Source organism: Grammomys surdaster, unplaced genomic scaffold, assembly GCF_004785775.1.
Source record: "Grammomys surdaster isolate TR1022 unplaced genomic scaffold, NIH_TR_1.0 125179, whole genome shotgun sequence".
Lineage (NCBI taxonomy): Eukaryota > Metazoa > Chordata > Mammalia > Rodentia > Muridae > Grammomys > Grammomys surdaster.
In genome coordinates, this window is record NW_021620071.1 from 800925 (window position 1) to 872535 (window position 71611).

Below are 71611 nucleotides of genomic sequence, written 5' to 3' on the forward strand. Positions count from 1 at the left end.
GAGAGAGAGAGAGAGAGAGAGAGAGAGAGAGAGAGAGAGAGAGAGAGAAAGAGAGAGAAAGAGAGAAAGAGAGAATATTACATATATTGCCAGGGGGGAGAGTACACTCTTATCAATTGACCATGGAGAACGGCTGAGTAATTCCTTCCCTGTGCTCCATTGATCTTCCAGGCTCTGTAAGTGAGGAGACCTGGAGCATTATGACTTAGGATTGTACACATTTATTGTCCAATCTTTCTCCAGATTAGGGAAACAGGCTTATCTCAAGATCTACTTGACTGCCATCAAGGTATTATTGGCTGAGGTCTTGATCTCATTCAGTATAATTAGGACCACATTCTAAGGCATGCCAAGGTCTACACAAAGCTGAAAGTACCAGGTGGACTCTTCTTCCAGAGCCTAAATAGGGACTATCACCTTGTAAACATTTCTATTGCCTCAAGTTGCCCAGTTCATGTTATTTTTGTTGTAGACACCAAAACAAAACAAAACAAAACAAAAGAATGCACTAAGTGAATGACTAGCCAGCCAATGGTGTCTTTTTGGCAGAAGAAGCAAGCATAGTGAGAACTTGAGGAAGGGAAGAAGGATGATCTCCAATCCAGAGTCAGAGGCTAGAGTTGGAAGGTTGCGGGATAGGGTTTCAGATGGCTATTCTTGGTTGTCAATTTTACATCCCAGGATTAATTAAAACCACCAAATGGAGGGACATACCTGTGAGGAATTTCTGCTTAATTTGAAGTAGGAAGATCCCCCTCTAATCTAGATCTTTGAGGTGGGAAGACACATCTTTAATACAGATCTAATCTGGGGCATGTCTGCTGGAATCCTGTATAAGGACATGGAAAAAGGAAGCTTTTGTTCTTTGCCTGCTTGCCCTCACCTTGCTAACAAGTCCACTCCTTACTGGCAAGTCCATTGCATTAGTGAAGTGAAAACTTAAGGGTTCTTTAGAAAGTTGCTGGGGCAAACACGTGAAGGAATATTTTGCTGAAGCAGACACAGGAGAGAGGATGTTCTGCTAAAGCAAGCATGTGAAAGGATACATGAAGAATAATTCTTCACTAACAACACACATGTATTGGTCCACCTTATATTGTGTAGTTGAGCTGTGTTTGTCAGGACTCCATAGAGAGAAACACATCAAAAAATCTTCTGGTGGGGTGCTGTAGTTTCTTGATGCTTCCAAGGGCTGACTGGATGCACATGCTGAGGCAAGATCCATGCTGAGTGACAGAGGCTGAAGAGGCTTACTGGTACAGCTAGCTGTGCAAGGCTTGAGGGTCTTGAGTAGTCCTTGTTCTTCACTTCTCTGAGAGAGGCACCACTGATAACTTCTGGTGTTCCTGTTGGTCCCTCTTTCTGACTTGAGCTGAGGCTGAGGCCTGGCTGTCTCTGCTAGGTCATGTCCCTGCTATTGCTAATCCAACTCTACCAAACTGGACTGCTAGTGTATCCCTGAAGTGTTTGCGAATGGATCAAACTGCTGCTGCTAATCTGTGAACTGAACTGCTGATTTCCAGACAACACAGATGGGAGTTAAGTTGCTCCAAAGAACCTTTCTAAACAGGTCCAGTTCCCCCCATCACCACCCCTATATCCCTTTCTTTCCCACTACCCCTGCTGGGTGGTGGGTTACAAGGAAATTTAAAGCATTTAAGAACCATCATTAAAAATAGGATTTGAAAAAAATTAAAGTTACACATTAAAGCCTATTTCTTGGGGATTTTAGCATATACTAAAGACCAACTGAGACACCCAGCCTTGTGGACTGAACAAATCCTGGATTCCTGGACTTTCCATTCACAAGCAGCCATTTTTGGATTAGTTGAGCCACAGTCTTAAAGTCATTCTAATAAATCTCCTTTCTATACATAGAGATTCATTCTAGTAAGTCCTGTTACTCTAGAGAACCATGACTAATAATACAAGGCTACATCTGTCAAGGCTTTGTGCTGCAGGCTGGGTGAAAGGCTTGGAGGGGACATTATATAGGCCAGGTAAGCTGTGTGTGAGATGGTAGTCACAGTGGATGCAGCAGACATTCAAAAAATTACTTTAAAAGGGTTTAGTATATTTAAACATATTTAGTGATTTGTTTTGAGACAAGGTATCACTGTATAAACTTTGCTGGCCTAGTAATTACTGTGTAGACCAGATTTCTTGAACTCAGAGGCCTGACTCTTACCCTAAGTGCTTAGATTAAAAATATGTACCCACATTCAGCATATTTGATAACCCTTAATTCATTTGTAATTATTATTCTTACCAAAGCCTAAGTTACTTCTGCTTTGTCTAGTGAAAGCCTTTTTATTTGGTTTTCAAGATAGTTTTCTGTGATACCAGCAGTCTTTCTTTGGTTGTATTCTTTGCTTTGTATTGCCTATACTTTGCTATGTGACTATTTGGAAACAGAGTATTTATTGATCTCATTGTTTCAACCACTACAACTCATAAATTTTGTTACAGCAGCCCGAGACAACCAATGCAACTTTTATATTTTAAATATATGATTTGGAGCTGTGAATATAGTTATTACGCATCATGGACAAAGCATAATCCCCTTTGTAAAAAAATAGTAGCAATGCAGTGCTCCCTTCTTGTTTTATCTATCTAAAAGTCTGGTGGCTATTTAATTTTTTCCCTTATAATATACTTGCTCAGTTTTCAGAGTACACAAAGATTGTTCTCCTTCTTGGTATGTAAAGTCTAGGAAGTTTAGTAGAATGGGTTAGTGTTGGTCATTTTGTGTAAGTATTTACACATTCTTATCTTTTAATACATAGTTTTGTGTAACTTCAAATTGTTTTTACTTCCAGAAAATCATTAGATTATAACTTTTAGTACTTTTCTTTAAAAAGCTTGATCTGTTAGGAGCCGACTCTTAGCTGAAAGTGGCTATCATCTTTACAGCCATCTCGAGCCATATACCCTGACAAGAGACTTGTTTCAACAGCCTGCAATAGCTGAGCGCACTCTGATAAACATCTTGTTACACTGTTTAGTGCCCCCAGCTACAAGGTGCTCCTGGTATCCATGGCTACAAGGCACGTGACATAGTGCCTTCAGTTGAGCTTGTCCACGAGGGCAAGTCACGTGGAAAAGGGTATAAATACCCAGGATTTCCCTTCTATAAGAGGTAGTAGGAAGTAGGAGGTAGAGGTAAAAGGTAGAAGGTGGGAGGTGTCAGGAGACTGAAGAAAGTAGGAGAATATATATAGGAGAGAGGAGAATAAAGAAGAGACTTGAAGAGACTCCACCAGACTCTGGCTTGTATCTATCTTTTGCGTCTCTCGCCCCTTTTTCCCCTTCCTCCGTCCCCACTCTCTCTCTTGCTAGACCCTGACCTGGACCGGAGCAGCAGAACCGGCCAGCCTTTACAAAGTAGCAGAACCTGACGGCCCATTGATCCTTTCTTTTTCACCTCAATTACTAGCATCTGCTCACTGTACAAAATAATGGGGTTTCATAATGGCAGTGTTGTTTGGGTACCATGTACTATTATACCCTGTTGCCTTCCTTTCTTCTTTAAGAGCTCATGTCACCCAGGCATCCAATCTTCTCTGCTTATCTTTTGCATTTGTCTGTTGATCTAAAATATTTCACCTATTTATACATCATTTTGTGCTTAAGATTCTCCCTATTTTCACCCTTTACATTTTCTCACATTCATATACATAGTGTTTGTGTTCTAGCTTAATTTTCTTTTTTCTTTTCCTCCCTTCCTTCCTTTCCTTTCCCTCACTTCCTCCTTCCCTCCCCCCCTCCCCCCCTCCTATTCATACCCTCCCTCCCTCCCTCCCTCCCTCCCTTCCTTCCTTTTCTTTTTTTTCTTTCTTTTTTTTAATTTTGAAACAGGGTTTCTCTGTGTAGCTCTGGCTGTCCTGGAACTCACTCTATAGGCCAGGCTGGCCTTGAACTCAAAGAGATCCACTTCCCCTTGCCTTCCAAGTGCTGAGATTAAAGGTGTGCACCACCACCTCCAGCTTAATTTTCAATTAAAAAATTATATCAAGAAATAGTACATTGAATCAAAATTGATAAAAATCTGTTAATATATTATAAAGAAAAAATGTAAAACACTTTAGAAAGCCCAAAGATAAAATGTGATTAATTGGAAAATAAAAATAAAGTTCTATTGTTCGTATTTTATTCATTTTAGCTTCCCTCCAAAAGTTTCTCCTTCATATAGGGACTTATTATCCTAGCAAGAAACCCAGTGCTTGGAGGATTGAATTCTCATAAAGGCTAGATCGATGTTCTTCATGTTACATATGTACATGATTGATTACATATGCAAGAGTGTATGAGCTTACAGGCCTGAGGTTACTTTCGCATATCTCCCTCAATCTGTCTTTGTCTCTGTCTATCTCTCTGTCTCTGTCTCTCTCTCTCCCAATCTCTCTCTTTCTCTCTCTTTGTGTGTGTGTGTGTGTGTATGAGCATATGTGTGTGCATGCCACAGAAAATGCAGAGGTAGAGGACAATTTTTGTGAGTTGATTCTCTTCTTTCAGTCTCTGGGTCCTGGGGACTGATCTCAGGCAGTGTCAAATAGCCAGTCACTGCTTAAATTATCTGTTGTCACATTTTTAATAAACATCTTCCTTGGCCATTAGAAAAAAATGAGTTTTCAGAATTAACAAAAAAAAGTCAGTAAAGATATGATCTGAATCACAATTGGTATCCTGTGTTAATAGACATTTCTAAATCACATTGATCTGTGGAATAGTCTTTGAAAGCACACATGAAACATTAAAATCCAACCATATACCTCACCCTAGTCATTTAGTGTTGTCTGTGAGCACATTACAAATAGGCTTGGAAACCATGGGAAAGGAAGAACAAGCAGAAGAGATCTCACAGAAGTCAACCTCAGACAAAGTTATCATGAGACCATGAGAAAATGAGACAAAGCAAGCCAACATTGTAATTTTGCCTAAGCATAGTTAAAAACCAAGGTCAGTGTGTGATCTGAACAATACTGTCCTCCTGCCTGCCTGCCTGCTAGCTTCATATGTGGAGATGTTGCTACTTTACTAACCACAGTTGTAGCAGCTATAGCCTGTCCTCTATAGAGAGAATATGTATTAGGACATCCACTCACAGAATTGTCCTCATTTTGGACAACCTCTGAATCAGGCCCTAATTTCCCTGAATTTTACCCTCATAATACCCATCCAAAGTTCAAATCTTCTAACAAACTCTTAACACATTCATTTTGACCTGCTCCAAAAATCCCATGGTATGTGTATTCCATCACTACAAAGAGGAATAAGACTAATATATTCACAAACTGACATGGCCCTGTGAGACTTTGACAAAAGAATATTGACAGCTATAACAAAAAAGATAGCTAGAAAGCCTCTATGCTGCGGTTTGAATGACAATATTCATAGGCTCTGGTATTCTCTCATTGGTAGTGTTGTTTGGGGAGGCCTAGAAAGTGTGGCCTCGCATAAAATGTCCCAAATGAGTAGAAAGGTTGATTATATTCTTAGGCAGGGAAATTTAACTTCATAAAGATATAGTATTTTTGGCACAATCTGTAAATTATATATATAATTTTTCTGTCATATATAGGTTAGTTCAACATGTTTTGATCATATTTACCCCTCCCCAACTCCCCAAGATGCATCCCCTCCCCTACCCAACCATATTTGTGTCTTTTGCTACAGGTGAGACTTCATGCCTAACTCCCTCCACTCTTTACTGGTACTTACCAAGTTTTAAAACATAATGAATTTATACTTATGAAAACAATTTTATACTAGTACATGAATACAGTAACAAAACAGGAAGAAAACTAGAAAGTCTGAAAAATACAATCTATTTATTATATGATAAAACGTTGCTTCAGCTTCATGAGGGAAAATAGATTAAGAAGTGTTGGCCTTAACTTAGTGGGAAAAGGCTCTTTAAATTATTAAACGTTATGAACTGAAATAAGAAAATTGGCATAATCCCTTTTAAAAAGAAGTGGTGGATATCTGGGGAAAGGAAATATTTACAACTCTTCTTATGACTTACAACCCACTAAACCTTGGATAGATCAAATTTAAAGATAAAAAAGAAGCCATAAAATTACTACGAGAAACTATGGAGAATGTAAAACATGTTGAGGAATAAAAGACCTTTTAGAACATAACATAAATTTTAGAAGCCAACAAGAAGTTCCATCAATTCAGTGCAAACAAAGAGTAAGTTTTATTAATGCAAAACTTGTCCATTACCAAAGTCCAAGGTAAATGGTCAACTAGAAAAATTACTTGTAACTCATATTAAAGATAAGGGGGGTAGTAATCCTACCTAATAGTAAGGAAAATGTACACTGTGATAGGAAGATGAGTAAAGGCTGTAAAGACAGATCGCAAGAAAGAAAATGTGACTTCTAAGTCAGAAAACAAAACGCAGGGTAAAGTGACACATTTGTTTTATCTTTTTGGTTAAAGCAGCAATGTTTAACAGAGTAATGAACCAACAGGAATATGTGCCCATTGTTATGGAAGTTGGAACTGGTACAAACTTCTCTGGAGGTAATTTGAAGAAATAAAAGAAAATTACAAATGTCTATACCTTTTTGACTTGGCTATTATACATCAAGGAGTTGATTCTACAGATCTATTTACACATGTGTGATGAGATAAAGGAACACTAGATGAACAGTGATGACAATGAGAAATTAATGTTGATATAGAACCAGGTCCTACAAACATTATTTGTTTAAAAAGGAAAGTCAGGCTAGTATGATGGCGCAGTGGGTAAAGACACTTGTAACCAAGCCTGATGACCTGACTTCAATCCTCAAGATCCAAGGAGTAAAGAAGAGAACCAACTTCTTCAAGTTGTCCTTTTATCTGCACATGTGCTCTGTGGCACTCATGTGCCCATACCCAGACACATATACATGAACATAAGTATGCTTGCACACACCAAACACACACACATGCACATACATGCACAAAATAAATAAATCTAAAATAATTTTAATAAATGGAAGTCAAGCCGGGCAGTGGTGGCGCGCGCACGCCTTTAATCCCAGCACTTGGGAGGCAGAGGCAGGTGGATTTCTGAGTTCAAGGCCAGCCTGGTCTGCAGAGTGAGTTCCAGGACAGCCAGGACTACACAGAGAAACCCTGTCTGGAAAAACCAAAAATAAATAAATAAATAAATAAATAGATAAAATAAAATAAAAAATAAATGGAAGTCAAAGTATATTGTCAATTAAGACTTTGTATGTGAGTGTGCCTGCATGTACCTGCATAGATTACCAATGGATAATTGCTGAAGGTGGCTTATAACTATATGGAGATGTACTATGCTATTTGCCATTTTATGTACATGCTTGGAAATTTCCACAATGAAATTTTCAAGGTACACTTAGAATAATGATACTTAAAGGGACTATTTCTAGAATAATACATATAAACCAGTAATACTGATTACCCCATAGGAGTGATAAAGTATTAATTAGGAATTGGGTTTGATGAAGTAACAGACACAACAATGGTGATTTAAACACAATGTGTTTAATTTTTTTTCATGTGTTTAGCTGTTTGGAAGTAGGCAGTTGCTGGCTTTGGTTAGCCATGCAAGGATATCAACAAAAGAATCTTCCTGATTCTCTTAGCATTTTCCTTATAGTATCAACATAACTAAAGTGCGTTCCAGTACAGGAGAAAGTTGGAGGGGAAAGGCATAGCTCACACTAATTCACTCCACTATAAAGAACTTTCCAGATCCTTGATCAATGACTACAATTATCCTTTCATTAGCCATTCTAATCTATAGGGGAGGTTGGAAAATGTATATTTGAATCTTCCAATAAACTTAATAGATAAATCTTGAGAAGGGTTTAAAAAATTTAACAAAAGCACCAGGAAATTACCTACAGAAAGAACATTTAGAACTTCACTATTATAGAAAATAGAACTCAAACAAATGAATTCTTTACAGACAAATATGAATGTCCTAATATTTAAAAGATACAAGCTCAAAGAACAGGCATAAACCTTTGTGTCCAACATAGGTTTGTGATATTTGAAAACAAAATTGACAATTATTGGAAAATAAATAAACATATCCATAGTCAGAGTAGAAGAAAATTGTTATCCTGGGCTGGAGAGATGGCTCAGCGGTTAAGAGCACTGACTGCTCTTCCAGAGGTCCTGAGTTCAAACCTCAGCAACCACATGGTGGCTCACAACCATCCGTAATGAGATTGGATGCTCTCTTCTGGTGTGTCTGAAGACAGCTACAGTGTACTCATAAATAAAATAAAAAAAAGAAAAAAAAAGAAAACTGTTATCCTTTTAGGTTAACTGACAAGCCAAAGAGAAAAGATAACATAGGGAATTCAAGTTGTACAAGTCATAACCTTGACCTCATAGATGCACTATGCACATAACTGTGCCAAACAATTAGATCACAATATTTCTCACCATACCACAGGGCATACAGTGTAGGATATAGAACCAACTCTTTCTTCACAAAGAGAATATCCAAAATACAAGAAAACATTTTTACTGAATCGAAAGCATTACTGATTAACAAAATAAACCAACAGCAAAAACCATAGAAGAGTTGGAAAGATAAAAAGTTAACAAAAAGTATAAACACTAGACAGGTTTTGTTAGGATCAAAGAGGGAAGGGGAAAGAAACAAATGGTACAAGAAACAAGAGTATCTGGTTAATTTTTGTATATGATTTTTAAAATTTATTTGCAAGTTGTTTTTATAATAAAGTTTCTATACAAAAAGTAAGAAACGAGAGAATATAATTTCAGAAACTGAGGCAATTTTTTCCAACACATAAGAGAACATTGCATGTAGCTATGTGTATGTAGATAAATATTAAAAATCTAGTTGAAGCAGATAGCTTTTCAGGGATTCGATCAAGAAAGTAGTAAGAGAACAAATGTAAAGACAGTTAAAGATATTTTTTGATATTCCATTAAGTCTGAGTAGTTTTATGGCTAAACTTTTCTTAAACTTAAAAAGAAACAAGTAATTCTTATATAATATAATCTCCTTTTTGAATTGCAAAATATGACAAATATTCAAACTCATATCACTAGGCCACTATAATCCTAGTACTCAAATTGAAACAAGCAAGCATAGTAAAAGCACTGTGTAGAGTAATCTTACCTATTAACAATAGCACAAAAGCATTAATCATCTCTATGAGGACATTACAAGAAGCCTGTACCACGTCCAAATATACTTTTCTTATAGAATGCAATGATAGATAAACATTAACAGTTATTAATGTAAGTCACTTTATTAATGGTGAAGAACATAAAAACATTATCTTTAAAGACATATAAAGAACATCTATTCACTTGACATTGCTAATCCTTGATTGAGGTCCTTAAGATAATTTGGATCAATGTGAAAGAAGAAAGAAAGACACAGTAGAAACACCGGATCAGAAGAATTTTAATTATTGGGATATACCAGCTTATAAAGATCTAAAGAAAGTATCTTTAAGTTACTGAGACATGTTTATACCCTTATCTTCCAAACAACACTGGAGAAACAAAATTTATATGTTAAAGAAATGTTCTGCTTCAAAAAGCAAGAAAACTATAAAAAGCTTTGACTTATGTGTTAGTTACCAGAAAGAAACAACTTAAGGCAGGGAATTTTTGTTTTGGCTCATAGCTTCAGAGGGTTTCAGTCTATCAGGTCAGAGACAGCATAGCAGAGTAGCTGCATTCATGACAGGTGCATGTTGCTGATGCTGTTCAAATCATCATGGATTTGATTCTTCTTGAAGCAGAGAGACAGTGACAGTAACCAGGGGCAGGCCACAATTTTCAAAGGCTTATTTCCAGTGAAAACTTCCCACAGTTAGTCCTTACCACCTAAAAATCCAACAGCCTCTCAATGTAATGAATTCAAAAGAAAAATGACTCCCTACAAGTACATTTAAGACTCTAACAATAATACATCATGGTATACTAATTACATTAAAATACTGATATTGGAGAGATAGTTCACCAGTTAAGGGTATGATTGCTTTTCCAGAGGACCCAGGTTTAATTCCCAGCACCTACATGGTGGCATACTATTGTTGCAGGAGATTCAGCACCCTCTTCTGGACTCTGTGAACATTAGGCACACAGGCACTGCACTTACATATATTTAAGCAAACACTCAGGTGTATAAAAATATAAATAAACAAATATTTAAATGCATTAAAATTCTGATATGAAGAAAGTACAAGATGGGATGGTAGAGAACAGATGTGATGTGGAACTAGAAAGAGTAAATATTGGGAATGGAAAGGTTTAAGTCAGTGGCTCTCAACCTTCCTAATGCTGTGACCCTTTAATGCAATTCCTCATGCTTTGGTGACCCCCCCAACCACAAAATTATTTTGTTGCTACTGCATAACTGTAATTTTGCTACTGTTAGTAATTATAAACATCAAATATACAGGATATCTGATATGTGATCCCCAAATAGGTGGTGACCCACAGGCTGAGAATCACTGGTTTAAGTGTAGATGGGGAGAGACGGGAAAGGAGGAAGTGGGAAAGAGAGGTCAACTGGAACTTTAAGTGAAAATGTCATAGGAAACCTGGTACTATAAGCTAACATAAAAAAGTAAAATCCCTCTCTATAGGTTATAAAAGTAGCCTAGTTAAACAATAAGCTATTTCATAATATTAGAAAGAAAAGACACAACTATGAAATATATTTGTTTCACTTTAATACAGTTAAAAAATCCAGCATGATTTAAAAGTTTACTTTGTCTCTGTCTCTCTGTCTCTCTGTCTCTCTGTCTCTCTGTCTCTCTCTCTCTCTCTCTTTGTGTGTGTGTGTGTGTGTTAGCATGTGTTTGTTTATGGGTCAGACTATAATCTGAAGGATTTGATTCTCTTCTTCCATGTGTAGGTCTTAAGAATTGAACTCATGAATCATGAACCTCCTGTCTCAGTCTCACAAGTGCCAAGATTACAAGCATGTATCACTACACCTAACTCAGTGTTATGTTTTAAGATGCCTTTTCTTTTTTTTTTTTTGGACTTTAAAATAATTATATCATTTCTTCCTTCCCTTACCTCCCTTCTAAGTCTCCTATATAATCTTCTGTGAGCCTTTTCAAACTCATGGCCTCTTTTTTTTTATTAATTGATGTTACATATGTATGTATATATTCATAAATATAACCTCAATCTATACAATGTTAGTAATATATACATTCTCAAGGATGACCATTTGGTGCTGGATAATCCAATTGGTGTTCTCTTCCCTTGGGGACACTATTTCTTTTGTTCTTGGTATTTGTTAGTTGCCTGTAGATCTTTGTGTAGGGTTGAGGCCTTATAGACTTTCCCCTGTCCACTTTGGCATGTGTACTGTTTGGGCAGTTATATTGGGGACGCTTTATAAGTGTAGCTTTTGACATTACTAGGAGATCCACTCTCACAGCAGACTCTTACAATCTTATAGTCTTTCCACCCCCTATTCTGCAATGTTCCCCAAACCTTTGGTGCAGGAGCTGCTTTGTAGATGTATCCATTGAGTTTGGGTATAAGAGCTAATCTTGGTTGTCAAGTTGACTACATCTAGAATTAACTAAAACTCAAAAATGGAGGCCACACTTGTGAGGGTTTTTTGCTTAGTTTTAAGTGGAAAGATACATTTCTAATCTGGATCTTTGAGGTGGGAAGACACCTTTTATCTGGATGAGTTGAGCTTAGAAAACTCACTTACAACCTGGGCTACACCTTCTGCTGGAGGTGTGTAAATTGAAGAAAGCTTTTGCTCTTTGCCTGTTTGCTTACACCTCATTAACAAGGTCATTCCTTCACTGTCATTCAGAGCCTAATTCAGGAATACACAGTATACTGAAGACCATCTGAGACATACATCCTCATAGACTGAGCAACTACTGGATTCTTGGACTTTCCCTTAGTAGTCAGACATTATTGGATTAGCTGGTCCAGCTGGACCACATTCTAATAACTCTCATATAAATTGGGATGGCCACATGCAGATGAATGAATTTAGAAGTGCATCTAACATCTTGCACAAAAGTTAACTCCAAATGGATCAAAGACCTAAATATGAAATCTGAACTTGATAGGAATACTGAAATTGATAGAAGAAAATATAGGCAATACCCTACAGGATATAAGAAAGGGCTTTCTGCTCATAAAGAAGGAAGACCAAGTGGGGGTGATTCAGTCCTTCTTAGAAGGAGCAACAAAATACTCAAGGGAGCAAATATGGAGACAAAGTGAGGGACAGAAACTGAAGGAGGGGCCATCTGAAGACCACTCCACCTGAGTATCCATCCCATGTGCAGTCACCAAAGGTAGATGCTGATGTGGAAGTCAGGAAGTACATGCTGATAAGAGCCTGATATGGATGTCTCCTCAGAGGTCTTCAAGAGTCTGACATATTCAGAGGCAGATGCTCACTACTAGCCATTGAACTGATCATGGGGTTCCCAATGGAGGAGTTAGAGTGAAGACCATTGGAGCTGAAAGGGTTTGTGGCCCCATGAGGAGAGCAACAATACCAACCAACCACAGCTCCCAGGGTCTAAACCACCAGCCTGGGAGCACTTAGGGAGGGACCCAGGGCTTTAGCTGAATATGTAAGAGTGGAGGGCCCTGCTGGGCATAGGTGGAAGAAGAGAACCTTGACCTCATGAAGGCTGGATGCCCCAGGGGGTGGGAATTTTGAGGGTGGGAAGGTGGGAGTGGGGGTGGTAGATAGAGGTTACATCCACAGAGAAGAAGGAGGAGGGGTGAGGGGATTGGGGGTTCCTGGGGGGTTGGGGGGTGGGGTAAGGGGACAACATAGGAAATGTAAATAAAACATCCAATAAAAAAAAAAAAGAAAGGGCTTTCTGACCAGGACTCCATTTGCCTAAGAATTAAGGCTAACAATGGACAAGGGGGATTTCATAAAACTGTAAAGTTTTTGCTAAAGAAACAACCAGGTAAAGAAGAAGCCCATGGTCTGTGAGAGAATATTTGCTAACTATACTTCTGACTGAGATATAATATCCAGAATATATAAAGAATCCAAAAAACAAAAACAGCCAAATAAACAAATGGCCCATTCAAAAAAAAGGTCTTAGATTTGAACAGAGTTCTCAGAGGAATAAAAAGGATGGCTAAGAAATACCTTTTAAAAAATGTTCAAGATCCCTAGCAATTAGGCAAATGCAAATTTAAAAAAACACCGAGTTTTTACCTTACCCCTGCAAGAATGGCAAAAGTAAAAACATAACTTGAAGTAGAAATTTCTGCTTTCTTTGGAAACTCAGTTATGAAATATGATGTTTTGCTGAAGCAGACACAGGACATGTGATATTTAGAAAGAATATAAATATGACCCCACAAACAGTGGGAGGAGGGTCAGGCACTGGTTCACCTTGTTCTGCCTGTCTTTGCTGCTGATGCTTTGGCCTTGCTTTGCCTTGCATAATGTTGCTGATCTTTGCTTGTAGTTACTTCATAGAGAGTAACACATCAAAGACCTTTTCAGGATATTCTGGTGCTTCTTGCCACCTCCATGGACTAGGCCCTATTGGCAGAACCTTGTGGTTTCTTCTGGATGGAATTGCCCTTGCTGATTCATGAGTGGTGATTGCCAAGTAAACTGGACTGCAGCTGCTGATTCATGTTGGTGTTTTGCTAGAGGACTGGACTACTGACAACGAAGATTGAAATCTCCCAAAAGAACTACCTCTAAACAGGTCCACTTCCCCCATTTCCTATGAACCTTTCTTTCCACTACCTCTGGGTGGGTGGTGGGCTAGAACGAAGGTTGAAGCACTTAAGACCCCTTATTAAAGTAGGCTCTGAAAGAATCTAAGCCAACAATAGCCAACAACAGATGCTACAGGAGAGGTGGGGAAAAGGGAACCCTCATTCATGGAATCCCAGTTGGTGGGATTATCAACTGGGACTACTACTATAGAAATCAGTGTGGAGAATTCTCAAAAGCTAAAAATAAATCCATCATTTGACCCAGCTAAACCATTCTCAGCATATATATGGCCAAAGGACTGGACATCCTATTCCACAGATACTTGTTCGGCCATGTTCATTGCTGCTCTATCCACAGTAGCTAGGAAATGGAAACAGCCGGGTTTTTTTTTAGTAGTAAAAGTATAAATATTTTTTAATTAAGCATTTTAAGTTGCATATGGATATGCCATACTTCAATCCTTTGACAGTCAATAAAACCTAATCTTTACCATTCAGCCCTTCTACTCATTCCCCAAACTTGTATACTACTCCTGGCCTTTGATGTCTAAAACCCATTTTCTATTGCTATTACAGAATTATTAGGGCTAGTTACTAAGGTTTACAAAGAAAAGCTTATTTTGGTTCATGGTTCAAGATGCTTCTGTTGGGAGAGCCTTGAGGCAAGCTGCTGACCAGAGTTCTATTTCTGGATCCACATGGTGGAAGGAAAGAATCACCTGAAAATTGTCTTCTGACCTCCCCATGTGTGTGTGTTGCCACTCACATGCTCTTGCACAGCAATGTGCACACATGCTAAAAAAGTAAATAAGTATAAAATAATATTTTCAAAGCATAGCAGGAATCTTGTGAGTCAGTGGAGGGTTCACTTCTCCTTCAAGAACCTGACACCATTTGCCAATTCCAAACAAGTTGGCATCCCTCTACCTTGATCCTACTCACCTTTATCCAGCTTTACCCCTAGCATATTTAGTGTAATTATTAAAATTGTCAACTTCGACAGGATGTAGAATTGTGTACAAGACAAGCCTCTGGTCATACCTATAAGGGATTATCTATGTTAGACTAACCCCTGGCATGTTTGTGAGGGAGTTTCTAGATTGAGTTAACTGAGGTGGAAAAACTCACCCTAACTATATACTGAACTATTACATGAACACCACCATGGGCTCAATGGCCAGGGTCTCTGAGAGCTGAGGATGGCCCAGCCCAGCAAGGTCATCCCACACCTGGGGAGGTGATCTGATTCATCATCTCCATGGCTTCCCTCTGTGGGGAGACCAGGCAGAGGCTGCATACCCCTCCCCTCACTCCAAGGACTCAGGACTTAACCTTCAGTGGAGGAGGAATGGTTGTGTTCCTTTGTGCACTCCAAAGACATCTGCTTTCCCTTCTGCTATATAAGCACAGCCTTACAGCTAAGCACTAGAGGTCAGGCAGATCTACTCTACTCTGCCTGGGGGTGGATCTTGAGTGCAGGCCACTTATAACATAACTGGTCATTATTTGGTAACACAAAGGACCCTGGAAAGAGGCAGAGTACCTCTTTCAGTTGGGTAAAGGACAGTGATGGTGGTATGAGAGGTAGAGTTGAAGTGAAGGAGACTTTTGGGTGGGGGATAGTCCACAGTCAGGATGACAATATAGTACAATAGGAGGAATTGTAAGAAGCCTCTAGACTGTGGACCCAGAAGCAGGAGCTCATGCTTCTGCAGAATTGACATAATACAGAATTTAGTCATTTGGGTGGAATTGGCATGGGTGGGACAGAGAGCAGGGATGGACAGAGAAGTAGAAGCAGATCTCACACACAGGATGTAGCGAGCCTGATGCCTGCCTTTGGAAACTGGAGTGATGACCTTTTAGTACCATCTCCTTGGAGCACAGGATGGACCACTAGTCAGTGAACAAATGTCATGAGACATTTGTTTGGCGACTAGGATTTCTACACCTGACAACTGATTTACTTTGGTTCACAGTGGTTTTGCTTGGGACAGGCAGAGGCAGAAGCAAGGATCCCAACAAAGCTAAACTGACAAAAGTAGGAACAGGCCAGGGGTGGGCCTGAAGCTACTTTAAGTATAAATTGTGCCCACCTGTCTTAGTCAAGGGTTCTATTGTTCTGATGAAACATCACAACCAAAAAGCAAGTTGGGGAGGAAAGGGTTGATTTGGCTTATATTTCCAGATCATAGTCCATCACTGCAGGAAGTCAGGACAGGAACTCATCAAAGAAGGAGCTGATGTACAGGGGTGCTGCCTACTGGCTTGCTCAGCCTGCTTTCTCATTGAACTCAGGACCATCAGGGATGGCACCACCCACAAAGGGCTGAGCCCTCACACCCTTGATCACTAAATGAGAAAATGTCTTACAGCTGGATCTCATGGGGCATTTCCTCTACCAAGGCTCCTTTCTTTCTCATGACTCTAGCTTGTGTCAAAGTTGACACAAAAACCACCCAGTAAACCACTAAAGTATATAAATTCTAAAGGCTAAGTGAACACTTGTCTTATGATATTTTGTCTACAGAAAACCTCATCTCTCTTGCAAGGACCTTCCATTTGTTTTTGCATCTGGGGTTAAGCACAAAGCAGGCACCCCAATAAATGTATATTGAATACAGGTCAGAAAAAAGATGAGGCGTGAGGAAGTCGGGGGATAGTTCTAGTACATATTGCCTGAAAAGTCTGGAGTCATGTTATTGTACTATTAGCACTTCATTTTTCACACAGGGTCTTGTTCTAGAGTTCAGGCTGGCCTGAACTTTAGATCCTTTTGCTTCCACCTCTTGAGTGCTGGAATTATACATGTACAACACCACTGGCTTTGCATTTTAAGGAAACACGTTTCCAGTGTATGCCTGGGAGGGGAGGCTAGGTAGGCAGAGACACAGATTCAGAGTCTTCAAGAAGATGGGCCAGGAGACATTGAAGAAAGGAAGCTAAAATGCAGTAAGTAACAAAGCAGAAGCCACTTTGTCTATGAGTCAATTGTCTTTTTGCTTGGTGGGTGTCCAGCTCCAAGAGGGTCAAGGCAAACCATGTGATGGGAACCTGAGACAGAAGGAAGAAGGCAGTGCTTACCCAGTCCATAAAATGACAACCAGAAACTGCTGAGGCTTTGCATGATATCTCCAAGACATTTTGGTATTTGAATGTTCTACTAGAGGAAGCCACAACACACATCCTTGCTTCATCTGATGCTTTTCTGTTTTGCTCTGGAGAAGTTGGTGATGGAAGGAAGGAGGGAGGAGAGGGAGACAGAGAGGGAAAGAGACAGACACCAAGACAGAGGCAGGGGAGTTCTAGGCTGTGCCCTTCCTCCCTCCCCTCCCTCCCCAACTGCAAGTCCAGGGTTAGCAGGTCCAAATGATCTGTGACTTTGTCTCGTGTCAGCTCAAGCTTGCTAGAATCATGCTTGTACACACTTAAAGGAAAAAAAATAGATGGAATTATTAGTAATACACAAAACCAGGCAAAAATGATGGTTTCATTTCTCACAACTGGTTTGTAAGCAGAAATAGCTAAGCTGGGTTTGGGGCAGGGGCACTAAGAAGCAGAGACTCAGGTAGGTGTTAATGCCAGTCCCACCTAGATCTATTAGGAGTCACTGGTTGTGCTGATGGGATACTAAGGAAAGATGATTAGGCAACCCCTAGTCCTTGCCAGAATCTAGGGAAACAACTTCTTAGGGAGTCATGCTTCTTTTCTAAAGTGTTGCTTTCCATCCTTGAGTTTGCCTTTTCTCAACTGGCAGCTGGCTTCACATCTGAGACATTTGTATCTGATCTCATTTCTGAGGCAATGTTTACCAGACAGAGGGTGCCACTGGCTGCCAACAGGACCTACCATTGCTGTCTTTTCTCAGCCTTAAGAGGTAGGCATACCCTTAATTACTGGAACCCATTTGCCACCTCATTCTCAGGCTCTAATTGAGCAAGTCAAAGTCTGGACTTTAACTTTCATCTCAGATTCAGAGGTGAGGAGACAGTCAGAGATTGATAAAACAGTTTCTTGGCTACAGACAACCCCCACTCCATTACCATAGTGCTGTCTGTTCCCTAAAGATCACCAATCCCAGCAGAGATCAAGCTGGCAGCTGAGCTTAGTACTAGAAGGGTGATTCTCTATGTGGAAATACCCCATGATAAAGACAATGGAAATGAGTCAAAAAAGACCTATGCCATTTAACATATATTTATTGAAATCTACTAGATGCAAGGCACTGTGCTAGATTTGGTAGGGGATTAGACATGAAGGGCCACCCCTGTCTTCTAAGAGCTCACAATCTAATAGGTTGGGGAAGGCTGAAAAAGGGGGAGGAGAAGCCAAGTCCACAACTCTAGTGCAAGGCTGATTATAGTGAGTGCCATAAAACAGACAAGAGAATCAGACTTGGGAAGAACAAGAATGCCTCTAAAACTGAATACAAACTGGGGAAGGACACAACTACTATTCTCAGAGATATGCAAGTAGCACTGAGGATCATGTTCAAATATACCATTTCTATTTTTGAAAGTAAGTACTCAAAGCAACATAATGTGAACTACAGAATGTAAGTACACTAGGAGTAGAGATGTCACCAATCCCCTAATCTAGCAGGTTTGCTGGAAATAGTAAAACATTTCTAAAACAGAATAGAATGGGCTACAATGAGCCCATGTTATGAGTCAAATGCTGTTCAGAAAAGGAACTACACTCATACAGAAGACCATGGGTTAAACCCAGAAACTAAAAGGCATAGATTTATACCCATCTTAGTGAACAGAGTACAATGCCACATTTAAACAGGCGTTCATGTCAATCAACTGGATTTAGGCCAGGAATTCTGGATGGGTAGAATGTGAGGAAAGCTAGCAATGTGAATCTTCTTAGGAGGCAGTCCGACTGTCAAATGTAATTGGCTCTTGACAAATTTCAAAAATGCACAGGCCCATTCAAGTTGGCTAAAGGCGTGAGGGGGTAGGTGTCTATGCTGGGGAGACACATAGAATGAAGAAGACAGCTGCCAGAAATCCAGGAACATACAGTCAGTCCTGTTAGGGTGAGACCCAAGTAGCTCTGGGCAGGCCAGCAAGAATATGTAGATCTCCTTGGTTCTACTTCCAGGGGCAATTCCTTGAAATACCTTGTGCATCCCTCCATGCCTCCAATACCAACTAGATACAACAGTTTCCTCTTTTGTATTTCATAGCCCTAAAAGGCCAAGTCCATCTTCTCCAATCAGGTCTGACTGCTGGGTGCTGCCTTTGGGTCAGGTGCGTGGGATTGGTTTAATTAATGTGGTCCAGAAGTGAGGTGGCAAGTCACATGGTACACAATAAGGCCACAGCCTAGGACTGCAGGCAGGGCAGGTGTCATGCCACTTCAAGCACAAAATCAAGCACACAGAATGCAATATCATGGAGAAAGATGCCCACACATCTTTCTGGTGATCTAATGGGGACTATTCTGTAAATCCAAGAGTGGGTATGATACAACCAATTGATATAATCTTAATAAGCAGCAAAATGGTAAACATTTGCTTTTAATTTCACCAAGTATTCAAAAACTCTAATAAAAGCCACAGAGGATTTCTTTCTTAATATGGTAAAGGGGTGGATCTCTATAGAGAGCCAGAATTTTATGTAATCCAGCTGCTCTCCATTCCCTTGCAAGAATACATGTGGTTAGAAAGAAAACTGCAATGAGGTAGATACACGAATGCATAGACAAGCACATACTGCAAGAAACTTGCTCACGTTTGCATTGGACATAGAAGTACACCTAGAGGATCCAAGGAAATCCACCCCCACATTACCCAAGTCAAAGGATGCAACTATGGGCCACATGTTAAAGCCACAACACTGATTGCATTTGGAGAAAGTGGGGATACTGCCAACACCATTTAAAAGCTGATCTGACAACAGTCATGAAAAAGACACGGATTTTTAGTGTTAACTCTGAAAAAGGATTTGTTCAAGAGGAAAAAAAATTACGGAACCCAAACTAGAAAAGAGAAAAAGAGGGTAGGAAGGGATGGGAAGAGTTGCCATGCCCTAGCCAGGCAATGACTACTCACTCTGCTACCTTCCAAGTTAGTACTATTCTAGACTTCAATAATATCTTTTGTCAATCTTGACAAATGATGAGTGACTGAGCAAGAAATGGCATTCTTTCAAGGTAAAGGTACCAGATTTGCTCCCTTGTGGATGTCAACATTCCTTACCCAATAATAGCTGTACAAAACATGTCCTAACAGCTCATAATGAGAAAAGTAATTAGAGGAAAGAGTGGGTTCAGACCGGTTCACAAGAAACCACCAGAACTGAGCCCACAGAGCAACAGGAGTTGCTATGTAGCAACTGTTGTAGGCTTCTCTCCAGTATAGAGAAGGCCTACAGGGCTACTGTGGTGGTCTGGGGGCTTTAGAGAGGCCCTTCTAAACAAGATCTTAGAGGTCATTGTCAGTTAGATATTGCTTCCCAGGATGGGGCTGGAAGCTCTTTCAGGCTATGCCCCATAGAGAGCCCAACCTCCCTTACTAGGGGGCCATAAGGGCATATTTTCTGGCCCCACAACATTCCTTAGGGTACAACTGGAAACTTAGGCCACAGCCCTGATGTGGCCACCTTCTTTACCTGTTGTTTCTTCTGAGGGGGCTTGCCTGAAGCAATAACCCAACTGCAGCCGTGATCAGTTTCAATTTCTGTGCCACATGGACGTCAGGTGGCTTCCTGTCCTCTGATCTTGTTTTACTGCCCTCTTGGGCATGGCTACTCCAAGTCCTAGACCAGATCTTGTACAACCAGCTTTTGTGGCATGGAATGCAGGCTACTGGAGAACACAGCTCCATTTCTCTCCAGGCCTATATGTCATCCCTCTTAGATATAACGCCAGAACACAAAAGAAAATTTCTCAATCTAGTTGCCCAAAGCAGAAACCACAAAGTTGATCTCTCTCATTTCAGAGTCACTTGTTTGGAGGAGAATGAAGGTTAAATAACATTAGCAGTCAGGTCAGTCTTCTGTGTCTGAGATGTTTCTTTGATGGAGCTGCTGCTCAGTCACTAAATCCAAAATAGTCAAGGCTCCCGACAGCTTGAAGGATAGCTAGCTGGTGCCACATTGGGACCATTCTGTTGGTCTAGGTGAAGCTGAGTCCTGTTGCTGGTGGCTGGGGCTATACTCATGAGCAGTCACAGAGTGCTCTGAGCAATGTGTGACAGACACGTCTCTAGTGTGCCTCAGTGGCCAGGTTGTATAGTCAAGTGTTGCCCACAGAGAGTCTGCATCTTAGATGTGACTTGGGCCTGCTTCTCTGGCCCACTTTCATCCAACCTGCCCACCATACAAATGGTCACTTTCTTGGTGGGCAGTTGATTTAACTTTTCTTCTGTAAATAAATTCTCAAAGAAAATGTCATCATACTTAAGTACTGAAGCAATTAAAAGTCATACGTTAGCACACAAGAATTCAAGGATATGTAAAAAACATCTAAAACTTGCACAACAAAAATGTAATAAAGTACAAAAAAACCAAAGCAATAAAAATTAGAAAATAACATCACAATTGATATAGAAAGAACTACTATATAAAATCAATATATCCAAGGCAACTTAATAACTAGTCAAAGGAAATGAACAAATAATTTGCATGCAAGAAAACAGAAATACTATTGAAGTCATTGCATGAAAGATGAGACTAGTAGTCAGAAGGCTTGAAGGGTCCATCCCTGTTTCTGGTGCTAATGAGCTGTGGGATGCCAACAAGTGACCTTCACTGAGTACATACACCTCCTTGCCAGGCAGTATCCTTGCAGGCAAGGCATACTCCTTAGAACCTTAGGAAGTAGGGATTGTGACTACTCCTCACTTCAAAGCTGCAAATGGAGGGAGTGTTGTAAGGATCTTCCAAGGAGGAGATGTCATTTTACCTTTATGTCCTGAAGAAGTCCCTTTCATTTGGGGGTGCTCTCTCACTTTCTTTTGAACAAAACAATACTGTCTGAGGACAAACACCAACTGATGTTTGTTTGGAGTGTTCATAGGGGTCACTGGACTGAATTGGATTACCAAAATGAGAGGCAAAAAAAATTTTATCTCCAGCCCAGTAAGTTTTACTAGGAGTATGATCCAGGAGTGATGTTTGAAAAATCACCACTTTTAAGTGGTGAAGTTATAAGTACAGTGCTAATTTAAAAACACGCAAAGAATGGTACTAATATTATTTTGTTATGGCTTGGGAGGAGATTTCTGGTGAGAGCTTCACGCAGGGATTGTCACAGTGCTGCCATAGCTCAGATCACTCAAACAGGTTCCCATGTTGGTAACATCAAAAATGCACATCAAGATTTAGAAACAAAGGGAGTATGGTGAAAAAGGAGTATTCTCTAAATTAATATATTATTTCATATAATGTGATTTACAATGCATATGTATTACTAAATTAATAAATTAAATATTATGGCATTTGAGCATTCTATTTACATCCCTAAAATTTTATAAATTCAAGTAGGCCAAAACCTTGGGGCAATTTTCCTTTCATATTGATGCCATTGAACAATGCTACATTTCCCTCAGGGATAGAGCTTAGAAAGGACCTCCCAGGTCAGTACTAGACCCCTATTTGCAGATTTTTCTTCTTATTCTGGATGTGAAGATTGAAATACCTTGATGGTACTTTCTGCCAGGAAAAATAGCCAAGCTATATTCATATGTTAAAAGTTATTCTCAATAGGTATACTGGGAAACATTGATATTTATAAATTGCTGGTGGCAGTATAAATCATTTCAACCTCTCACACAATTAAGTAGATAAGTGTTACAAAACTGTTCATCTCCTTTGACTGAGCCACAGCCTCTGCAGACACCTGCTATGCAGTGTTTACTTGCGATGGGAGGGCTGGTGTTTCTGCAGTGCAGAGCGCCTCTTGAAGACACGGCCACATTCACTGCACTCACAGCGCTTGGGCCCACTGTGGATCCTACGGTGGCGGCTCAGGCCTGAGCTCCTCCTGAAGGCCTTGCCACACTTGTCGCACTCATAGGGTTTCAGTCCGCTGTGGATGCGCCTGTGCTTGATGAGGTCAGAAGGCCCTCGGAAAGCCTTGCTGCAGTCGCCGCATGCATAAGGCCGCTCACCACTGTGGATGCGTGTGTGCTCCAGCAGGCTGGAGCTCTGGCGGAAGGCTTTGCCACACTGGTTGCACTCATAGGGCTTCTCACCGGTGTGGATCCTCCGGTGCTTGGTGAGCTCTGAGCTCCTCCGGAACAGCTTGCCGCAGTGAGGACACCCGTAGGGTTTGGCGCCGCTGTGGATGCGCTGGTGCTCTGCCAGGCCGTTGACACCACGGAAGGACTTGCCGCAGTCATCGCAGTCGAAGGGCAGGTGGCCCGTGTGCATCCTCTGGTGCTTGAGAAGTTCCTGGCGGTCCAGGAAATCCCTGCTGCAGGCCTTGCACGCAAAGGGCTTTTCCGAAGTGTGAAGCTTCTGATGTCGAAAGAGGTGGGTGTTGGCTTTGAAGGACTGCCCACACTCCTCACAATCAAAGGGCTTCTCTCTGCTGTGCACCCTCAGGTGCTGACTAAGGCCTGCGTTCTTCTTAAACCTTTTCCCGCACTCCTCACACTCAAAGGGCTTCGCCTCCCTCTCCATTTGCTCCCTCTTTTCCAAGGCATCTTCCAGAGCCCGACTGGGGCCAGGCCGGGACTGAGCGGCCACAGCTGCGTGGCTCTTCCTGTGCTCATTAAATTCTGACACCCCCCTGAAGACCTTCCTGCAATCGCCACACTCCCAGCCCTTCTCCTCACTGTGAACCCTCTGATGCTGAACAAGGAGCACTTTAAGGCGGAAGGTGTCCCCACACTCTTTACATGCAAAATGGTGTTCTATGGGCAGACTTTGTGGGCTCCCTCCCCTTCCCCCAGAGTCCCCATTCTGTTTGACCTCAGCGCTGGGGTCATTGGCCCTCGGGGAACTCGTGGACGCCATCTCTTGCAGCTGGGCTTCTTCATCCATCTTCTGGTGGGAAGTCGAAGAGGTGCTTTCTACAATGATAAAGCATAAATGAGATACAACAGTCTACAGAGAGCCCAGGAAAATAAAATCCTCTCCCCCAACTGCTGAGCAACAGGAAGGACCTTGAAGCCATCAGAGGCAAGCACAAGAGGGAAAGGTAGGAAAGTCCTGAGTCTGACTTCAAACCTAAGAGCTCAGCAGGTGCCTTTAACCCAAATCCAAGACCCTCTCCCAAACTTCCTCATGTTTCCTTTATGCTCACCAGGGTGCTTAGTGTGATCTGTGCTGAGGGATGGCTCTGATACCAACAGAACTTGTCCTTGTGACAGGTGAGATACCAAAGCAGGATTCACAACAGGAACTCCTGTTAATGGAAGAAGAAGGCAGCCACTGATGTCACTATGGAGGCACAGGGGAAGAGCTGTCTATTACTGTATTATATAAGTCATATATGCAATTCAAATGTACTTCTCAAGGGCAAGCTCCTTCTGGGGACTGTAGGAAGGCAGGCTCTGGGCCCTCTTAGCAGAGGCTCCAGAAACCCAGTAGGTAGCATCTTGGCCAGATGAACTTACCCCTTTGTCTACTTCTGTTCACTGAACATCATGCTCTTCCCAGATCTCTACAACTCTCAATTCAAACTCTCAGCAGTTCATACTTCTAAAAATTCCCTATTCCATGCAAACATCTGACAAACAACTCTCAACAATGAGCCCCAATCAACTGGCCATGGTTGGTATAATATAAAATAATATAATATATATTCATATATATACATACACATATTGTGTGTATATATATGTATATATTGACATAATTGGTATAATTATATGCTATCTCAGCCTTACGGTTAAGATCAAATATAGCATCTATTCTGATCAATTTAATGTGTGATATATTCTTTATCTAAATACAGTCTATTAAATTTTAAAAGTACTCTAAACTATCATAACAAATTTTCTCTAACTTCTATTTTTATAGTTATTTATTGTGTATGTAACTGGGTAAGCATGTTCATGTCATGGTGTGCTTGTGGAAGTCAGAAGGCAACTTGCAGAAATTGATTGTTTCCTCCTACCTTATGAGTTCTGGGGACTGAACTTAGGTCAGAAGGTTCTGTGGCAAGCATCTTTATGTGCTCAGCCATTTAATTGAGTACTGTTCTAATTTCTTTCAAGTGAAAAGACTGGAATGGAGATCTTTCCATGCCACAAGGAGTTGGGGGAATTGCTGTTCTGTTTTCAATAAGAAAGGGCAAAGTGAGGTTATAAAGGGTGGCCGTGTAACTGCAACTCCACTTTCAGTAGGTGGTGGGTCTGAGAAGTTCTGGAGGCATCCTTACCAATGGAGGTCACAGCCCTGGAATATGCCAGTGCCTGCTGCTCTGGGCTCAGACTCAGACTCAGCCACTCTTGTTCTGTGAGGTGCCACGGTACAATATCAAATGACATTAAATCCTGAAAGAAATCACATTGACAGTCAGTCTTTTTACCTAATTTGTAATGAGGCAGGGTGATACCAGTGATGCCAGGGGCAAGAGATTAGAGCTTGAAGTATTCACATCTGTGCATGTTGCTAATGTGGAGATCTAGCCACAATCTCAAGGAGTCCTAGAAAGAAAACATGATCACAAAAGAGGAAACCTGGGCTGTCTGGTCCTGGGACTCCCACTGTCTTCCCAAAGGACACAGACTCAACTCTTTTATGTATACAATGGGCATCATAAGCACACTGGGGATTCATTCCTTGGCAGCCTGTGGGAGAGAAGCAGAGGACAGGAAGGAAGGCAGTGGCCAGGGTTCATGCCCTGCTGCATGTCATGCTGGGGAAGAGGCAGAGGCTGAGGCCAAAATCAGGGAGCAGTGACAAAATCTCAAGCAAGGCAAGAGGGAAGCACAGCTCACCTGGGCCTCCGGCATCTCAAGAGGGACTGCCAGGACCTGGTTTCCTGGGGCTCCATCTTGGGGAAGGGCAAGACCTTGGGGAGCAGGCGGAGCTAAGGAAAGTGAAAAAAGCTGTGAGTGACAACAGCCCTGTTTCTTTGTCCCCTGGGATGACAGTAGTGATTTCCCTAGCTTTAAATCTTGCAGAGTTTTCTCTCTCAGGCTGGCTAAATAACAAGGCAGAGCATGAGTATGTAGGAGAAAACATTTGAAATAGTAGGAAAGTAGGCTCGAAAAGAATTAATATAGGTAGACCAAAGGGAGGCAAGATAAGACAAACAAATGCTAGTCAAGGCAGAGTTGAAGACAGCTACAGAGAGCTGCTGGCAGGAGAACTAGCTACAAGAGACTGATTGACTATAGGACTCTCTTAAAGTAACCCTGGATGAGGTTAATATTCATACTACAGAGGGAGGAAGCACACTAAAGAGAGTACCAGGGGAAGTAACTCAGAGATGAGTTATCTTTTTTATGGATACCTAAAACTGATGGGGCGACTGAAAGGAAGGGAAGTGACAAAGAGCAGGAACCTGGACTTCTTCACCAGTGGTAGAGCCAGAGAAAAATGCTTCTAAGAAAAGCTCTTCAAACACTATATTAATAAAGAAAAGATCTCAAGTGAGTGTGTATGTGTGTGTTACCTTTTCCTACATATTGCAAAGACTGTGAGCTACTGGAAGATCTTACCACAGAAGTCTGTGCATTATAGGCCTCCAACTTCAGTGAGTTCAAAGAAAAACAGCCCATAGTTCATGTTCTAATGTCAACTCAGTTCAACTCATAATTAAGTGAAAAGGAAACATTTTAGCACTAGCTTAAGGACTACAAAAACCCAAGCACTCCAGAAAGATTTAAATATGGTATCTTAGAAGGGATGAATGGAAATCCCCATGTATGGCCAAGATGGAGTAACAAGGAACAGATTTAACATCTGCAAACAATTTGTAAACCTGTGTTCAATAGTAGTTTTTAATACTAGGACAGTAGGAAGCACAGGATCAATATCCTCAGATAAATAAATGAGATAAGTTCTGTTATCTATTCAGTGTTCTACCTAGAGGCAATGTCCTCCAGATTGAGCGTGTAGGAGGGGTGAATCCAAAGAGAGCTTAGCAACCTCACCAGAAGCTTCTGAAGCTAGCATTCTGGGTGGTAGGCCAGATAGGGTTGCTGAGCAGGTTTCAGAAAGCCCAGGGCCATGTAGGAAAAAGAAGTGAAAAAGATATGCATAAGGCTTCCCTTGAATCTTTTCTGACTGCAATTATTGAATGAAACTCCCAAGGACTTTAAGCTGAACAGTTCTTAGGACACACAGAGGTAAGATGTTTAAGGTCTGATCAACTCACATACAATCCCTATGTTTCCCCAGAACATTCAGAAGCCAACACAGAAGGAACATGGTTCAATGGTCTATTCTTAAAACCCATTCTGCAGATCTTCCCTATAAAAATTTAATTATAGGGTCCAAAGACATTAAACTGACTTACAAACAACTACTCATAACCCTCAAAGTCTAGACACTCAAAGATATAATTACTATAAGATCTACTTTCCAATAAAAAATTATTGAACTACCAAGAAACACAAAAATGTGACCTATAGCAAAGAGAATAAGCAGTCAACAGGAACATCCAGAAATGAGCAATATAAGTTAAAGATAAGGAAAAAAAATAATTTAACTATGCTTCATTATTGAAGGAAAAATGGGGATACAAAGTAAAACAGAGGATATTGAAAGAACCAAATGGAATTTTTGTAGATTAAATATATATAGAAATAAAAATTCCACTGGTTGTGATTAGATTCTACAAGAAATAGTTGAAAACATGAAGATATAGCAATAGAAGCTATCTAAAACAAAGCCAGAGAGAAAGCTAACATAATTAAATTTCTTAAAATGATAAGAGGAATATCTTAAAAGTAGCTAGAGGGAAGAAAAGTTGTAAAAGAAAGAAGACAATTAAGTATTATAATAAAAGACTGTCAACAAAGAATTCTATAGTCAGAAAAATTCTATCAAAAATGGAGAATAAATGAATATTCAAAAATGAAGGATAGATGAATATTTTAGATTAAAGCTGACATTTAGACAACTTGCCCTTAGCAGTTCTGTACTCATAAAATATACCAAAGTTAATGTTCATGTGGAAGGAAATGAAATAAGACTTAGAGCTACACAAAGGAACAAAGAGACATGAGACTTTCAACTTCTGCATTTCAAAATTTTTAAAATTTAGGTAAGCATTTCAAGAATAAGCAGTAGCTAAACATATAAGCATATGTTTTTTATCAAGCTCCCCAAGACTGTGCTGAATGCTAATACTTCAAAAGAAGAAAAGGGGAAAAGAAGATATGGGACAAATGGAAATAAATAGCAGGATGGTGAACTTGGACTCTATCATGCAAATACTAAAGTTAAATATAATGGACCAAGCACTTTCAATCAGAAGGTAGAGACTGTTAGATTGTATTAAAACAGAAGACTATGTACTGTCTAAAAACAGTGCTAAGGATACGGACATTTTAAAAGTAAAAACACAGAAAATAGTATACTAAACCAGTATGTATATATATATATATATATATATATATATATATATATATATATATATATATATACACACACACACATACATACATACATACATACATACATACATATACACACACACACACATACATACATGCAGGGTGAATGATCAAGGTGGGTCACAGTTCTAAAGTTTCTAGTACAAGGTCCTAGAACTCAATGCATAAAAGCCAATAGGTGGCCAGACTAAGATAACATTTCAGCCAATTGCAAAACTGTGAATTCTTTACAGAAGAAACAGGTAGAGATAACATTTGACTGAAAACCCAAAGAGGGGAATAAGAGAGGAGAAAACAAATACACATATAGTCACATTTTCATAGAAAGAAGGAAAATACTGAGAGTGACCGGTAGCTAGAATAAGCACACTGATTCAATGCTTATATGCAGGGAGACACAAGGAGAGAGACAAGATCTGGAAAGATTTATTTTTTTTAAATTGGCTTTTAAGCATCAAGCTGAATTTCACTAGTTTCAAAAAATACTAATTTTAGATAACTTTGGTAGGCAAACCTGGGATAAGACAGACAAGTAGCATGCCAGAGAACAGGTCTGGAACCAAGAAAATGGCAGGAGAATGGCTCAGATAAAATGACCAGTATTTCCTGGCATACCCATATGGGAAAAACAGGCAAAGAGAAAAGACCAATGGGAATCTATAGGCAATCTGTGAAGAGGGGTGACCAGAAAGTCTATGTTAAGATTTCTTGAAGGTATGGGCAGAAGGTCTAATGTGACCCTAAAGTCCTGGAAAGCCCTCCTACCCATTTTTAGCTGATTGCTTAGCAAAAGGTGTTCTCCAAATGTGTGATGTCATCCTCATTTATTCAATGGACAAAGCAGGGTTCCTTTGGCTTAATGCTTCCTGCCAAGCATTCAATGTCTAGTTTGATTTTGGCTTCCTATACAAACACAATGAACTAGTCATAAACTTACTACATGATTTTGTTTTTGAAACAATTCAGTTTCAATTAACATTGATGAAATGGAGAAAGGGTCATCAAATCACATATGCACTTCTGGAGAAAATGGTCTTTCATATAAACCTTCTTGCCTAGCACACAATTGTATAGCCTACTTCCACCAATCACCCCATCCAGACACACTGACCTTCATACAGATGTAAGATGCCAAGGCTGTGGCCCTCAAAGCCTGTGAACCTGCCAAGGACACCATCTCTTATCGCAGGAGGTTCCTTCTAATAATTCAGGCCTTAACTCAAATGTCACTTCCTTAAAACCTCTTTAATTCTCTAGCCCTGGTAGTTTACTCCAAACATTTCACTAACGAAAAATTCTCTTTTGGAATTGCTTTTCTCAGAAAAAAACCTGATCCGACAAGATAAGATCTTCTCTTCATTGGTTACTCCTAAATTCATGGTGTATGTAGCAGACACTGGCACCATATAGGACATGGTATAGTGTGGAACAACTGATCAATGTAAGCCAGTGGTGTGTTGAATGGAGCAAGCTTCCTTTTATGGAGCATATGATATGAATACTTAGAGCTGCTTGTCATATAATGTCACTATCACAACTAGAACTTGTTGTTATCACCACCATTTTCTAGAAAATAATGTACAAGCCCAAGTATCTGGGCCAGAACCAGAAGATAGTAACTACTGTGCAGGCTTCATGGAATGGATAGACGTTTGGAAGCTACCTTCAAAGCATACGATCAACATGCCATTTCAGAGCACCACTACACAAATACATACATATTTTCCTCTCTCTTAAACACACACACATACACACACATACACACAGGCACGCGCACACACACACGCACACACACAAGCAGAGGTCTTCCAAATCATCCACCTTTAATGAAACAAATCCCACTGAAGTGTTTTTTTCTTAATTGGCATTATTAACTGTTAAAAGTCCTGGAACTACAACCCCCAAAGAATTGATAATTATCCTTCTTATTGAGCAATAGGAATGGCCTTTCCTATACTAGTTCACCACAAGGATTTGGATTGAGAGCACTTTAGCTTCTGCTGACTATGTGATGGCCACCCACAATAACAGAGCCCTTGAATACATAGATAATTTAGAAGGTACTCATGACAATAAGAGGGAAAAAAGTAGGCCCTGCTCTCACAAAGGAAACTAAACTCTGCCCAATTAACTAAGTGTAGGAAAATAATTTTAAAATGTTATTACACATGAATCCCTACTGTGGTTAAAAAAATCTACCATTGATCCTGAAGACAACTGGATCACTTAACCTCTGTATTGCACAACTATTCTACTTTTAAATGGTAGAATTAATCTAGAAAAGAAGCTGGATGCTGTGACAATAGTGTCAATTGCAGGTGAAATGGGTTTTTGGAGATGAAAGTCAAGGCAATTCCATAGAGTACATGAAAGTCATTGTAGTTCACCCAAAGGACACAGACTAATGTAACCCTGAACATAAGTCATTCAGGACAGAAAAGCATAGCCTGAATACTAAAGATTTTTCCACAGTATACTCCTACCTCTAACTGGGAAAGTAAAGCTAAGAGAACCACTGCAGGAAAATAAATCTTCAACTTTTAAGGCAAACAACAGTCTTCTTTACATGGGAAACAAAGGCCCCGACTACCCATGCCCAGAGCACAAAGGCTTCATCAGGGTTAACTGCGAGTTTCACATTGGGCCTTGCCAAGTCCATGTATGCTGCAGCTGTTTAACAAACATCTGCTGTGAGAATACATGTGCAGCAGTCGTGTCAATTGCAGGGCTGGGCTAGTATGAAGTTTAAAACACCAGAGCTCATGTGCTGACCAAATCGTCCTGCTCAGAACAATATATTGGTTTTTAAAATGAATTAACATTTAGTCATTGATACTTCCACATGTGTTTTCTGCAGTACTAGTGGTAGAATCATCCTAAGGATCCATCAACATATAAATAAATAAAATATGGCATCAGCCACAATAGAGTTTTATCCAGTCACAAGTTTTACCTGAGCAACTTATTTAAATTTACTGCATAGAATGTTAAACATTAAGAGAACCAATATAACCATTTTATTTTTTACCTGAAAGAACAGAAATTAAGAGTTGAATTCAACAGACATAAAACAACCTATATCATAAAAACTGGGAAATAATTTGGCGTCTTTTGTACTTCCCTACACAGGGATTATCTTTCTGCGGCAGCAGGGGAGGAAGAGGCAGAAATACCACTCAAATAAGACCCATCTGGAAGTTTCCAGAAGCTTCCAAGGGTACCTCAAATACCTAGACTGCCTTAAGTATTGAAATGAGAACCTGCATCTTTAGGACATGTGTTTCTTTAGGTTTTATCATCAACTTGTCACAAACCTAGAGTCACCTAAGAAGAATGATCTCAATCAAATATCCTGTAGGCTATGTTTAGGAGACATTTTCTTGGTTGATGGTTAGTGTTGGAGGAGACCAGCCTTAGGCAGGAAGGCTAAATTTAGCTAAGCAGTGAACCAGAGAGCACGTCTGTAAGTAATGATCCTCCATGTTGCCCCAGCTTCTCTCAATGATGGATTAAGACAGGGAAGTGTAAGCCCATAAACCCTTAGTTGCTTTTGCTCAGGGTGTTTTATCATACCAACAGAAAACCAAACTGCAACAGATCACAAAGCTTTTGTTATTCAATTCCCTTTAGGGCCAGAGTAAATGTGCTACAAGCTTATGAACACTCAAAAGAGATCTGGTACCAGTAGGGGTCAGGGGGCAGTTTTCAGCCCCCTTTCCTTGGTACTGTGTGTCTAAAATTGTCAGAATTGCTTCTGGGCTGGTAGTTCAGCAACACTAGCATATATGAGCTTCCAGAACTAAAATACTTCTTTACTATCTTGTACCTCCACCCACGGGCCTTCCAGCAGCATAGCAGCTTTACCACCTTCAGACAGGTGATAAATACCCAGACTTACCTAAAAATGACACACAGGGATGACTCATCTCGTTTAGAACAGTTCGAGAGATTAGTCCTGTAGGGAAGGTCTCACCTGTTGGATTGAAATAAGTTGGGTGAACAGAAGCAGCTCATACATGTACCTTCCAGGAACCTGTCCTTTTCATACTCAGTGTTCAAGGGCAAGACAAGCTGTGTAATTGAAATGGTACTGCCAAGGTCTGGATGTGCTTCAGTGAGTCCAGTGTCCAAGTACTGAGTGGACCCAGGGGCTACAGGTGCTCCTGGCCTTTATATTCCCAAATGAACCTGGCAGGCCAGGAGGTGGGCAAGAGGCACGGGCTCATCTTGTATTGTGAAATCTGGCTGCTACTCAAAAGTGCAGAATCCCTAAAAGGCCAAAAGGGATGACTGTCTTACCAGAAAAGTCTGTTTCTCTTGGAATATTTGTGTCAGTGTATATCTTTTTCTGTATGTGTGGGTGGGAAGGCATCTGTTTTCTCTGTTTTGCCTGGGCACCTGTCTCTGTTAAAGTTTCCCTCTTTATTCCATTCTATAAAAAGCCAGAAAGTAGACCAGAAGGGAATTTTATATTGTTTGTTATGTTTAATTGAGGAAAGGTTTATGTTCCCATTTTTCCAATACACAATGACATCTTTCTAAAAATCAAAATAAAATTTAAGTATAGAATCATTAAGGGCATACCATCCAGATATAAAAGATTACAAACTGGGAGTATGGTGAGATGCTATGCAGCTGCCCTGGGCCATCTAAAGGGCCCAGATAGTTTTAGAAGGGCTGGATCACCGTTAGAAACCAGGCTAATGATTCAGTAAAAAATTCTAGTGGTAGAGGCACAGGTCTGGGTGGTTGTTATCAAACTGCCATCTTTCAATATGCAGACATTGGACGTTTTTAAAATTTGGACGTTCCCCCATATCTTATATCAGACAGATTTCCTATCCTTCTGAAGCTATGCTGGTGGTCAGACTTCTGACGAGAGAACTCACACTATGTAGCCAATTTTTCCAAGGGGTCTTTCATTAACAGAAGGCTAGAAATCACTGCTCTATGGGATTCTAAATACAGATTCAGGATCACTTTGGGGCAAGACTGTGTCAGACACTGTGAATGTTGTTTCTATAACAAGGTCCAGTGGGAGAAGGGGTGAGGTAAGTGGTCCTACCCAGGAGAAGTAGTATTTCAGTAGTATTTATGAGTAGAAATTTTCTCGTAAAGGAAAATGTAGAGACTGAGGTTTAATAGGAAATGTTCCACTGATCAAGAAGACTGGAGGGGGCTGCCTGCCTCTGGGTCCAAGGCTGGCCAGAGGGTGTCAACTGGCACAGGGTGAGCCCTCTGGGAAGAGAGCCAGGAATGGGGGTGGGACACTGTAAAGGACCATGGGCTTTGGTCAGCAGGCAAGTGGGAGTATGCATGTGTGTAAAAAAGACATGTAATTAATTACCCAAATATAGACTGGAGGAACCAGTAAAGTTTAGGAGAAAGGGGAAATGGAGTGGTGCCAAAAAATGTGGTTCCCAGGAGGGCCACTGTGGAAAGGTCTCTTCATCTGGCAAGGATTCCCTTCAGCACTCCCAAATTTCTGCCCTAAGAAACATACCTGCTCCTGTGCAGCCACCATTCAAATGGAAAGGTAGATCCCTTCCACCCAAAGCCAGAACCTTCTTCAGGGCCCCAGAGGCTCAACCCCTCCCCCATACTAGGGGAAAGTCCCTTCAGCCCTTACGACAGTTCCCAAGGCCTCCGTGTCGCTGAGGGGTGGGAGGGGCGTCCACCCCCATCTCCTGACCGGCTCCTAGTCCTTAGCATCCTTCAAAGAGCAACACAGGCCTCAACACATCTGTGATTCCCGCCTTGGACCGCTGCCCCAGCCCTGCACTAGAAGGCCTCAGGGCCTCACCATGCCCACCCACCACCACCTTTCCCTTTTGAACACTGGTTTGCTCCAAGGCCCAGCAGCACCCCACTCTACGAAATGCCCCCTTCCCCGTTTATTCTCCCGAGGTCCACGCACTCACACAGGCCTCCCAGCGCAGCCTCCTACCGCCCCACACGCTCTCTCCGCCACACATCCTTGCTCACGCGCACAATCTCAAGATCACTCGAGCTGCACATCCCTCCTGTAGTCCGCACGCTCACCCGGCCCACAGCGCCTGACTCTGGGCCCTCTCAGAAGAAGAGCGGGCGCGGTGTAGGCAGGCCCGGCGTGGCAGGAAGCGCCACGGAGCCGCCTGTGCCTGGAGGAGCCCTGCAGCCCGGCAGCGCGTTTCCGGAGCCGGGGGCGCCGCCTGGGGTTCTGAGATCGAAGCCCCGCCTCGGCCCCGGTCCCGCCCGGCCTGTTGGCTGCGATTGGCCTGAGAGGGGGGTGGGACAGAAGGGGGCATGTCTGGGGCGGGCTGAGGAGAGGAGGTGGGATAGATGAGACTAGGGGAGTAAAACTCATGGATCCTAGGTGGTGACTGTGGAACGAATGTAAAAACGAATAACGAATAAATAAATGAGCAAAATAAATTGTTAGTGGGAGACAATGAAGAAATTGACAAGGCCAGGGCCTCACCCTAACCCTTCAGAATGATGGTAGGGCTGGAGGAGGGCACTCAAGAAAAGAGTGCAGGGGTCAGAGTCCTTAATCATAAAGTCATGCATGAGCCCTCTCTGTGCCAGACACCAAGAATACAACCATGAACAAAACTAGACCCTCATGCCTATCTTAGCCACACATCAGTCACCCCAGAGCTCCTATGAGAGTACCATATGCTTATTAGGGATCACACAGCAATAAATAAACAGTAACTTGAATTTCAGAGTAGCAGTTTATACCATGAATCCCAAAACAAGGGTCTTGGTTCAGAGGTGCTGTAAACAGCTGCCAGTTCAAAATTACTTTTTTGGGTCAACTTCACTTCTTTGCATTTGTGCATCCTTGGCGATGCAAGTAACTGCTTTCTTAAATATACTGACTGGTTTCCCGAGGGAGGCACTAATAAACAAAGATCAATACAAAACTCCCTAGAAGAGTGATGAGAACTTCACCCAACATACATCCAGGTGATGTTTGGAATGACCAGGAGGTGTGTGTGTGTGTGTGTGTGTGTGTGTGTGTGCTTCTTTGAAACTGCAGCATCTATGGACAAAAGCAACACCAAAGGTAAACACCTATAATTTTGACATATCCAGCATAAGAAAGGAAAATCGGGTGCTGGAAAGATGGCTCAGCCTGTAGAGTGCTTGTCTTGCAAACCTGAGGACCTGAGTTCATTTCCAAGTACCCATGTTAAAAACAAGTGAAGCCCCTGCATGTAGTCTCAGTACTGGAGAAGTGGAGGTAAGTGAGCTGGATGGCCAGCCAGTCTAGCCTGCATGATGAATTCTGGACCCCTGAGAGACTCTGCTCAAAAAAATCACAGATGACACTTGCTGTTCTCCTCTGACCTTCACAAGCACACATACATACACATATATGTGTATACACTGGAACACACAAATACACACATATAGACATGGATACACACACAAAGGGAGTTCTGGAGTTCAGGGAGGAAAGGAAAAGAGGTACTGGCAATAATGAACATAACATACTTTCTATTCTTGTCAGTTAGATAACATTTTTATTTTCTCCCTACATTTTATTATAAAAACTCTGCAACATACTGAACACTAGAAAGTTGATGCCTATGTACCAATCTTTAATCCTGTACAAAAGCATTATGTTGTATTTGCTGGACTCTATGCTTGTCTTTATTTTACTGATGTGTTTCAAATAAGGTGCAATTAGTATACCTCACTAGTAAGTACTTCATCAAGTATAGCATTAACTAGAGGTCCACTTTTTTACTGTCCTTTTTATTATTTTTGAGGCAAAATTTGCTTTCAGTGAAATATACAAATCTATATAGTAAGTTTTGACGAAATACGTTCCCTAAACCCCTATTCAAACACAATCCATTATGAGAAGTCTGGAAATTTCCCATTCCTATTCCATACATCCTATTCCAGGACAATTCCACAGGGAAGCCACTATTCTTAAATTTCTCACTATAGACAGCCTATTTGAGTAATTCCTACTGCATGTGAATGGGATATATAGTATGTATTATTTTCAACTACTCTGTCTGAATTCTTTCCTTTACTCTGATACTTTTGAGATTCCTCTATATTGCTGAAATATATTTCCTTGCTGAATCATTTGTCATTGTCCTTTATCTTATCATGTGGGCTGTTTACAATTGGGATTGTTATTCACTATATGAATAGTTGTGTATGTTTTTGAGTGAACATATGCTTTCATATTTTTTTTTCTGGAGTAAAAACCTGGAAGGGAAAATTTGCCACGTCACAGGGTAGTTGTATGTGTTATTAGCAACTGCCAGAATGTTTTTCAAAGTGGATCCACAATTGAGACTCCTACACAGAAATGTGTGAGAGTTCATTTTATTTCTCATCCTCATCAACATTTTGGTTGCCAGCCTTTATTTTTATCCATTCAAGTGGGTTTGAAGTGATTTCTGTGATCATTTCCTTGATGACTAATTACATTAAATATGTTTTATGTTGGAAGTGTTCATTTCTGTACCTTCCTTTGTAATGTGGCTGCTCAAATCATTTGCCTAACTCTACACAGTTGTTTGTCTTTATGTGTGTGTGTGTTTGAAAATAAAACCATATGTGCTGGAATTTGACATGCAATAAATTGCATGTTTAAACTATGGTAATTGAATTGTGATTTAAGCACCATACTTTACTGAGATTTCATAAACGTGCATGTAACTATGAAGTCTTCACCTAAATGAAGTCAATAATTTATCTATTATTTCCAAAGTTTCATCAGCCCCTACTAATTTCTTTCTCCTCCTCCCCTATTGCCATGTAGTCAGTGATTTGCTTATTATTCCCAAAGTTGTTTGTATTTCCTAGAGCTGCACATTGAACCCTGTTTGGTGGCTTTCAGTCAACAATGTGATGGTATTCTTAGTCTGCTGTTCCTCTACAATTTAAAAGTCCAGAAACTGTCAATCTGATCATACTAAGATGTGAGAATTCCACCCGGGTGGTGGTGGCACACGCCTTTAATCCCAGCACTTGGGAGGCAGAGGCAGGCGGATTTCTGAGTCCGAGGCCAGCCTGGTCTACAGAGTGAGTTCCAGGACAGCCAGGACTACACAGAGAAACCCTGTCTCGAAAAACCATGACTTAAGGTTTTGTCGCAGATATTCATTGTCAGGTTAAGAAATTTGCCGTCTTGTTTTCTGAGAGTTTAAAATAATTCTTTAAAAAATCTGCAGTGGATGTTAGAGTTTCTCAAATGCTTGTGTTACACCTGCTGAGGTAATTATCCAGCTCTTCCTTTCTTCATTTGTTAATAAATTGAATTACATCTTGACTTGTATTTCCTTGAGCAACTCTTCTCATGGTGTGCAATCCTTTAACATTTTAAAAGTCACATTGATAAAAAATTTTTTTAGAATGTTTTATGTATGACTTCATAAACCATATTGATTTATAGTTCTCTTTTTTTTCACTTTATGAGGCAGAATCTTACTACCAAGACTAGAAAAAAAAAGAATAGTAAAGTAAAAGCAAAATAAGTACAAGGAAGGAGGTATTAGAGACAAGAGTAGAGATCAACAAAATAGAAAAAACAAACTGGGGAGAAAATGAGCAAATCATGCATATTTTTAAAAATAACATGACTTATAACCCTTGGAAGGTTAAATAAGAAAAAGGTGATATCTAATGATTGGTATCAGAAATCACTAATTATTTAAGAAGTTAGATAAAATGGACACAATTTTCCAAACCCTGAAGCGTAACAAAATTAAATTAAATTAAATTAAATTAAATTAAAATATGAATAGCCCTAAAGTTTGTAAAAAAACAAAACTTTTTTTTTTTTTTTGGTTTTTTGAGACAGGGTTTCTCTGTGTAGACCTGGCTGTCCTGGAACTCACTCTGTAGACCAGACTGGCCTCGGACTCAGAAATCCACCTGCCTCTGCCTCCCAAGTGCTGGGATTAAAGGCGTGTGCCACCACTGCCTGGCTCAAACTTAATTTTCTGTTAGAAAACCTTTCTAAAGGGTTTGATGTAGTGAGAATTTTGTTTTTTTAAAAACACAGAAATATTATAAGAATATTTTTTTTTAATTCCAGGTATGGGGTATGGGGCTGCTTCAGGTTATTCACAGCCTCATGTTCTAACAGGGACATGGTTTGCCACCTGCAGATCGTTTCTTTGATTGTATGATATTTGGAATTCTGAGAACATTTCAGAGGGCATATAAATGCTAGATCCCTGAGAGGTGGGGTTGGTGGTCTTTGCAGGAGGTGTGTGGGGAGGTGCTATTTGTTAGTAGTTGTGCTGAAAGAAGAAACAAGAAGAAATTAGTTTCTGATCTCTCTCTCCCTCCCTCTCCCTCCCTCTCCTTTTCCCTCTCCCCCCCTTCTCTCCCTTGCCCTCCCTCTCCCTCCCTCTCCTTTCCCCTCTTCCTCTCTTCCTCTCTTCCTCTCTCTCTCTCTCTCTCTCTCTCTCTCTCTCTCTCTCTCTCTCTCTCTCTTCTCCTATCTCCTATCTCCTATCTCCTATCTCCTATCTCCTTATTTATTCCTATCTGGTGATGGGGGTAAAACATGAGGGGAATAATGAGTGGGGAAAAGAACCTACAAAATATTAAAGGCCAGCTATAGTCTGGGGAGATAGCTCAATGGGTAAAAGCACTTACTGTCTGTGGTGGTTGTTCTTGGCTGTCAACTTGACTACATCTGGAATTAACTAAAACCCAAATGTCTGGGCATGCTTGTGAGGGATTTTTTCTTTCTTAATATTTTTTATTAATTAATTTAGTTTATATCCCTATCACAGCTTCCCCTTCCTCCTCTTCCTCCTCTCTTTCCTCTTACCTCCCCTTACCCCATCCTCCCTCACTTTTCTCTTCAGAGAAGGGCAGGTTATCCATGGATATCAACCAGCCTTGGCATATGAAGTTGCAGTAGGCACATGTTCTCCTATTGAGGCTAGACAAGTCAGCTCAGTTAGGGGAAAGGGATCCAAAGGCAGGAAACAGAGTCAGAGATAGCCCCTGCTCCTGCTGTAAGTAGCCAAGTTTTTTTTTTTTTAATTAAATCATTTGAAGCCGGAAGATGACTTCTAATCTGTATCTTTGAGGTAGGGAGAGGCACCTTTAATCTAGACCATGCCTTCTGTTGGCAGCCTGTATAAAGGACAAAATAGAAGCTCAATCTTTTTGTGCTCTGTCTCTCTCTGGCTGGCAAGTCAGTTCCTTTACTGGCATTGAGCCTACTTCTTCGGGATTCCAGTATACTGAAGACCAGCTGAGACATCTAGCCCTATTGACTGAACAACTACTGGATTCTTGGACCTTCCTTTAGGATTGTTGGACTAGCAGGACCAAGGAAGAAGGTGAAGAGTGACCCAGCTTTGCCTGACTCAAGGCCAGAGCTTTTCTTGGATTTGGTGACTGGCTAGTAAGTTGCAGGCTACCTATGTAGTGTGAAGGACTGTGATGAGGACCACGGTCTTAATGAGGACAGGCTGTGACTGCAGTATGACATGGGAGACCTGGGATTCTTTGCTCTTGCCCATTTACTTGCCACAATTATGAAGTGGAGGGTATTTAAATGTGCTTGCTGCTCCTAGCAACTCTAATCTTTGCCAAGTCAAGCCCTTACAACACAGATCCTGTCCCTGGGGCAACAATGACACCTTTTGCTATCTAGCCCTGTACACTGCTCATAAATATATCACCAAATGTAACTAAGATGGTCACAGTTATCTACTCTCATTTGGTCCCAGCTTGAAAAGGTCTGAAAGACTCCTAGACTTTCGTAGCACTCTGAGCTCTGTTCCAGGGCTTTGGAGACTAGATCTCCTGGTTGTTACTGCAGTATCATCAAAGTTAGAGAAAAATGAGTGGATAGCTGGGATCTTTGCATGGTTAGGACCACAGGATTTCAGTTGTGTGTTGGTGGGGGGGGGTTGCAAACAAGAGTGAAGGGTTTGCACAGCAAATAGATGCTGTGGAAGCATATTCACTGGAAAAGTACGCTAGAGTGGTCTGCACTAGAAAAGACGTTGCCAACTCCAGCTGTTGCTAAGGGAATCACTGCAATCATAGCAGCTAGGAAGCAATATAGAAGGGGTAAGAGTTTTTGAAAATAGAGCAGAGAGAAACCTTTTGCTGAATGGAATATATAGTCTCCAGATATGGACTTTACAGAGACATAGCATGGCCTGATGTTACAGACCACACCTGTGAGGCTGTGTGGCAGAGGGGATTTGGCAGATGTAATGGAGTTTATCAGCTATATTTAAATTATGGAGATAATCTTGGGTTGCTTGGTAAGTAGTAAGTCAGAACAAAAGAGGACAACATAGAGGTTAGATGTAGGAGAAGACTCAGCTCACAATTGCTAACTGAGAATGGAAAGAGGCACCTGGAACGGCTGAAGGACTACTCCCAGGCAATAGTTGGCAAGGAAGTAGGGACTGAAATCCTACAACCTGGAGGAACTGAGTGCTCAGATACTCTGAGTGAATGTAGAAGCAGATTCCCCGAAAGCCTTCAGATCAGAATGCAGACAGCAACACCCTAACTGCAGCTTTGTGAGCCTAGAACCCAAGGAGCCCATTTAAGATAGGGCGCACTCCTGACTTGGGGCAAATGAGAATTAATAAATAGGTGTTGCATTAAGCTTTAAAGTTCATAGTGATTGGTTATGCTATGCTGGATTAGGTAGGTGACATAGTGTTCCCTTTAAAGTGAGGACTCTTCTAATGCATGTGTTTTTTCTCATTACTGCTAAGACCATGAGGTGTAGGGCTCAGTGTCCCACAGTATCAGACTGGATTCCTTGCTGAACTGGCTAGCCTGGCTGCAACAATGAAACTTCAGTAGTGTTTTCAGCCTGTCTTTGTCTTTTATTCTTCTAAATTTACAAAGTAAAATCATTTTTCCCTAGAAACATTTTTTTTTGTTATTGCAAGCTATAGTCATAGAAGATTTTGAAGTGTTGGAAAGACCTTTTTCTTTTTCTTCCATGGATTTCCCAAACCTCTGAAACAAAGATCTTTGAATTGGTTCTAGAACTTGCAGTTGTAGATTATTCTCCTTACCCCATGTTCTTTGAGCAGGGCTATATTCAAAGAACATGAAGTTCCTTCTCAGCACAGCACATTCTATTCAGCCAGCCTCAAGCTAAATAAAGAGCTTCAGAGCACGATCTGGATCTCTGAACATTTTCATACATTTGCTGGCAAAACACAGCACAAGCATTTGAAAGGTTTTCCACCGGGAAATTTTCTTGGTCCTTCATTACCATGGATGGTAATGTGAGATTGGATTCCTCAACTTAAGCCCCTAATTTTCTCCATCTTCTTTTTTCCTTTATAAGTTCCTTAGCTTTGTTATGAGTTCAGTTGGATTTTACTTAAAAATAAAATAATGATAGACTCTTAAGCCTGGTACCTCAGGGTACCAGATCTAATATTAACAGGGTTGTCAAGTTCCTTTGAGGTCATTAAGGTGATTCTAAACTCAATAGGATTGGTATCCTTGTAAGGAGAGAAAATTTTGTGTTGTTTACACATACACACACACATACACACACTCACACACACACACACACACACACACACACACACACAGAGAGAGAGAGAGAGAGAGAGAGAGAGAGAGAGAGAGAGAGAGAGAGAGCGAGAGAGAGAGCGCTATTAAAAGGGAGGAGAGGCCTAGGACAGATACTTTCATAAGAGCACCCATAGAAAAAAATGGATCTACCAACATCAATTTGGAGCATCAAATTAAGCAATATTAACTTACTGATTCTTAAAACCAACACATTCAAAACTTTTGGTCTTATAACCCCTTTGCATTTTTGTTTTGTTGCTGTTAAATTGAGACTAGGTCTCACTTGTAACCCTGGCTGGCTCAAAACCTGCTATGTAGACCAGGATGGACGCAAACACATAGAGATTTGCCTGTCTCTGCCTCCTGGATGCTGGAATTAGAGAATGCTGGTATTAAAGGCATGCACCACTATGCTAGACCTAAAAGTGTAACCCCAGGATAGGCTCAAACTCCTGATATTCCTACCTCTTCAGAATATCCTACTGGCATGCGCCACCATGATCAGCCCTTTTGAAGTCTTATAGATTATTTAGAACCCAGAAGAAGTCTTATTTATATTGGATATGTATGCATGTGTGTCTTAATACAATATAAAATTTACTGCATTGTAGTATAAATGTAAAGAAATGTAAAGTGGGCTGGAGAGATGGCTCAGTGGTTAAGAGCACTGATTGCTCTTCCAGAGATCCTGAGTTCGATTCCCAGCAACCACATGGGGGCTCACAACCATCTATAAATGGGATCTGACGCCCTCTTTTGGTGTGTCTGAAGACAGCTACAGTGTACTCATATAAATAAAATAAATAAATCTTAAAAAAGGAAAGCAAAAAAGCAAACAACTATAAAAAAGAAATGTAAAGGTAGTTATTCATTTAAAGATGTCATTATTAAAATATATTAAAAATTTTATTTTTTTTAAAAATCTATATAAAATGAACTTTAGTAAGAACAATTCTTTTTCAATTTTGCAATTGTGTATGTGTTTGATGTGCAAGTGTATGTGTTCACATATGTATGGACACACATGTGTAGGAGGTGTATGTGGAAACCGAAGTGTGACATTTGGAGTCTTCATTGACCCCTCTTCACCTTATTCATTGAGGCAAAGTCTGTCAACTGAAATCAGAGCTGTCAAGCACTTTATCAGCTGAGCCATCTCCTTAGCTCCCCTTTTACATGGTTTGTGGTTCCTTTTGATGTTTGAGAAGACAATTGGATTTTCATTGCCATTCCTGACTTTTGGTTACCATGATATCACACTTAAATAACCTTGAATAACCTTCAGAACATTCCTTCATATCTTTGAGAAAGAGGGAGAAAGCATAAGGCAAAACTGTCTTAGCCTCACTATGAAGAAATAATTTTCTAGACCCTACCTCAAAAGGTCGCAAGGTCTGTTCAGGGCTTCCCAGAATCCCTTGAGAACTGCATTGTTATTCCAGACTTCTCAGCTTTTGTGCATATTTAACTGTCCCCAGTAACTGTTATCATTAACTGTGCATTTTGCATTTGTGAATACTTGCTGCCCCATATGTTCTATATGATACTGCTAATTTGTGAATAATAGGTAGGAATGTGGGTATGTCAATATAATGCTGAAAGCTCAGAGTTAAACAATTAGTCTAGAGGTGTGGAGGAACATGGCATTTACTAAACATTTCTACAAGCTTCTATTTGTAATTGGATATAAAAAATAAATAAGACAAGGACACCACACCACCCATGGGAAAGTAAGAATCTATCACAGAGAATAGATAAAAACAATAATAAGTAACCACAAAAAATTAGAAACATTGTCACTATAGTAGCAACAGAATGTCAAGGTTGCTGGGGAAGATAGAACAAGGAGAGACTGTCTTGTATAGGAATATATTGAGGGTGTCCCTTAGGTGACTAAGGGAAAGGACATTTCAGATAGGGAAAAAAAGAGATATTCTAAAACACATCGGCAAGGGAAGGCATTCAGCATCAAGGCCTGGCTGGGTCAATGTTGATGGTATAACCAGAGAGGAGTTAGAGAGCTAGGAACAGCAGCCTCAGGATTGCCCTTGAACTTTCAGAAGTGTGGAGTATCTCCAAGCTGTTATGGAAGGCTTTAGAGCTGCTCCAGCTCAACAAAAGTACAGGAATTTGTGGATATTTATTCCAATCCCAGCATCCCTATCCCAACTTTAAAAGCTCATTTTTTACCATCTATAGAATGATCATAATGAAGACATATGGTGGGTATGTATGGACTGTGAGTGGGGCAGTGTGAATAAAGCCACTCATGCTGGTGTTCCAAGTGGACATTTGTGTTAATCTTTGGTTACTTTGGGAAGCACTACCTTTGATCCCCACAAGACTGCTGTTGGTATGGAATTGAGAACATTGATTATCCCTTATCACTCAGTGTACTTGCTTTTGAGTTATTGTGTATTTTGTCTCAGTGACTACCATTCTCTCCTTTTCTTGGCACCTCAGTTTCCTCATTTGTAGGGTAGGGATTATAGAATGTGTGCTTCTAGGGGATAGAGGAATGGCTTAGCACTTAGGACATTTGCTGTGCAAGAATGAAAAACCTGGGAGTTCAGATCCTTAGAACATGCACAAAGCCAGACTTGTTAGAATACATCTGTAACACTGGCGATCACACAGAAAGATGGGAGACAGAAGACAAGAGAACCTCTGGAAGTTCATGGGCCAGCCAACCTGGAAGAAAAAAAATGGCAGACAAGATACCCTATTTTGAACAAAGTGGAAGGTAAGGACTGACTCCCTAGATAGTGTTTTGACTTCCACACAAATGTTCATGAGCTCCTGTACTTACATGGACACATGAACACACATACAGATTTTATATTTAATATATAATTAATAGCATCAATTAATTAATTAATAACAATTATTAATAATTCATAATGTTCAATCATAAAAGGAATGAGTTCAGGAAACATCTATTGCTTATAGAGGCTATCCTTTCCTCCTTTTCCCTCCTTTTTTAGCTACTATGGTGATCATTCTATATGGCCCAATGTTTTGCCTACATGAACTTTTTCTGGGACTGGACAGCATTATCATTCCTCCTCTGCCCTACATATTGTCCTCAGTGAACAATGCCAACTGTGGGAAGCAGCAGTGAGAAACTCTCCTGTCATCCAGCCTAAATGGCCCGTGTCTGGCTGAGTGGCACTGTGTAATCTCCTGTAAGCTCTAGAAAGCATGGGACTGTGACCAGGAGTGGTCTGTGGGGCTCTCAGAGTGCTTACTGGAGCATGTCTATATAATCAAGATTTTTCTTCCCAGACTTTACTTTTGGAAATTGTTTCCACTGGTTGGAACAAGTTGAAATATATACAATTTAACAAGTTCAACACTATCACTCTTTACTTACCGAATGCTTATTCTAGTTCTCAGCACTGTGGGAGATCTAAGAGTAATGGGTGATATAGCCTGTTCTACTTTTATTTATCTGCAAGCATTTCTGCATGAGCTCCTATCGTGATCCAGATAGTGTTAGGCTCTAAGAAAACCAAAGCAAGCACAAAGCCGAAGTCCTTTGTATTGTTAAAGGGACAACTGACAATAGTCAGATAACCATATAAGGCAATTTACAGCTCCAGCCATAAAACAGTGAGGCTTTCAGGACAGTAGGTGTGAGTGTACAAAGAGATCTGGCTTGTGTTTGCAGTGCTAAATGCTTTGCCAGGCCACATCAGTACACAGATGTACAGAGTGTGTTAGAAGCAAGGGTCTGTCTTCTATTTATCCATTCTCTGAAGTCTTCCCAATTCCTATATTATCTACTATTGGCAAACATCATGGCTTCCTTCAAAGGGGCACTACTACCTAGAAGGGACAAAGGATATGTAAAAATGAAGAGGGAACTGTGATGGGCTTGTGCAAGCAAAAAAGGAAGACATGCTTAGCTTAAGCATCTTCCAGGATGCTTAAGCAATGACTATGATGAAATACTGATGTGGAGTTACCTAATGCTATTTGCTTGATCCCACCTCTTCTCACCTACTGATTCTGGTGCTGAAGATGCACATTGTTAAATAAAGAAAACCTTGTTCTGTGGTTGAAAAGATTTATCACGCATACCTTGGAACATATCACAGCATACCGGACGGTTCCATGAGGAGGAGTTTATTCAGGAGATAGGGAAGAGGAGAGAGAGAGAGCAGAGAAGTAGAGAGTAGAGGCCGGCCATGACCACGTGGAGAGAGGAGGAAGGGAAGTGGGAGGGGAGAGGGGACTGGGAACCTGCAGGCAGGGATCGGAGCAAGAGAGAGGAGGGGCAGGCAGCCCCTTTTATAGTAGGCACGCCTACCTGGCTGTTGCCAGGTAACTGTGGGGATGAGCATACCTGGGTGTTGCCAGATAACTGTGGAGGTGGAGTTTAGACAGAATACTAACAGTGGTACCCTAGCACCCTGAACTTTTTCTTCAGCTGACATAATGCCTATCACAGAATAGGTATTCAGAAGGGCTCTAAATGACTAACACAAGGAACAGTTCTAATTCAGGTTTGGGGTTGAGCCAGTATGGTGATATCTGAAAGCAACAGGGCTTCTGGAGACAGCTTTGGAGAACCCAGATCGCAGAGGACTTTAGTGGGTTTATTTTTTTATTTTTTGAAAAAAAAAAAAGACTTGAAGCTTGTGCCTTGTAGGCAAGAGAAGTGTTTGGAAGACTTTGAAGCAGTCATGTGTCAACCATATTGGTTTTTTGAATGCTTGATACCTTAGTTGTTTTTTTTGGTTATTGGGCCAGAGTCACATAAGGGAAGAAGGATTTATTTTGGCTCACATTTCAGAGAGATTAAGTTTATGATATTAGAGACAATATGGAGGTGAGGGCCTAAGGAAGCTGGTCATATTATAGCCTCTGTCATGAAATAAAGAGAGATGAACCCTGGTGGTCAACTGGCTTCTTGTTTCCTTTTTAAAAATCATTCTTGGACTTGAGGTCATAGGATGATGTGGCTCATATTCAGGGTGAGTCATCTGTCTGCAGTTAAACCTTTCTGGAAATAACCCTCATAGACACACCTAGATTATTCAAAATTCAGTCAGGTTGATAAGGAAGAGTAACCATCACTCTCAGTTTGGCAGTCAGATTGAAGACAGGATTGATGTGAGAGAAACTGGATTCTGAGAAACCTCTTTGGATTTCTTAAGAGTTTATATTTACATGCCTGGATGTTCTAAACTGGTAGGTCTGTGAACATATGGCTATTTCTATAACAATCTAATAGGAAAAGTCAGCAGAAATTGGTCTGGATTGAATGGGTAGAGTGAGAGAAAATTCAAGGATACTGACATCTCCCATCTGTCAACTCCTTCTGATGGGAATAGGCATATGCATGAATGATTTTACAATTCTTTTAACCTTGCTTGAGGTTCTAAGCTATGGCTTCTGTTTTGAGGATGAGAAAACTAAGGCTTAAGATCACAAAGCTAGAGAGACAAAGGGTCTGATTTCAGTAGCTCTAGCCAGGAAAGCTTCAAATGAAATCACCATCCTCTGCCTCTAGGAAGTCAGGCAACACAGCAGGCTTGTGGGGAAGTAATGAAGAGAATTTAAACAAATTTGGTTTCTAACAGACATTCTGAAGGAAGTGCCTTCTAATAGACATGAAATGAAGAGATGGAACACTCTGAGGCTAGTTACTAAGCTTTCAATGTTACGTAAATGAAAGCACAGAGGACTGGCCAAGTAAGGATGGAGGCAGAGATTAGAATGACACAAATGGATGGTGAACGGAGCCTCAGTACAGGAGGAGTTCTTAGGAGTGGTGCTAGTGAATAAATCCCTGAACCCAAGTAGCAACACAGGAGTAACTGAATTCTTTCAAGCTGCATGATATAGGTAATACAGTGTGGGACTGTAGAAATCCTGGGGTGTTTGGCCACGCCCCCAGAACCCAGAGACCTAACATGCAGTGGGTCACGTAAGGCATAGGTAGAGGCCATGAAACAGGTCTCTGCCTCAAGATTTACATATTACCTAAAGGCCCTAGTCCCTCCTTCCCCCCCTCCCCAATATAAGCAAGCCCCTTCTGGTATTTTGTGGGCGAGCACCACCATTCAGATACAACCATCAACATGATCAATAAAATCTCCATGTCTTCAATTCCACGTGTCTCCTGGGACTCTGGACTCTCTTTGTGTAAGTAGGAAACTTGTGCTGGGGAAAGCCTTCCCCGCCCTCCTTGTGCTCCCTGCTGTAGCGGTAGGCGGAGCACTCTCCCTGCTCCAGCGGCCAGCGGGGCTCCTTGCGCTCCTCTGCAGTAGCAGTCCCTATACCTGAGCCTTTGTGGGCTGCCCCGGGAACTCAGCTGCAGCTGCTGGGTGTGCTGGGTCCCCGCTCTCCCTGTCCCGGCCATCCGCAGGGCTCCCTCTCTCTATTGCAACTGTGGTTCCTAGGATGGAGTCAGCCACAGGGTGGGGCGTGCACCGACCCCACCCATGCTCCCCCCCAGCGTTTTGAACCACAACCAGTAGTGACGAAACCAGAAAAATCTGTTTCTTTGCTTTCCAGAGCTAGTGCCATACAGACAAAAACAAATAGGCATTAAGAAGAGTTTCAGGAAATGGCCTTGGTGCTGCCTGTATTTTGGAGTTCTGGGTCAGAGTCTCCACAAGATATGAACAGGCTGGCCATTGTCTGCCAGTGCATGGCCAGGTCTGGCAGGACAGAGAGTAGCAGGGCATAGAGTGGGATGGTGCCAATCTTTTTTATTTCCCACAACAAAGAAGCAAATCTGAACTAAAATTTTTGGTGAAAAGTAGTACTCTGAATTAACAGAATAGCAGAACCAAGGGCTAAGAAGTACAAGCTGTGTTTCCTATACTTTATAAAGGGAGACCAGCAAAAGTTCCTGAGAACATGGCCTATGATCAGAGAGCCAGAGGAAAGATGGACATCTGTGTATATGTAGAAGAGTAGTCTAGCCAAAGAATAAAACAGACAAAGGTTCTGTGGCAGGAGCCAAATGAAGTGACAGCAGACTAATGCCTTAACAAACACAGCATTCTCTTGTATTTTAGTAGCTCTGGTGTTCTTTAACTCATCTCCTATTCTTAAACCCCTGGAGAGGAATATGGAGCAGATGAGCCAGGATTCAAACTCCACTTTGTGCATTTGTACTCATAATGCCAACTGGGTTGCCTATGGAGGAAAACATACAATACAAGGAAAATACAAGTTTGTTCAACAAATTCTAAAATCTCAAAATAAGAGAGCCTTTTAAAACACTGACTTAGGTGTTAACTAGATGACTTAATACCAAACACCTACCTTTAAGCCTGATAACCTGAGATCAATCTCTAAGACCCACAGAGTAAAAGGAGAGAACCAATTCCATCGAGCTTTCTTATGACTTCTATATAAGTGCATTCATATGTGCACACACACACACACACAAATGTGCAGTCACATGATACATACTAAACAGTGTACTAGAACACTGAGTTAAAGAAGTATATGAAAATTTCTGAGAAATCATAGTTTACATTTCAAAGCTCATAATAAAACTATCAACCCTCCAAAATCTGATCTAGAAAGAGAATCCCCAAGTGAGACTGTTCTAGAAGTCAGGACAAGCTAAGTCAGGAAATTATCTCTTCAAACTATGACAATTCTAAGGAGGCAGTAAAACCATGAAAGCTTTCTTTCTTTTTAGAAAAACAGAAAATGTGTTATTTGGCCATTGCATGAGAACTTGGAGTCTGTGGTCCCATTGTGCAACCCACTGGTATCCCACTTAACAGCAGTTTCTCAGTGGTATTCTGTCACCCAGATGTTGCTTGCAATGGTTAATCTTAACTATCAGCATGACAGGAGTGAGAAATGCACAGGAGATTAGTAAGGAAATCCTCTGACAGACAATTCAATTATCTGTGTTCTGATCTAATGGACATTTTAACCACTGTTTCATGAGACATGAAAATGCAGATATCAGCATTCTTTACCTTAAAGTGAGAACAGCTCAGATCATTGGTCACAATCACTCAGCTGTACCATGAGGCTCACAAGCAGCTATCAACAATATGCTAGGTTTCCATAAGAGTCTGAAGCCACAAACAGATTAAAGTCAGTAACATAAACAATATCTGAAGAGGCATTTCCTCATTCCCCTAGAAAAGGGCATCTTTGGCCTCCTTTATGATTACATGTAGGATAAATGACAATTCTTTCTCTAGATGAAATCTGTTCTTATCTTTTCTTATATGCTAAAAGTAAAATCAGACATTTTAAAACATATCCTGAAGATTTTTTCAACTCTGTCTCATAAATTCACCCTTGAGAGGCTGAACTGCACAGCTGTTTCCCTGCCCTTCCTGTCTGTACTGTATGTAATACAAATTTATTCCCTCCCTCATACTTGGCTAATGTATGTCTATTGATATGAAAATCATAACATGACTCCTGCTATTAGTCAGAGTTCTTTAGTATAGCAGAATCTATAGAATGAATATATATGAATGAAATTTATTAGAATGACAAGTCTGTGGTTCAGCTAATCCAATAATGGCTGCCTATGTATGTAGAAGATCCAAGAATCCAGTAGCTGTTCAGTCCACAAGGCTGAATGTATCAGCTGGTCTTCAGTATACACAGAATCCTAAAGAAATAGGCTCTAATGCCAGTGAAGGAATGAGCTTGCCAGCAAGAGAGAGAGTTAGCAAGCAAATAGAGAACACTTCCCTCTTCCGTGTCCTTATATTGGCTTCCAGCAGAAGGCATGGCCCAGATTACAGGTGGGTTTTCGAGCATCAAAAGATCTGGATTAAAGGTGTTTCTTCATATATCAAAGATCTCTATTAGAAGTAGATCTTCCCAGTTAAGCACAAAATCCCTCACAGGTGTGCACAGCCATTTGGGGTTTTTGGTTAATTCCAGGTGTAGTCAAGTTGATAACCAAGAATAGCCACCACATTTCTTCTCAAAACAGCAGAATGCTTCACATTTATCACTTTTGTTCCATATGTGTCACTGCCTCTTCCTGAAGTCTGAGAGAGCATGAAAATTCACGGAACAGTGGAAGAGCCCTTTTTCTGGTTTCTAGAGTTTAAATGGCCATACATGGGATTATGGATGTTGGTACAGTAGCATTGTCTTCCTAGTTTGCTTTTGAGATGCCTCCTAAGATGAACAGATGCCACCAGGACCCACAGTCTTAAAATTTCCTCATAGGATTTACCATGATTCTAAGTAACTGGTATAGAATATTTCCCACATCTTCTAGACCCTTTACATTTTTCATATAAGTATTAGAATCTGTCTGGCAAAGTCTTAAGAAGTTTAGTGACACAGATTGCATTGAATCTACAACTCAGTGTTTTTTTTTTTTTTTAATCAGGGCTAATATTTCAGCTGCACTGATCCTCCAATGTTGTGCATCTGGTACATTAGTGTATTTGCATCTTCTTGACTTTTGTTAATGAGTTGAACATATTTACCTGCATGACTGTCTTTCTCTGGATTGGCAATCTCTTTAGTATTTATACAGTGCCTGGCACTGTATTAGGTACTAGGAACCTGAATTTGATTAAAGCGTTATTCTTGACCCTGGCCACTGACCCAGAGCACAGAGTCATAGCACTAAACTCTACGAGAACCTGGTAGCTGCTCAGTCCATAAGGCTGACACAAGGCTAACGAATTCCTGGAGAACTGCCACTCTTCTGTTGGCTTTGGAAGACCAAAGAAGCTGAGTTCCCAGGTCAACAAAGGATGGTTGAAGTGGTGGTAGTTGTGGCAGTTCCCACAGCAGCAGCAGCAGCAGCAGCAGCAGAGTAAATCCATTAAACAAGTATAAAAGACAGGCAGGCAAAAGCAGCATCATTTTTTGTTGTTGTTGTTCAGGACCCTTTATTTCTGGGCTACCAATTGTACAGGTCTTTCCCCATAGTAAAATACCCTCACAGATCACCCAGAGCTGGGTTCTTAATTGATTCCAGACCAATTCAAGTTGACAACCAAAATTTTCCATTATGCTGCTATAACATAGGACTGCAGGGTCTTACAATTCTGGAGGTCATTTTCCTCGACTCACAGCATCATCACTGTAACAGTTATGTAAGTTTAATTTTTTCAAATCTTATTTTTAATGATGGTTCTTAAATGCCTTAACCTTCCTTTTAGCCCACCACCCACCAGAGGTAGTGAGAAAGAAAGGATATGGGGGCAGGGGGAGAAGTGGACCTGTTTAGGAAGATTCTTTGGAGCAACTCCCCATCTGTGTTGTCTGGAAATCAGAAGTTCACTTCACAGGTCAGCAGCAGCAGCTCAACCCATTTGCAAACACTTCAGGGATAGACTAGCAGTCCAGTTCAGTAGGGTCAGGTTAGCAACAGTGGTGACATGACCTAGCAGAGACAGCCAGGCCTCAGCCTCCACATAAGTCAGCAGAAGGGACCAGGAAGGATGCCAGGAAAAGTTCTTGCCTGTGTCTCTCAAGATCAGCAAAGACAGGAGACCCACAAGTATTGCACAGCTAGCTCTATAAGCAAGCCAAGCTCAGCCTCCATCACTGTGTGTAGAATCCTATTTATAATCTCCAAACAGCACTTGTCCTCCACGTGTCTTGCCTCACCATGTTCATCTGTCTCAGCTGACATCACTCTGCCAACCAGCCTGAGTCTGAGGAAGAGGCAAGAACCTGCAGCATACCACGAGAACTTTTTGGTGCATTTCTCTCTATGGAGTCCTGACAAATGCAGCTCAACTACACAATGTGAGGTGGACCAATACATGTGTGTCATTAGCAAAGAATCCTCTATCACATGTCCTTTCATGTGTTTGCTTTAGCAGAACATCCCTCTCTCCTGTGTCTGCTTCACCTAAAAGTTCTTTCACGAGTCTGCCTTAGTCTTTCACCTGTGTCCACTTCAGAGAAACATTCCTTCACGCGTTTTCCCCAACAAAATACCATCTAACCGACTTTACAAAGAACCCTTATGCTTCCACTTCACCTGTACTTTTATGCTTACCTTTTGCCTGACACAGAGCTTTCTGCCTTCTTCACCACTTAAAGGCCTTCTCGATCACATTTGGTAACCAGGATCCTCCAAGATAATCTCCCATCTCAAAAATGTGAAGTTAATTACAACAGTGATGACTTTTCTGCTATATACACTAATACACTGACAAGTTTCAGGGATTAGAACACAGACATCTTTGAAGGTATGTTGTAAGTATTATCCTACTTACCACAAAATGCTTCCTGCAGTGAAAACCAGAATGGTAAGTAAGCCTTTAGGTGGTAATATTAATGATTTCTTTTAGTTAAGGGTCATGGTTTTCTCAAAGGAAAAAAATCAGCATTTTGCCTTACACTAGTAATATTTCTTGAAAAGTGTGATCTTGTATCAAACTACATTCTTTTGCCTTTCTTTTTACCCCTGATTTTTCTTTTGTTTGTATGTTTCTCTTTCCCCTTGATTTTTATTATATATTTTTATTTATTTACATTTCAGATGTCATTCCTTTTCCCCATTTCCCCCCATAAAAACCCTATCCCATCCCTCTTCCCTCCTACTCCTTTTTGCTCTTATACCATTTTAATTACATGCAAATATTAAGGTCAATTCTAGGCTGAGGAACTAGCAATACAATAGATGTAAATAGTCAAGGAACAAGCAATACAATAAACACAAATAGTCAAAGAACAAGCAAGGCAATAAACAAAGTCCCATGATCAGGGCTTATCAGGATGACCAAAATATCTGAGCCTACTTCCCTGTCCTAGCCCAAAGTCATTTTTTCATGCCTGAAGCCTACTTCCTTGTTCTAGCCTAAAATTTAGATTCTGGCCTGAAATTACTTCTTTGTTCTAGCCTAATGTCAGATTCCTGCCTGAAGCCCATTTCTTTGTCCTTGGCCAATGTCAGATTCCTGCCAAGTAGCCAATTTCCTTGTCCTTGGCCAATGTCAGATTCCTGCCAAGCATCCCCAAAAGCTCTCCACATCTCCTCCTTTTTTATTTCATTAACAAGACTGAGCCTGTCTTAGGTCATTCTGACAAGAATGCCTTCCTTACCCGTTGTGAAATATGCATTATCAAAAGCAATGCACTTCTGTCTTAGGTTGGTAAGGCTCTGTGCAGAATCTTACCCATCCATAGCTTGCCAGCCTGTTAAATTAATAAATCTGTCTGGGATCCATTTTCAGTTTTAAATGATGTACTTTGGCAGCCAACATGTTGTTGCTGTCTAAGACAAGCTTTAACACAATGGACAGGAATAAAGGTATTCCCAGGACAAAAAGGGCTAGCATGATCAAGCTATATATGCCATTTTTGATTCTTGACCAAAATGGAAATACTGACCTCAAGCCATGGATAATTTTATCACAATTATCTGCAGCATCGATGCTCATCAGAGCAGCATTCTTTAAATTCATAATCTCACTATGCAAAGTTAAAACATCTAGAGAGGTGTTAGAATTATGTCAAATACACTGAAAGTATCTTTAAACTTTTCCTAATTATAATGACTATCATTGTACATTTTAGAACTAACATGAATCCAATGGTATTTGGCATGACACTCAAGATGGCTCCTTACTCTTAAACTCTGAACCTCCTTCCAATAATTTGAATAGGATAAAGAACATCAATCTGTTCTTCCAAATGCCTATCTAAATCCTTTTGTATACTCAATACATTAGTAACATTTTTTTGCTAAATGATTAACAAAAGTAGCTGTCTCAACTTCTTGTGTCAAAGCAATTGTAGAAGCAGTGATGCTAGCAATTAATGTAATTAAAGCTGTTATACCAGCAATAATCAAGCCCACTACCCTCTTGCTTCTGCTTAAAGCCTGACTCACTTCTTCCAGTACTTGCAAGCTTTTTCCAGAAAACCAAGGTTCTGTAATACTCAGGGCAATAAGACAAAAACTGGTTGATAGACCCACATAACAGACATGCCAGGTTTCAACAAACTAACACATTAGAAAGTGTACAATCAATATAACTTACATTAAATACTGTGGAAGAAACAAAAGTAATTTTAACTTGACAATTAAAAGAGCCTTAACACATGTGCTAACGCCTGTTTGAAATCCAGATCCTGTCCTAACTTTATCTCTTGCTAACATAACATCATAGAGAACTGTAGTTAACTTCCAAATATATCTCTGAAAATACCCAGATCCAGCCTTCCAAATGAAGACTGTCATTTCCAATATTGGATTGATTTCTAGACCAGTCCATGATTGAGTCCGAATAACTGGTCACATTTAAGAAAATTACAAGAGTCAAAAACAAAACAAAACAAAACAAAAACCGGGCAATGGTGGCACATGCCTTTAATCCCAGCACTTGAGAAGCAGAGGCAGTGGATTTCTGAGTTCGAGGGCAGCCTGGTCTACAGAGTGAGTTCCAGGACATCCAGGGCTATACAGAGAAACCCTGTCTTGAAAAACAAAAACAAAACCAAAACAAAACAAAAAACAAAAACAAAAAAAAGAAAAGAAAATTACAAGAGTCATTATAACTTCTCTTTTTGATTCTCTGTCCTCCAAGGTCTAAAAACTTGAGGCAAGGCAGCTTGTTCCATCTGGGATATAGGAAAGCAAAGGTGGGTCAGGAACATATGTCCAATACAGCTTCCAGTCACCATTGTCAGGGCACTCAGCAAGCTCACGGGTCAGCATCATTCTTTGTCCCGGCATCAGCATGTCTCACCTGTCACTCTGGCAGCCATCATGCTCCTTCAGCATCCTGCAGAAAAAAAACACAAACATGCCCTCTTCCCCATATTAGATACCTGATTGGGGTCATGCCATATGCCAGTAAGTGGATCGTTCCTTTTCACCTAGGCATACACATGCCTAGTTGTAGGGTGCCATAGACACTCAGCAGAAAGTTCCTTGGTATCCAAATATTTTAAAAATTTAAAATAAAAAGAGCATGATTTAAATAAATTTGTGGTGTATGGGGATATACCTCCCCCTTTTTTATTTTATGAAGATATTGTTTTCAAGTTCCATGGGCCCCTTCCACAATACCTTGTCCTTGAGGATTATAAGGAATCCCAGTAATATGAGTAATATTAAATTGTTGACAAAAAGTCTCAAATGCTCGACTTTAATAGCTAATTCCATTATTTATTTATTTTTAATTATTGGATATTTTATTTATTTACCTTTCAGATATTATCCCCTTTCCCCATCCCCCTCAAAACCCCTTATCTCATCCTCCCTCCTCCTACTTCTATGAGGGTGTTCCCCCACCCATCCACCCACTCCTGCCTCCCTGCCCTCAAACTCCCACTACACTGGAGCATCCAGCCTTCACAGGACCAAGGCCGTCCTCTCCCAGTGATGCCCAAACAAGGCCATCCTCAACTACATATACAGCTGGAGCCATGGACCCCTCCATGTGTGTTCCCAGCCTGGTGGTTTAGACCCTGGGAGCTCTGGTTGGTTGGCATTGTTGCTCTCCCCATGGGGACACAAAACCTTTCAGCTCCTTCAGTCTTCTCTCTATCTCCTCCACTGGGGACCCTGTGATTAGTTCAATGGTTAGCTGCGAGGATCCACCTCTGTATATTTCAGGCTCTGGCAGAGCCTTTCAGGAGACAGCTATGTCAGGCTCCTGTCAGCATGCACTTCCTGTCATCCACAACAGTGTCTGCGTTTGGTGATTGCACATGGGATGGATACCCAGGTGGAACAGGCTCCAGACAGTTCCTCCTCCAGTCTCTGCTCCACACATTGTCTCATATTTGCTCCCCTGAATATTCTGTTACTCCTTCTAAGAAGGACTGAAGCACCCACACTTTGCTCTTCCTTCTCCTTCAGCTTCATGTGGTCTGTGAGGGGGTATTGTGAACTTTTGGGCTAATATCCACTTATCAGTAAATGCACACCATGTGTGTTCTTTTGTGATTTGGTTACCTCACACAGGATGATCTTTTCCAGTTCAGCCATTTGCCTAAGAATGTCATGAATTCATTGTTTTTAATAGCTGTGTAGTACTCCATTATGTAAATGTACCACATTTTCTGTATCCATTCCTCTGTTGAAGGACATCTGGGTTCTTCCCAGCTTCTAGCTATTATAAATAAGGCTGCTATAAACATAGTAGAGCATGTGTTCTTGTTACATGTTGGAGTATCTTTTGGGTATATGCCCAGGAGTGGTATAACTGGGTCCTCAGGTAATACTATGTCCAATTTTCTGAGGAACTGCCAAACTGCTTTTCAGAGTGGTTGCACCATCTTGCAATCCCACCATTAATTGAGAAGTGCTCCTCTTTTTCCACATCCTCGCCAGCATCTGCTGTCACCTGAGTTTTTAATCTTAATCATTCTGACTGGTGTGAGATGGAATCTCAGGGTTGTTATGATTTGCATTTCCCTGATGTTTAAGGATATTGAACATTTCTTTAGGTGCTTCTTGGCCATTCGAGTTTCCTCAGTTGAAAATTCTTTGTTAAGCTCTATACCCCATTTTTTAATAGGATTATTTGGTTGTCTGGAGTCTAATTTCTTGAGTTCTTTGTATATATTGGATATTAACCCTCTATCACATGTAGGATTGGTAAAGATCTTTTCCCAATCTGTTGGTTACCATTTTGTCCTACTGACAGTGTCCTTTGCCTTATAGAAGCTTTGAAATTTTATGAGGTCCCATTTGTCAATTCTTGATGTTAGAGCATAAGCCACTGGTGTTCTGTTCAGGAACTTTCCCCCTGTGCCCATGTGTTTGAGGCTCTAAAACTGGCCCTTTAAGTTGGGAATCTTCACTCTCTTCTATACCTATTATCCTTAGGTTTGGTCTTCTCATTGTGTACTGGATTTCCTGGATGTTTTGATTTAGAATCTTTTTGCATTTTTGCATCTTCTTTGACAGTTGTGTTAATATATTCTATGGTATCTTCTGCACATGAGATTCTCTCTTATATCTCTTGTATTCTGTTGGTGATGCTTGTATCTATGACTCCTGATCTCTTTCCTAGGTTTTCTATCTCCTTTTGTGATTTTATTATTGTTTCTACTTACATTTTTATGTCCTGGATGGATTTGTTCAACTCCTTCACCTGTTTGGTTGTGTTTTCTTGTAATTCTTTAAGGGATTTTTGTGTTTCCTCTTTAAAGGCTTCGACCTATTTACCTGTGTTCTCCTCAATTTCTTTGAGAGTGTTATTTATGTCCTTCTTAAAGTACTTTATCATTATCATGAGAATTGATTTTAAATCTGAATCTTTTTGGTGTAACGGGGTATTCAGGACTTGTTATAGTTCGAGAACTAGGTTCTGATGATGCCAAGTAACCTTGGTTGCTTTTGTTTATGTTCTTGTGCTTGCCTTTCACCATCTGGTTATCTTTAGTGCTACCTGCACTCACTGTCTCTGACTGGAGCCTGCCTTTCTTGTTACCTTGGTTGTGTCAGAACTCCTCAGAGTCCCGCTGTCTCTGTGATCCTGTGATCCTGGGTATAAAAGCTCCTGGGAGTCAGCCTGCTTCTGGGATCCTGAAATCCTGGTATGACCAATCTCCTGAGATCCTGTGATTCTATGATCCTATGATCTTGGGCGTGTTAGAGCTCCTGGGAATCCAGCCTCTTCTGGGTTTGGGGAGATTGGGTGCAGGGCTGACACTTAAGGTCTGCTCAGGGCACCAGTGCAGACCGGCCTCACCTTGATTTTTTATTACATATTTATTGTGCAAAGCAATAGGCTTCATCATAACATTTTCACATGTGTATATAATATTCTTTGATTGCACCCCCAACTTCCATTATCTTCTCCTGTTCTCATCTCCACAGACTTGATTCTATCTTTGTAAAATAATTTCTAAAGCTTACACACCTTGACAATGGGCAAAACCTCTTAAGGATAGGCAGGAACAAGCCCCAGTGTATCCATGTTCAGCCCCTTCAGTTCCTCTGCTTCACTCACTGCCTCACATCTACATCTACTCAATACCTGCTACATATTCAGCTTCTCCAATTGCTACCACAGACACTAAAGTGTAAGGTTGATTACCACCATAGTGTTTTAAGGTTGGTGTTTTCACTTGGGTGATCCTACCCTTTGATACTCAGAGATAGTAAGTCTCCATCTTACTTTTTGAGACAAGATCTTACGTTATACCCGAAGTTCACCAATTAGCTAGATTGGCTATCCAGAATTTCCCCAGGACCCTTCTACTTCTGCTTCCTGGATTACAGGTTCACACTACAGTGCTCAGCTTTGAAAATGCTAGAGATCTGAAGTCAGGTCCACATGCTTGTTAAGTAAGCCCTCACCTATTATAAAATATGTACAGTACATTATTGCTAACTACAGTCACCTTCCTGTGCAGTAGCACACCAAAATCTTGATTTTGATCTTATCTCAAAAAGTAAAATGGAGACTTACTATCTCTGAGTATCAAAAGATCACCCAAGTGAAAACATATATCAGCCTTACCCACACTTCCTTCTTATATTTTTTCATTTCTTTTCTTCACTGTAAAACTACTGAGAATACTGTCTTCAAACTGACTCTTTCTATATATTTTTCCTTAATATATAATTTTTGTAATATAAATTACAGAATACGAAATTAACACAAAAGTATACAACTTAATAACATCAAAGAATAACATAAATCAGCTAGTTTTAGGCATATGTGCTATGCTAAGATTGGCCTTGAACTAATCTTCCTGACTCTGCCTCCCAAATATAGCAATTACAGGTATGTGCAACAATCCCATAGCCAACATCAAATTAAATGGAGAGAAAATTAAAGTAATTTAAGCAATAATTGCTATAATGCCTTTATTGAGTTTAGGTATGCACCTTGTGTCCCTCATCTCTCCAAGACTTTTAACATGAAGGGGTGTTGTATTTTGTCAAAGGCTCTTTTTTAATCCAATGAGATGATCATGCATTGTTTTTCTTTCAATTTGTTTATATGGCTGATTACACTGATGAATTTTCATACATCAAACCACCCCACCCCTGCATCCCTGGCATGAAGCCTACTTGATCATGGTGGATGATGTCTTTGATGTGTTCTTGAATTCAGTTTGTGAATGTTTTATGGAATATTCTTGCATCAATGTTCATGAGGGAGATTGGTCTGAAATTCTCTTTCTTTGTTGAGTCTTAGTATGGTTTAGGTATCAGGGTAACTGTGGCCTTATAGAATGAGTTTGGCTGTGTTCCTTCTGTTTCTGTTTTGTGGAATAGTTTGAGAAGTTTTGGTATTAGCTCTTATTTGAAAGTCTGGTAGAATGCTATGCTAAAACCATCTTACCCCGGGACTTTTTTTTTTTTTTGATTGGGAGACTTAATGACTGCTTCTATTTCCTTAGGGTTATAGGACTATTTACATAGTTTACACGATCTTGATTTACTTTTGTTAGTGGTATCTGCCTAGAAAATACAAAACATCCAGGAAATTTGAGACACTATGAGAACACCAAACCTAGGAATAGAAGAAGAAGAAGATTCCCAATTCAAAGGCCCAGAAAATATCTTCAAGAAAACCATAGAAGAAAATTTCCCCAACCTAAAGAAAGAGATACCTATAAATATAGAAGCTTACAGAACACTAAATAAGTGGACCAAAAAGAGAAAATCCTCCCCCACATAATAATCAAAACACTAAATATATAGAACAAAGAAAAATATTAAAAGCTGCAGGGGGAAAAGGCCAAGTAACATATAAAGGCAGACCTATCAGAATTATATCCGACTTCTCAACAGTTACTGTAAAGCCAGAAAGGCCTGGGCAGATGTCTTGCAGATTCTAAGAGATCACAGATGTCAGCTCAGACTACTATACCCTGCAAAATGTTCAATCATCATGGATGTAAAAAATAAGATATTCCATGGCAAAACCATGTTTAAACAATATCTTTCCACTAATCTGCCCCTACAAAGGATACTAGAAGGAAACCTCCAACACAAGAAGGGTAACTCCACCCAAGAAAACACAAGAAATAGATAATTCCAAACCATCAAAATCAAAAGAAGAAACACACACACACACACACACACACACACACACACACACACGGGGAGAGAGAGAGAGAGAGAGAGAGAGAGAGAGAGAGAGAGAGAGAGAGAGAGAGAGAGAACCACCAACATCAAAAGAGCAGGAACAAATAACAAATAATCATTGGTCAGTAATATCTCTCAACATCAATGGTTTCAATTCTCCAATAAAAAGACACAGGCTCACAAAGTAGATGCATAACTAGGACCCATCATTCTGCTGTATTCAAGAAATACACTTCAGCAACAAAGATAGATATTACCTCAGATTAAAGGTCTGGAAAAAGGTTTTCCAAGCAAATGGACCCAAGAAGCAAGCTGGAGTAGCTATTATAATACCTAATAAAATAGACTTTCAACTAAAAGTAATCAAAAGACATAAGAAGAGACATTTCATCCTCATCAAAGGAAAAATTCACCAAGAGAACATCTCAATTCTGAACATCTATGCCCCAAATGCAAGGGTACTCACATTCATAAAAGAAACATTACTAAAGCTTAATTCACACATCAAACCCCACACATTAATAGTGGGAGTCCTCAACACCACACTCTCACCAATGGACAGGTCATTGACACAGAAGCTAAAAAGAGAAATAAGGAAACTAACAGAGGTTATAAATCAAATGGACCTAATCTATCTATAGAACATTTCACACATTTCACCCAAACACAAACGAATATACCTTCTCAGCACCTCACGCATGGAACCTTCTCCAAATTTGATCATATAATTGGTTTCAAAGCAACAGATACAAGAAGATTGAAACAACCCCATGCATCTTATCAAATTACCATAGGTTAAAGCTGTACTTCAACAACAGAAACAATAGAAACCCCACATACACATGGAACTCAAACAACTCTCTACTCAATGACCACTGGGTCAGGGTAGAAATAAAGAAAGAAATTAAAGACTTTCTAGATTTTAATGAAAATGAAGGCACATCACACCCAAACTTATGGGACACAATGAAAGCAGTACTAAGAGGAAAGTTCATACCACCAAGTGCCTTCATAAAGAAACTGGAGAGATCCTACACTAGCAACTTAATAGCACACCTGAAAGCTCTAGAACCAAAAGAAGCAAGCACACCAAAGAAGAGTAGAAGGGAGGGAATAACCATAATCAGGGCTGAAATCAACTAATGGGAAACAGAGAGAACAATACAAAGAATCAATGAAACCAAGAGTTGATATCTGAGAAAATCAACAAGACAGACAAACTCTTAGTCAACCTAACTAAAAGGCAGAGAGACAGTATATAAATTAACAAAATCAGAGATGAAAAGGGAGACATAACAACAGTCACTGAAAAAATCCAAAGAATCGTCACTAGGTCTTATTTCAAAAGCCTGTACTCTACAAAATTGGAAAATCTAAACGAAATGGACGATTTTCTAGACAAATATCAATTATACACATTAATATATTTCATTAATTGAATTGTAGTTCTTTAGCTGAGATGGCTCATGTATGAGGAGCTCCTTCAGGCTATTTCCCAAGACTTCTCAACTAGCCATTGTTGGGAGCTGGCGAGATGGTTCAATAGTTAAGATCATTTATTACTTTTGTAAAGGACTTCAGTTTAGTTCCCAGCTGCTACATTGTGGCTCACCTTAACTCCAGTTCTGTGGGATCCAAGTCTGTTTTTCTGACCTACACAGACACCAGACACACATGTGATAAACATAGATACATGCAGGTAAAACATTCATATGCATAAAATAGAGAAAACTAAGAAAAATATAACATAGTTATCTTTGGGTTTTCACTTATCTGTTATTTCTTTTTATATTATTTTCTTGTTTGTTTCTACTTTCTTTTTGCTATTTTTTCCTCCTGATCTGAAACCATTTTCCCCAGGGGAAATGTTGGATTTCCTTCAAAACCTTTTTTTTTTAAACGTGAGGAATATAATTTCTAGAACAATCTGGGTGTTTCGGCATTCCTTCCTGCTGCATTCATTACATCTTTTAGACTTCGATAGTGTTCAGTTCTAGGAATCACATACACACTGGAAAGATTAAGCTGTCTCATAGCCCTCAGAAATGATTCCAATTTATATTCAGGACTGCAGAGTAAATTTATATACTTAACCAACATGTAAGAATTAGAGTATAACTGACATAAAATTTAGAATAATAATAAATAATAATAACAAAGGTAACCTTCCACCACAGTAATGAAAAGATGATGTAAATAGTATTTGCACATCTGGCCTTTTCTTGATTTTTATCCATTGTAGGATGTGTTATATAGAGCTACCCTGAGGTACATACTGTAAACTTCCTCACTAGCCTGGGACTTGTTGATTCAAGGAAACATTTACTTTCCTAATCTCCTTCCAGTCATTCTGTTCACTTGAAGCTTATTCTTGTACAGGTTCCTAAGAAAGGTGTCATGGCAACACCATTCTGCAAGTCATTGCATGTCTATGAGGCTTTGTTGCATTCACACTCTGAAGGTGAGCTTGGTTGTATTTTAAATCCTTTGCTATGATTTCCACATCGCCTTTTTTCACCCTTAAATTTCATTCTGTCCAAGAGCATTGCTTTTGGACACATTAAGGGGAATTTAATTTTCTTTCTATTATATCCTTACCCTTTGGCTACATAGCCAGACTTGTTTTCCTTTAAAGTTCAATAATTTCACTAAAACACAATTTGGTTTTGCTTGTTCTGGACTAGTTCTCTTAGGTGCATTTTGTTCCCGTTCTGTTTGTAGTTTTGAATAGTACAGAGAGTGTTCATTGAATTAAGCATTTTCATGTTTGTCCTTTTCATTTGCTTTATTTTTTTTTATCTTGGAGATATTTATTATTTTCAGCAGAGTTTTATATTTGTCCTCTTTCTCAAGTCCTCTTCCTCTCTTTGCCATTTTATTTTAAATGTGCACCTGGTTTCTTCATCTGTTTCATCTTTAATAATGTGTATAAGTGTTTGCCTGCATGCATGTCAAGTACTTATGGAGTCCAGAAGAGTATGTTGGGTCACTCAGAACTGGAGTTACAGATGGTTGTGAGCTGCCCTGTAGGTTCTGGGACTCAAACTAGGATCTTCTGCAAAAGCAACATGTACTTTTAACCACCAAGCCATCTATCCAGACCTCTTTTCCTTTTGAGGCATTATAAACTGTGTTTGGTCACTTCATTAGAGTTTTATTGCTGTGGACAAACACCATGACAAAGGCAATTCTTATAAAGGACATTTAATTGGGGCTGGCTTACAGGTTCAGAGGTTCAGTCCATTATCATCAAGGCAGGAAGCATGGCAGCATCCAGGCAGGCATGGTGCTGGAGGACCTGAGAGTTCTACATCTTCATCTACAGTCAGCAAAGAGGAGACTCACACTGAGCATAGTTTGAGCGTATATGGGCATGGTGATTATTTTTATTAGGCTATTACTATAATTTTAATTTTTGAGAAATAGTTTCACTGCTGCCTAGGCAAGCTTTGAATGTGTGATCCTCCTGATTGAGCCTCCAGAGTACCTGAGATTATGCGTGTTCAATAAGCATACACAATTTGGATTATTTTCTTAATGACTTTACATTAGTTTAAAGCGAAGGAGTCTAGGAAGGTGTTTTTCTGCTTTTATTCCTTTCCCATGTTAGTGCTTTGCATAAGATTTGTCTTTAATTGTCTTCTGTTAGTTCATTTTCACATGAAGTAAAACTTGTCTTCCTGCTCTTAGGGAAGAACAGCACAGCACAGGCTGATTATTTCTGCTCATATGTGTAGAGTGCCCTCTTCCGTTGACTTTGTGAACCCTCCAATGCTAATATCTTGCTTTGGGTTCTTTGAATGCTTTACACCATCTCCTTTGTGGGGGATGTTCTTGTTTCTTGATCACTATTTTCATCTCTCTGCATCTTTATGCTATCCCTTGCATATATCCTCAGTGAAATATCTCTTAATACTTCTGGAAGAAAAATTTGAGAATCCATTGAGCTAAGTTCTTCCAAGTCCCTTTAGACCTACTGAGTATTGACAGGCCCCCAGGTTATTGGGAGTGTGGGTTGTTCTTAACTGCTGCTTCTGTGTGTATGAGTCTCTGTGGTCTCCAGGGATATCTTTTATTTCTTATGATTCTCAGGTTCTTTCCCTTGCCTGTCCCTAGGCTTGCCACTGAAGATTAGTAAACAGAAATTAGATTTTATAATCTAATTTCATCAGAAATCAGAATCATTATGTCTAAAGACTGATTCTTTAGGCTTCCAAATTTGCTTTGTTTTTGTCCCTGCATCGGTTCTTCTGCCCTGAGTCATCCCTGAGAAAGGACGGACATATCTTCCCCTTCAAAGTTAGGCCCTGGTTCTTTGTGATGTGGGCTTAGTTTGGGGGTCAACAATTGGCTGGAAACTGCTGGTTGTCAGAATATCCGCTGTATTTCCTGACTTATCTTCTGTACTATTTGCTTTATTAGCTCAGACTACCATTTTTGTCTCAGTAACAGTTAAGCAAAGGGTACTAGGCTGCCTTACTTGGGCCACATCCTCAGCCTTCTCCAACCTATAGGCCACTAACTTGCTCTAAAATACACTAAGATGGACTTAACTTCCAAAGGAAGCTCAGGATTCATTTTTTTTAAATATACAAGCTTTATTGTATGTAAAAAATATCAAAGTTCCAGTGCACTGTCTCCTCTTTGTTTCACACTTCTGCTGTTTTCCTAGTAGGATGCCTCTGGAGAAAGCTGATGAGGCTGGGAGCCATTAGTTCACTTCCTTTACCTCCCCAAACTACAGGGTTGTTTTTTCTGTATTCTTGTGGATTACTTACATACAGCATCTTTTGAATTTTTAACTTACATCAACCCTTTGAGTTTATTCCAAATATGTGTACTTCCTGATTCATAGATAAAGAAGTAGAGATAAAAAGATGCAAACAATAGATTAAACTAGCTAGTTAGATGCATCTCTAATAGAATACAGTCCTCCCAATTTGTTGAATAACTGTTAGCATTTATAAAGATAAAGAAGCTTTCTTGATGAGTTTGCTGTTCCTGGCAACCAAGTCCAAAAAGCCAGGGGATTGATTGGTCTGGTCTAGCATAGCAGTTCTCAAACTTGAAGTTTCATCAGAATGAAAAGGGGATTGTGAAAATACAGTCTGCTGGGCTCCTCTCTTTAGGGTTCTTTTTCAAGATTTTGCTTTCCCACAAAGTTCCTGGAAAATGTTGATGCTGCAGGTTCCACACTCCTAGATCTGAATGTAGCTGGGAACAGAAGGCACATTAAGTTCAGATTTCAAGGTTAGGAGCATGAAAAGGAGCAGTTTGAAGTAGATGGAAAAATAAGAGCAGGGTGATGTTCTCTTAGATTATTAGAATCACACACACTAGGATAATTGGCTGAGATGGGAAGGAAAAAGGGTGGAAAGTTTGCAGACAGTACACCATGAAAGGGTAAAGTGGAACAGAAGGAGAGAGTCAGACTAATGGCCAGTCTGGAATCAAGGAATGAAGGCCTTGTAATTTGACCACACATGATGTAAGGAGTGATCCCAGTTGTGTCAGGACAGAGAATAAAGGGCTGGTGGGAGATTTGGTGGGGCTGAGAATGTATTAGATCAAGTGTGTGCCAAAAGGAGAGAAGGGATGGTCAGAGAGTGTGGCCCTTTGAATAGGAATGGCCCCCATAGATGCATGTGTTTGAATGCTTGGCCATAGGGTGAGGCACCATCAGGAGGTGTGGCCTTGTTGGAGTAGGTGTGGCCTTGTGGGAAGAAGTGTGTCACTGTAAGGGTGGGCTTTGAGGTCTCCTATGCTCAAGCTCTGCCCACTATGGAATCTAGCCTCCTCCTTGTTGCAAGCAGATCAAGATATAGATCTCTTGGCTCTAGCACTGTGTCTGCCTGCCTGTCACCATGTTTCTTGCCATGATAATAATGGACTAAACCTCTGAAACTGTAAGCCAGACCCAATTAAATGTTTCCCTTTATAAGATTGCTGTGGTCCTGGTGTCTCTTGACACCCAAACTAAGACAGGGCATAAGGTCATGTTACCCATGAGCTCTCCACTTTTTGCTGCCACATCTGAGTGCCCCAAGTATCATCCATGGAATGTTGTGTTCCTATGGCCCAGCTCACATAACCCACAGACTATTCTAGCCTTAATTCTGTTCCTGGGCATGGCCGGTGGTCAGTGCTGTGCTAGCCAAAGTTGGGTTCCTCCTGTCCTGACTCACACGTGGGACACCCCTTAAGAGTGAATGACAGTTAAGATGTCCAACTTCTTCGAAAAATGGAGATAAAGAGGGAGGTGGAGATCAGATCAGTTCAGCTCAGATAAAACAGAAAGCAAGGTCCATAGCACCAGCTGTTGGTAAAAGGAAGTGAAAGTGTAGCTATGAGAGTGGATGACAGAGGTTGCAGTTGTGGAAAAACATTGAGTTGAGAAAAAAAAGGCGTGAAGGGTTCAGGTCCATTACTGATTGCATAGGATTTGAGGACTACAGAGTCTCAAGAAGCCAAGACTGAAGTAGTGGTAGAAAAGACAATGGACAGGAGACAACAGACAAGTGAACAGATTAATGCAGCAGTTAGGAAACTTATGTGTTCTTGTCCCATGACAGGCACTCACAGTAAGAAAAATGCAGCAAGTTCACCTGCAAAATGTGAAAGAAATTGTCTTCTAGCTCTTGAAGAGGATGCTGTAGGTAGGGAAAATGGTGCTGTTGGGGCACATAGGCCCATAAGTGGTATAAAGTAAAAAGAGAGGGTTTTGTTGTCAGATCATATGCACAATGGGGTAGTTAAAGTCATAGTAGAGGCAGAATGCTCAGGTGAGAATATGACTGACATGTAGCCTCTTGACTACTGCACTACCGTGATGCTTAGGTATATAGAACACAATTACCTTAGATGTGGCCTTCTCTTGCAAAACCCATTAACAAACTGGAATTATTAATTCCTAACCTAGGTAGATTCAAAAGCAGGAAGAAGAGAGGTAACAGTGCTTTACATACTTTTAAAAATAAGGTGTGAGTTATACTGGGTTGGTAGGTTTTACAGAGAGACAGCTCACAGCACAGAGGGAAAATTCAGTTCTATTTAAAATTCTTCTATTCTTTGTACATATTTAGGGTGTGTAAATGGTCATTTTTATGTACAACTAATTGCGAAAGTAAGAAGATAATATCGGGTGACTTCCACATTTATTTTCCACAAAGTTATTTAGACAAGGTCGCTCACAAAACCAGGTACTTGCCAATTCAGCTATACTGGCTAGTTAGGAAGACACATGTCTCTACAGTCTGACTACTGAGAATATAATCACTTTCAACATGCTGGAATTTCTACACATATAAGAACCCACTGTGTGCATAAAGGAAAGTCAGTAATTAGCATCAAAACCTAACATTTACCATTCTCCAATGCAACAGAAGAAGTATTACGAATCCAGACACTTAAGCTGGAAAACACATGGATATTTAACAGAATTCAACAGAGAACAAGTGGACAGTGGGTTCATGAGCTTACAGAGATGTAATTCAGAGTTCACAGAGGAACCAACTAAGTGCCCTATCAACAAAATATGTCAAAGACAAAGATCAAAAGAGGAAGAAACAGGACCTTCTGGGAGATATGTCAGGGTTGCTCTCATCAGTACACCCCAGGTGTCGGTGACTCCAAGGGCCGGCAGGCCCCCTCCCTTTCCTGCAAACACCAGAAGTCTCTGATCTCAGAAATGTGAGAAAAGCTGCAGACAGTCAGCCCACAAGGTCTGCAAATTTCTCTCTCTCTCAATTAAGAGTACGAAGTCTCTGGCAAGTGGAGGACGGCTGAGAATGTAAAGTGCTTCCTGCATGGGGTGAAAACCTGAGTTCATTACCCAGTACTCATACAAAAAGGGGGAAAAAGGTATATGGACAGGCATGTTTAATCTCAGCACTGGGGTAACAGAGGCAGGAGGATCAAAAGAGCTGCCTGGCAAGCCACTCTAGAACAATCAGTGAGCAACAGGTTCAGTCAGAGATCCTGTCTCAAAAAATAGAGAGAATAACTGAAGAAGACACCCGATCTTAACCTATGATCACTACACACTTGTGCACGCACACACTTGTACATATATACAGGATACAGATAGGGAGAGAGAAAAACAGACACCACACACACACACACACTAGCAGGGGAGGGAGGGAGGGAGGGAGGGAGGGAGGGAGGGAGGGAGGGAGGGAGAGAGACATTGCAAGACGCAATAGACTGTGTTCTTGTGGTTTTTGTTGCCTTTTGTTCTTTGCACTGTTGTTCCAGGGTCACAACATTTCCAACCCCTTCTGTGGCTTCAAAGCACAGCCTCAAAACACACGTCTGTTCCTCTCCCTCGGTATGAGTGAGAGAAGGAGGAAGTAGTGAAGAAAACAGTGGAACCCAGCCTCATCCATAGTAGCACCCTGGAGAGGAAGAGGATGGGGGATGGGTGGGTGTCAGAGACCTGGGGTCATCAGGAACCCGGTGTGCTGTCTAGGTGCATGGGGTCCGTACAGAGAAGTGCGCCAGCCTGTGCTTCAGCTAGACAATACTCCACACTGGGCTGGTGACCTTCCAGAGAGGTGCCCCCAAGGGATTTGTGCGCGTTTGGGCAGAGGTGTGGGAGAGAGAGAGAGAGAGCCAAAAGGCTAGGCCTGGCCTGAAGCTCACAGGAGCGGTAGAGCCGACTTAGACATCTACACTTAGTCCGGCACAAACGTGAACATTTATTTCGAGGGTGGGGGGAAAGAAACACTTAGTGAGGAGCTTTGACAGCGGCCATAGCGTGCCCCATGGTCTCCCAGATGTTCCCATTTGGAGGCGTTTCCTGTCTCCTGTCTTGGGAGCGGCAGGGGTGATGGCTGAAAGGAGGACGCTCCCTTCTAAGGAGTAGGCACAGGAGGGGCCCTGGCAGCCTGAATCCTGACTGCTGACCTCTTCCTGGCCGCCTTTAAGATGGTCTTGTCAAATAGCTCTTTCTCACGGTAGTGCACGGGTGGACCACGTAGGTACTTCTCTTCTGCCTCCTTGTAGCTGAGCTCATCCAGGGCAGCGATGGAGTAGATGATTGCTTCTGGAAGAAGAACCTCCATGGTAAACCGCACTTTGTCTCCTCTTGCCAGCGAGAGCAGGGCCTCGTCTGCTTCCTTGGCTACTTCTTGCAAATGTCTGGCCACGAGATGCAGCTGGTCCTCGTCCTCCAGGTAGGTCTCAATGCAGAAGACTTCCCTCCTTGACTTCCAAAGATCGTCCAGCCACCTGGACCGTTTTCTGCCCTTCACGATGTCCAGCAGGTGCTGGTCGGCCCCCTTCCTCTTCACGATGAAGTCCACCAGCTTCTGGTTGGCTCTGTCCCAAGCGGCCCTCATGCGGTCAGGCAGGAGTTTCTTGCGGGTCCCCTTCCCACCCGGGGCAGTCTCCTCCTCCCAATCTTCCAAGTCGGCATAGCTCACCTTGGGGAAATCGATGTGCAGGTCACCCTCCTGGACGGCTCTCCTTAGCGGGTAACTGGCTCCGGTGGTGTAGTAGTCCATAAAGGAGCCCAGGAAGGAGCCACAGGCGAGGCCCTCTCTGTAGTGGTTGATCACTGAGAAGCACCAGTTGATGCCGTGGGCGTACAGTCGGCTGGCTCTCCTCAAGAGTGATATTTTTTCCCCACAGTCCAGGTGCTTCAACTTGCGGAGAGGGACGCGGATACCCCTGCGCTCAAACCGCATGTTGCCCTCGATCAACAGCACCCTCGCCATCTTGTCGTTTTGGCTGACACTCTTGACCACTGCTGGCCAGAAAGGAAGGTCCTGAAATTTGAACCAGACCAGCGTTCCTTGTTCAATGGTACTGGGCCCCTGGGCAGAAGCCACGTTGGTGGCTTGGGCGTCTTTTTGAACTCCGGCCCCTTTCCTCTTGGACCTGGTGTTAGTCACCTTTGAGTGCACTTGGGGTTCCTGTTCTGGGAGCCCGCACTGTGCACACAGCACATGGATCTTCCTTTTGTGGCTAGCTATGCGGAGTGACCTTCGCAGCCTCGGGATTGGAGGTATACAGGCTGCCGATGCCCCTTTTGAGTCTAGCTTTGGGGTCCCCGGGCCAGGATGGTCCTTGTTCTCTGGGAGGGCGGTCTTCCTTTGGGCTCCAATTGCCCGGATCTCTAGGCCAGCACACCGAACTCGTTGTTTGAGGGCTTTGGGTGAGATAGAGATGCGCCTCGGTGGCCCAGGGGCAGGCTTCTGCTCGCTTTTAGCCCGGGTACCCTCCCCGGAGGCTGGGGCACTCAAAGACCTGAGCTTGGATGTGCCTGGCTTTCTCTTCCTTGGGTTACCACCAGCATTTCCCAAAGGTGCCTCCGAGTAACTTGGCTGCACTCTGGTGCCTCTCAATACATTCCCTTGCATTTCAAAGCGAGGGGGCCCTACGGCAGTGTGGGCCTGGGCTTCCCCCCCTTGCACTGCAGGCACATTCTGTGAGCCCATCAACACAGGACCCAGGCGGCCCCGCTTCCCAGGTCTCCTCTGGGAGAGCCCTTGGCCTTTCTGGTTGCGCCCTTGGAGGCGCAGGCGCAGGCGCAGGCGCTGGCCTAGGCTGGAGCTGCTGGAGCTGGCCTGCTCTTTGGGAACCTTTGGAGCCACTGTGCTGGTTCTTCGGCCACCTGCTCTTCCTCCTTGAAACAAACAGGTTCCCTCGCCCAGAACATCCAGTGCCACCTTGAGGGCTCTCCTGTACGCCCTGGTCTGCCCTGGTGAGCCACTGCCCTGTGACTCCTTTCCTGACAAGGAGGCGATGCTTATGATTTCAGACTTGGTTAGGGGCCTCACCTCGGTGCTCTTCACTCTCGTCTTCTCACC

The 71611-nt window shown here is 41.1% G+C and overlaps 2 protein-coding genes across 3 annotated transcripts; both read right to left on the bottom strand.

Annotated features, from left to right (window-relative positions):
• Positions 1 to 17915: 17915 nt before the first annotated feature.
• On the bottom strand, positions 17916 to 34437 carry Znf275 (zinc finger protein 275). Of its 2 annotated transcripts, XM_028785330.1 has the most exons (6): positions 34307 to 34432; positions 32163 to 32237; positions 25637 to 25728; positions 25075 to 25189; positions 23995 to 24096; positions 17916 to 23761 (listed from the first exon to the last, which is right to left on the bottom strand). In XM_028785330.1, the coding sequence occupies exons 2-6, from the start codon at positions 32188 to 32190 to the stop codon at positions 22599 to 22601; spliced, it is 1500 nt and encodes a 499-aa protein (XP_028641163.1). In that variant the 5' UTR covers positions 32191 to 32237; positions 34307 to 34432; the 3' UTR covers positions 17916 to 22598. The 2 variants fall into 2 exon arrangements, with proteins under 2 accessions (XP_028641163.1, XP_028641164.1); XM_028785331.1 differs by lacking the exon at positions 25637 to 25728 and having other exon boundaries at positions 34307 to 34437.
• A 35049-nt stretch (positions 34438 to 69486) lies between these two features.
• On the bottom strand, positions 69487 to 71605 carry LOC114637126 (PWWP domain-containing DNA repair factor 3A-like). Its single transcript, XM_028785280.1, has one exon. The coding sequence runs from the start codon at positions 71237 to 71239 to the stop codon at positions 69653 to 69655; it is 1587 nt and encodes a 528-aa protein (XP_028641113.1). The 5' UTR covers positions 71240 to 71605; the 3' UTR covers positions 69487 to 69652.
• Between the last annotated feature and the right edge of the window lie 6 nt (positions 71606 to 71611).

Excerpts from the sequence above, each read along its gene's own strand:
- Znf275 (XM_028785330.1), bottom strand. The coding sequence starts at position 32,190 with ATGAGTCATCCCTGTGTGTCATTTTTAG. Across the intron at positions 24,097-25,074 it reads CAGGGCTGTGACCTCCATTG|GAGTTCCTGTTGTGAATCCT; the intron begins GTAAGGATGCCT and ends TTCCATTAACAG. Across the intron at positions 23,762-23,994 it reads AGATCACACTAAGCACCCTG|AAAGCACCTCTTCGACTTCC; the intron begins GTGAGCATAAAG and ends TTATCATTGTAG.
- LOC114637126 (XM_028785280.1), bottom strand. The coding sequence starts at position 71,239 with ATGGGCTCACAGAATGTGCCTGCAGTGCAAGGGGGGGAAGCCCAGGCC.